This window comes from Hyposmocoma kahamanoa, unplaced genomic scaffold, assembly GCF_003589595.1.
Source record: "Hyposmocoma kahamanoa isolate Upper Pololo Valley unplaced genomic scaffold, ASM358959v1 228, whole genome shotgun sequence".
NCBI lineage: Eukaryota > Metazoa > Arthropoda > Insecta > Lepidoptera > Cosmopterigidae > Hyposmocoma > Hyposmocoma kahamanoa.
The window spans coordinates 358,873-430,961 of record NW_020653747.1 but is presented as its reverse complement, the minus strand read 5'-3'; the positions used below and the strand labels follow the sequence as shown (position 1 = coordinate 430,961).

General features: G+C 36.7%; 3 protein-coding genes across 3 annotated transcripts in view; 1 reads left to right on the top strand and 2 right to left on the bottom strand.

Moving 5' to 3' along the window:
- LOC113228355 (ribosomal RNA processing protein 1 homolog) overlaps nucleotides 1-1,033 on the bottom strand; it is a 28,461-nt gene extending 27,428 nt beyond the window's left edge. Inside the window, exon 1 of the mRNA XM_026461624.1 lies at nucleotides 832-1,033. Coding sequence (XP_026317409.1) covers nucleotides 832-1,033 — 202 coding nt within the window. The remainder of the gene's footprint in view (nucleotides 1-831) is intronic.
- Nucleotides 1,034-13,761: 12,728 nt separating this feature from the next.
- LOC113228356 lies at nucleotides 13,762-32,762 on the top strand. The gene is made up of 11 exons (XM_026461625.1): nucleotides 13,762-13,983; nucleotides 19,358-20,166; nucleotides 21,591-21,756; nucleotides 22,947-22,974; nucleotides 23,391-23,422; nucleotides 24,958-25,077; nucleotides 27,119-27,237; nucleotides 28,160-28,165; nucleotides 29,047-29,132; nucleotides 31,328-31,449; nucleotides 32,122-32,762. The coding sequence occupies exons 1-11, from the start codon at nucleotides 13,952-13,954 to the stop codon at nucleotides 32,147-32,149; spliced, it is 1,548 nt and encodes a 515-aa protein (XP_026317410.1). The 5' UTR covers nucleotides 13,762-13,951; the 3' UTR covers nucleotides 32,150-32,762.
- A 6,286-nt stretch (nucleotides 32,763-39,048) lies between these two features.
- LOC113228362 (WASH complex subunit 2) lies at nucleotides 39,049-58,183 on the bottom strand. Its single transcript, XM_026461635.1, has 12 exons — nucleotides 58,038-58,183; nucleotides 51,575-51,672; nucleotides 50,465-50,552; nucleotides 50,178-50,314; nucleotides 49,269-49,357; nucleotides 48,943-49,070; nucleotides 47,708-47,845; nucleotides 46,607-46,685; nucleotides 45,952-46,178; nucleotides 44,891-45,022; nucleotides 40,796-44,354; nucleotides 39,049-39,514 (listed from the first exon to the last, which is right to left on the bottom strand). The coding sequence occupies exons 1-12, from the start codon at nucleotides 58,128-58,130 to the stop codon at nucleotides 39,417-39,419; spliced, it is 4,866 nt and encodes a 1,621-aa protein (XP_026317420.1). The 5' UTR covers nucleotides 58,131-58,183; the 3' UTR covers nucleotides 39,049-39,416.
- Between the last annotated feature and the right edge of the window lie 13,906 nt (nucleotides 58,184-72,089).

The following is a 72,089-nucleotide window of genomic DNA, read 5'->3' as shown; positions in this document are numbered from 1 at the left end:
CTTAGATTTGCAGAAAAATTAAAGGACTAATTGAGCCAACGAAAGCCTCTTATGCAACTTTAATAATGAATGTATTAATCAAGTAGACTGCAAATGCCTTCAATTTTTAAAACCATTATCTCAAATCAGCAATTTGTGCAGTTATGTGGTTGTACCTTTAAGCAGACAATAATAAAGCATAACAAAAATACAGACTACATGATCATTGGGCTGGACTGCATATAACTATATATAACCCAGCAGTGGCCAAGGTGTGATGTGTCATCTGTTTCATGCCGAATCTAGTTCTCATTTAGCAATTTTAGAAAAAAATACCATAGCGAGAGCTGGCATGAAAAACCTAAGCGACCTATGCTTTTAAAAAAGAATCCTCAAAAATTATCAGATGCAGACATAAATTTATAAGAACAAAAAGTGTTGAACTAGGTTTAAACTACTCAAAACTAGCATTAATACTATTTTTGTAACAAAATTTAAAAATTGAATGAAATTTTTCTGTGCTGACCTCATAGTCGATAAAAAAATCCTACAAATTTTCTTGAGAATTATCAGTCGTAGAGGAAAAATTAAAGTGTTTATTTAGGACTAATATCTAATAAGCGACAAAATCAAATTACAATAACATTTTAAAAAACGGTGAAAATTGTTGTCTCGTTTCCATCGCGCCCCCTTCGCTTCAGTCTGATCAAAAACAAGCCTTAGTTGATAGCGACTTAGGTTTGAATGTTTTCTTTTTGTTATGATTTTGAGGTTATACCGTGGAAAACAGTTTTGAACACGGAAATTGTATAAAATATTCCCTACTTCACAGTTCAAACGTAGAATACATACCGTAGTTTCTCTGGAAACAATTTATAAGCCATTTTTTCAAGCTTTTCACAGCACGATCTCGTGTCTTTTTCTCGTTGTCAGCGAGTAGTCTAGCAAATCTTATTTCCTGAGCGACAATCAACACTTGCTCCCTTTTCGGTTCCACAATAGTCTTCTTCTTGTTCTTTTGCTGTTGTACTTTGTTTTTATCAGCAATTTTCATTTTTAGAATAATCAATGCAAATTACAACTCGATACGAAATAAAACTATTTTACTTTTCACATATTGTGACGTTTAGACATGTGTGATTACTTTTCTTATTAATAATTTTGGCTTGGATACAAGTCCTTTGAGCCATGTCTTCGTTTAATTATATTTCTGTAAATATGGCCGCCCCAAAGAGGATAGGCTTTTTGAGGCGGCGTGCTTGGATTGACTCGGAATTCCTTAGAACGGGCCGATACGGGTATTTTAGTTCGAGATTCGTATAATTTCGCGTTTTAATCTTCGATTAAGGCACAATAGCACTATCCTATTCCACATTAAACTAGATTTCACAAAATAATTGAAAGTCAAAATAGAAACGACACTTTTCCCTCCGAAAGGTCCAGAGCGAATCAATAGATAGCAAGTGTAAGCGATTGTCAAAATTGCCACTTTGGCTAAGATTTGTATGGGTGTTGTCGTACGAGTTGGACGTTCCCTTTGATAGAATAGAAAGTGATTGACATTGGCTACCAATTTATCGTTTGTTACGTCGTGACATACATTGTCTTTCTATTCCTTTGGGCCCTCTGTTATCTATAATTCTATTAATAGAATACTAATAATTGCACATGTTCATTGTTCATTGATATAATATTATATTTTTAATTAATTCAGTAACTAGAATAATATTGAAGATTTATTTAAAAAATATATTAAAAGCACTTAAATTGTTATATTTTGGACAGGTACCTTTAAATAAAATAACCAAAGTATTTGAAATTGCGTGTCCAAGTTTATCGTTAGCTAGGTTACCTAGTAAATAATTAAATATATTCACTACCATTGACTTACATAAGTCAATGTTCACTACGTAATATTTATCGGCAATACAAATTGAAAATTCGAGAACCCTTGTCTTCCTCTCACGAAGAAATGGCGTCTTATTATATTGATATAATAAATCTGTATGTATATTACTCAGCACTAAAGAAAATAATAACTGAATGAGCCTCAGACATAAGTTTTTTTTACTTACTTCGTTTCATCTTTCAGAAAACGAAAGTAACTCCTCTCGTTATCCCGTTTAGAGTTTATACACAGCACAATTCACGACCATTATAAATAGTAAAATGATGTTATATATTATCGCACGTTTCGTAATGAATAAATGAAAAGTATATTCAAATATCAAAGCCGTCTTAGCACGAAAACTGCTCTCCGACAGCGATGTTGTGGTGCGGTATCTAAAGCTGGGGAGGAGCGGAGAATATCCGTTCTCGTTGCTTTTTGTTCTCTGCTTAAGGTCCACAGAACTGTAAATACAGCAGAAGTGATTAGTTAGCGTCTGACGCGTGCCAATTTTAGGTCTCGAAAGACCTATTTGAGCTCAGTCTACCGCTTTCGCTTTGTATGGATGGGTGTGTCATTCTTTCGCGCAAATTCTTTAAAATAGTAGGTATACTACTACTACCACTACTCTAGTACTACTATTATCATTATTTATCTTTAGTCTTCTCAGCTTGTTAGCTGGTTTGAACCACGGTTACGGACCTAAGTCAAGTAAATGCAGTATGGCGTGAATCTACGAGTATGTGGTGGGTGTGTAATAAGATGCTACTTATTATTATTATTATATCTACTTTAGACTCTCGCCTCTCCCAAGGCCTAAACGATTAATTTTGAATTTTTAAATGGGAGAGGCGGTATTTCCCGGCAATGACTCAGTCGGCCGGGGTCAGGGACTCAGGTCCAAGAACCGGCGAACAATACGTGCCGTATCGAGCAGGACCGCCTTCTGCATTTGAAGAAGCGACACGCCACAGAAATCCAACCGCCTCAAGCTGTTAGAGAGGCTGACTGGAATTAACCCATTTGCGGAGAAAACAATTGGGATTATTTCAGTGGAGGTCACATCCCACATGTCGGTGATCTCGTGCGCCAGGTCGAGATACTTCCGGCGTTTCTCGGTTTCAGCTTTCACGAGACTCTCCTCATGCGGGATGGTGACGTCCACAAGAAATACCCTCGACTACGATCGATCCAATATCACAATATCAGGCTTATTCGCAAGAATAATCCTGTCCGTGATAATAGATCGATCCCAATAGACTTTGGTGCGGTCATCTTCGAGTATTGGCTCCGATGAATACTTCTAATATGGCAACCTCTGTTGCACTAGTCTGTACTTGAGAGCGAGCTCTTGGTGTAATATTTTGGCTGCCTGGTTGTGTCTGTGCAAGTACTCAGTGTTAGCAAGAGCGGAACAACCGGAAACAATATGCCTAAGTGACTCTCCGGGACGGCCACATGCCCGACAAATGTCTACTGTGCCATCCTTTAGGATATATTTCCGATAGTTCCGATAGTTATTATTATTATTAGGGTGGCTTCATTCAGGGCCTATGGATCCCCTCATCACTGCGACCATTGACTGATCTATTGTGATCACCACTATACATTGCAGAGCAGAGCCAAGGTCGACAGCATTAAAGAACTGAAAGGCCTTTCTGGTTCCGACAGATTTAATGTCCTCCGGTTGCGGCATGTGCCCTCCCAGTATGGAACTTCGTACGCCCATCAGGGGTAGCATGTTGTTAGTTACATAACCACTTAAGTAGTATAGTAGAGTAGGTGCCGCGTTGATTACAACCACTTAATTTTTATTATTCTTCGTATGTATTAAGCTAGGGTCGTAAAGTGGCCACTCACAGCACGATTGTCGAGTAACGATTCGCATCTATTTACTAGAATAGACACGATATGCAAATAGCAGCAGTACAGCTTCTTGTCAAAGTGTTCGTCCTGGGAAGTACTGCCACCTTACCTATTTCTGCCGCCGTGAGCGTTACAGCGTTTTGAATGCTAAGGCTGCTGGTGAAATTATGGGACTATAATCATATTATTTGACATTTATTTCTGGGTTACAAATAATACTGGGTTAGTAACTTGATTTCCCCGTCTCCCTCCTTTATATCAGCTGGCATTTTGTAAGTCATACTCACAGACCACATAAATATCATACTAGTAAAAATAACAAAGAAATAAAATAATTTTTATTTTAGATCGAAAATAATTCATATTTGTTAATATACAATTTTTTCTTAATAAACTAGGGACGGGACGAACAAGTCGACGACACGTCTACCCATAACAATTGCAGTGCCACTTAGAGCATTAAAACACAAATATATACGGGGCAAATACGCGGCAGCACTTCTCTGGACAAACTCTTTCACGAGGAGTTCTATTGCATTCGAATTCGTAATAACCTAATATTTTTTATTTGGCTTACAAAACTGATTACAGAGTTATCAGTTTTAACTAGACATGCTTAAATACAATCCGAATACAATGGAATCTACTAGATATAAGCACAACATGCGTATAATTTTCACGTAAATCTTACGAACTAATTTGGACTCGGGTAGCCCAATTTCTGTTTGTAAACTAAATTAAAAAACATATGAAGAATGTAACTTAGATATTTAAAAACAAAAAAGAAATGCAAAAAACAAGTGTTTTATAACTTACTTTTTTAATAAATTTTATTTATACATTTGGCTGACGACAAAGAATCACCGAAAATATGAGTTACTCCAACGGATTTTTGTCATCCAAGTACGCAGAAGTTGTATAATAACCTTTAGTATAAAGTTTTTGTTTCACTATAGTTTTAAACCCGTGAAAGGTTAATTTTTTGTATATCAATGGGAATCTTCTTATAGAAGCGTGTACATTGCCACTTAAATCAATTTGTGACTTTGTGAAGACGACTGTCAAGATTGTAGTTTATTTTTATTCCTCGTATTAATGTTGTGTCTGTCACTATTTTCCATAAAGAAATTACTATTCCTTTTAACATAAATTACATTTTCATAAATGTAGTGTGAGGCTAGTGAAAGAATGTTAATTTCCTTAAACTTATCTCTCAAAGATACTTTGGGGCCCAGATTGTAAATTGCCCTAACCGCACATTTCTGCAGGACAAAGATTCGGCGGCATTGCCCCAAAGCAAAATGCCGTATGTCATTAGACTGTGAAAGTAGGTGAAGTAAACCAATTTACTAGCAGCGTGGCCTGCCCCCGATTCAGAACTCTTCGATATTTTTACCGGATCGTGCGATTGGATATCGTTCTTGAATCGAAGGGCGCTTTCCGAGCTATTCAGAACGTTGGAGATAAACTTTCGATTCGGAGTCGGAAACGATATCGTTATCCAACAGCGTTTACGGAGTTAGTCGGTGAAATAGATTATAAGAAAAATGAAAATCATTTTATATCCATTTTTAAGACTTTAAAGGCCTAAAATAGATGAATGCCTTAGTCTTGCATTAAAATAAATTAATACAAATCCAGACTTTATTTAAAATAATAAGAAATTTCCATATTACGTGCTTGCTTTGTAAACAATGGGACGTTCGGTAACTTTAGTTCCATGACTGTGTTCTGAGTAACGTTTGTGGCCTTTGCCGGTCGAGAAGCTCGAGTAATCGTATGGGTGGGTCGTCATTTCGGCTCGGTTTCGAGTACAGCAGTTTGTCGTTCGATTCGGGTGTTGTGAATAAAAATGAAAAGAAATCGTACGATGTCAAATCGAATCGGTCGACAACTCAGTTATCGTAAGGTTCTGAAACGACCTACTCCACGGGGCAAAAGGGCAAGCAAGGCTCTAAACGTTGGACAGAAACGTGATAGAGTCGTCAGGGTCCTTGAGGGCTTTCCTGGGCTACGCCGGTGCTAGCTCATTTAGCGTCTGGATGCAATCGATCGATGCATTCAAAATGGAATACTTGCAAATGGTGCAATTATAAATGATGTTGGGAAGCAATGGTCCGTTTATTTCACTTGCGTCGCGAGTGACGCAAGCTCTTTGGAGGTGTCGCGAGCGACGCTCGGCGTCCGCTAAGACTCTGCGCCATAGTAAAGCCGGCACTGCCCTTGGACTGTAACCTTTGTACGATGTGTTAGGCCGTTTCGTGACTTGCCGGTGTGGTAGCGAGGCGGCACCAAAACCTTACCGAGCGCTTATATTTCAATGTGCACTTCCTAAGGTATACCGTAAACCGAAATAATCCCTTCCCGCTTCTGTCCAAACCGCGTCAACCAGGAAGCCCACATTGAAATATGGGCGCTCGGTAGCAGTAGAGCTCCTTGCGAAAGAGTCCGTCCAGGGAAGTACTGCCACCTTTCTTGTTTCTGCCGCCAAGCAGTATTGTCCGCATTACTGTGTTCCGGTTTTGAAGGGTAAGGGTGCTGGTGAAAATACAGGCACATGGGACTTGTCAACTTATGTCTCAGGGTGACGGGCGTAGTGGCAGTGCTCGTCAAATCTTTGTGATTTAAAGCCCTGAGTGGCACTGCAGCTGTTTTGGACAGACGTGTAGCTTACCAGCAGGCGCACGACTTGTTCGTCCCGTCACTTCATATTGTAAAAAAAAAGCTTTCGGTAGGTACCGATGCCGCACCGTTACCGCAGCGACAAATCGGGAAACGGCCCACGTCGCAAGATTTATAGCCAGCTTTATTTATATTAGGATATAAAATAACAGTTTATTAGCGAGCCGATTAATTAATCTTGAATAACCGTGAACACTTTAATTTTATTTGAAGTACATTCATTTATTGGTAAATTGCGTGCGAATGAACAACTTATTTATTTCAAATATAATTAAGATATATTCATGTTTTGTCGCAATGGTCATATGGTCGACATGTGTAATTATATTTTATTGTAAGTACGGTAATAAGATAAACGACAAAGATTGGGTAAGGTTCGGCACTCACTGACGGGACGGTACAGCAAGGGATTTTTAGGTGACGAATAGTAATATACCTTAAGATGATGACATCATAGTTACAATTTCAATGTAGCTGCAAAATAAAGCTGCGGTATGCTTAGGGATAACGAGCCGGCAGCTTCCGGGATGCCTAGGCAACCTCCGGGATGCCTCGTCAGATTACACAGGTGTGCTAGACGAGGAAAGACACGCACGGCAAGACCGATCCGAAGAGAGACTAGTAGGCCTAGCACGAACGGAGCGACACAAAGCGCGAGATACTGCTATACCCACATAGAAAATCGCGCCCTGTTGTCCTAGGCTTACAGGCGCGTGCACGATGTTGCGACGGAATAAGAATGCCGCGTCATACCTAGGGATACTGCCATAATACCGATATAATTGCCATCCATGTGCGCTTGCATGTAGGGATGCCGAAGGATCCCCTGCCGAGCCATCTCGTCAGTGGGCGCCGGGCCTTAATCGCCATTTTGGCTGCGTTCCGTTGGCTGCGATGGCGGTTGGGACTACTCTATTAAGCGGGAAAAAATTGTAATTTTTCAGATGTAACACGGTCTATGGGCGCCGTAAACCTGTCTCCAGGAGTTCCTTTACCGAATGCCGATTTCCTTTACCGGATAATCATGACAAAGGTATTTGAGAGCGGCTCGAGCGTTGACGGAAGTTATATAGTCGACTTCCTCCTCGGGGAGGCCAAAGCTCGTGACCCCGATATACCACAAATAAAAGTATTAGATTATCCAACTTTTCGCAAAATAATTAAGTTAGCCAAAATAAGACATTTAAACAAAACATTAGGTACATTACATGAAAAAAATAACGAAAAGTATAAACATTACAAATTTAACAGAACTAGAAGGCAGAACTTCCGTGATACAGATAAAACGAACGAAACGAATAAAGTAAACAAAACAAGACGATATAGCATTGCCGATGATAACTGGCACGTGTATAAAAGAAAGAGAAGTAGATATCGGTGGACTTATCTAGCTGAATACAACTTGTACTTGCGCCAACCTGAAGCTTTCAAGTTTGCTTATAGAATCATGTCACTCATGCAGCAGAGCGTCTATCAAACCCAGTACAACGTGAAAAAGACAAAGTTTTACCGAAAAAAATACCAATCGGACTTAAACTATAAATTCGCGCTCCTATACGGCATGATACTGGAATCCAAAGACAAAATAGACGCATTGCTGAATATTATGACAAATTTGAATCACGAGTACATATATCAGAGAGAGTCACAACATTTTATATATTTCTTGAGCATTTACGAGAAGATATTGGCAGCGTCAACCGACATCAACTACCTTGCTAAGCACTTGATGGAACTAAGGCGCGGTATCCGTAATAGCTTAAAAAAAGTCAAGAAAAACTCAAAACAACGTACTTGACTCAAGAGATAACAATGTTTGAAAACACGATAGACACTTTTGCTACATATCTTTTATTTTTTTTCCTTGATCAAGATTTCACAACACATCTGTACTCGGGTCAAATATGGCGAAACTCGCGAGGGCGCTCGTACATCCTACCTTTTTAGAGTCAGTTGAATTACTTAATATGAGATAATGTAATTATATTTATAACAATGTTACATTAATTTAACTACGTATTTTTATTTTATTTCATTATCATAAGTGTTAAAATCGGGTCGAGAGTAAAAATGAACACGTGAGCGGGAATTATTGTCATCGGTTGCGTTGTTACCGCGCTGAAGTATCATTGGATGAGAGCAAAATACACACGGGAGAGGGAATAAGTCTTATTGGATCTCAATGAAAAACCTCACACTAGTAGGTTTGGGGTTTACAAGAGGACTCTAAAAAAAAATTCAATTCATTCCGTTGCAAAGATTAGATAAAAAAAAGTAAGTAACAATTTGAATTACTTCTCTTGAATATTTTATAAGTTCTCTTGATATTGTTTAATTGTATAATATTGCTAAAATTTAATAAGTAATTGTTTCGTGGTACAAGTATTGTTTCTTGATATATGCTGTAGTAATATTTTATTATGTTTAATAAAATATTTGTCCACGAATAGTCGGATTTCTTTCATAAGAAATATAATTTCACATAGTATTATTGAAAAAAGTAACTGCGTAAGAATTAGAGATGAAACGGGTATCCGGTAACTATCCGATATCCGGTCTATCCGACTTGTGTTTACTATCCGGGCGGATACCGGATAGTACAAGAATATCCGGCTGGATACCGGATGCTTAAAACTGAGAATTTTTTATTTTTATTTTCATACTATCAAGTGACGGGACGAGCAATAATCAGTACGCCAAATATTTATTGATTAAAGATGATCGTCGACAAAGTAGTTTTCAAGTTATTGTGACACAAATATTTTATGAAAAACGGTATTTAGATATGATTACCGAAGCCATGGATAAACATTTTTAAGACAACATAAAAACAAAAATTATGAAGAACAATCAACCGCACACAAATAACTTTGATTTTCTACACTTTTTGTAATGAATTACACCGTTAGAAAATATTTTTCAAATTTTTTAAAACTTCTATCGACAGAAATAATCAAAATGTAAATTATTACACTGTTCTTGTAGCAGCTGTCATTAATCATAAGAAAGAATTGGAGTCATTTACCACTAACCAAATATTAAAAAGAAACTACTTTACATTTATTTCAAACATCTTGATTGCCACTTGTATCAGTAGAAATAAACCAAATGTATCAAAATAGACAAATTATACTTCAGCTGTGTCACAAATAGACAGTATTTCTTAAAAATGTTCAACAGGCATTTTCAACAGGTACTCGTACGGTTATCTAATTTTGGTGACAATTTTTAATTTTGTGTTTTAAGTAGGTAAACATTACGCGTTCGTATTATATTAAAAATTAAATCTAAAAAGAATATCTTACCGGCCCTTCAAAATGTCAAGTAGTTTTTAACCGACTTCAAAAAAGAAGGAGGTTCTCAATTCGACTGTATGCTTTTTTTGTATGTATGTTACGCGATAACTCCGGTATTTGTGAACCGATTTTCATGATTCTTTTTTGTTGAAAAGAGGGTACCTCCATAGTGGTCCCATTTCATTTTAAAGAAAATCATCCACCTCTAAGAGTGGCAGTTTACACATGAAGATTCATTTTTATAAACAGCGCCTAAATTTTATTATAAGGACCACTTACCATTAAAATAATTGCTTATTTTAATGGTTGATTTTGCTATTCCCCAATTCAAGGCGTTTTTCTCTCTCAATTTGCTTTGAGCAGTGAGACCCGATTTTTATTATCTACTATGTCAAGTCCTGTATAGTGGCGAACTAGGGAATATTTCAATAAAACTTGGCAAATAGACGTTCCACGAATTTTTGAGGTCGGTTTTTTCAGTATTCTGTACTGAGATTATAAAGATATATGGAAATGAAATTTTGGTTTATCACCAACATTGATCGTCACCAAAATTAATATGTATATTGGAGAAAAAACACAAATTAAATAAGAAAAAATATTTAATAGCCATATAGACCAGGATCTTAGATGTTAAGTCTCGTATGGCTAATTGCAAGCAAGACCTTCTGCTAACAACTGATCCAGAGCGATACTCTGTGATAAGGACTGGGTACTTCCGACCACTGTCTGGTGAAAACTGTATCCGTGCACTTCCCACCCGACCAGAACCCTGGTGGTATGAGACGGGGACCTGTACAACCACAGGTTGGCAGATTGGGACGAAATGCGCCATTTCTTTGCTTCATATCCCTGGAAGACTAGCTTTTCTTAAGGAGACTCGTCGAGCTGCGCTGATGCTGCAGTCGAAGCTTTTAATAAGGTCGCCAAGAAGTTCAAAAGAGTGTTACGCAAAGCAACGTTCGAAAAACAGGTACTCAGAACTCTGCGAAGTTTAGATGTGAATAAAGCTAGCGGAGCGCAGCGAACGGAGAGCCAGTGTTGTCTCCTGTTCTCACACGCTTATATCGCCTCTCACTTGAGACTGGTGAAGTTCCCAGGTCGTGGAAGCTTGCAAACGTGCAACCTGTGCCTGTGATTGGGGTGACGCCAATCTTGTCAAATTTAATGCTACCAAAACGCAGGCGTGTCTATTCTCCACCAAACTGAGTCCCTTTCTCCTGAATCCGACTTTTCGTGATGTATCCATACCGATAGCCGACCGTTTCCAGCTACTTGGAATGGACCTGTGTCCAATCTGAACTTCGACATATACATTAAATTCATGGCCAAAAATGCAGCCCGGAAGCTTGGCATCCTTTTCAAGGTGAGGCGTTACTTCACACAGGGACAGTTGCTTCAGTACCAAGCACAAGTCCGGTCGTGTATGGAGTACCTATTGCTGCCACTTATGGGATGACTTTGACCTTGAATTCAATCGACAAGCGTGGCAAGAGGCTTATAGGTGACTCGAAATTAGTAGAGGCGAAGCTGCAGAGCCTTGAACACCGCTGTAAAGTTGCCTGCTTATCGGTATTCTACAGCATATATCAAGGAGAGTGTGCGATGGAATTGTATAACTTGATTCCGCCTTCCCCTTTCCACCACACCATCGGAGGACCCAGGATTCGCACGAAGAGTTTCGCTTCCACATTTATATGGCGAGCGGCTAGAAAGTAGCATTCCCTGCCTGCGAACATATTACCTAAACGCTATAACTTGGACCTTTTCAAGGCGAGAGTGAATAGGCATTATTTAGGTCTGCATGCTACATCGTCGACCTCAACATCACTTTCCATCAGTTGAGATCGAGGTCAAATGGGCACCATAATGGTTACGGATATTAGGCTGAGAACACCGAATATTGGCCGACCTACAATAATGAAACGTGTAAGTAGATTAATTTTTTTTTTGGCAAATCTGGTATCAAGTCTTAAAATTAGTTACGTCACAACCAAATAGAAAAATGTAATATTATATGAATATAAATACCTAATGAACATGTGTAATTATTAGGATACTATTAATATAATTATAGATAACAGATACGCGTTAGAATTTTCGCTTAACGCAATAGAACGAGAATGTGATGCGTAACCCTCCCACTTCACGCACACATTCGCGTGTGTGCAGATAGCGCCTTGCTGTATTTAGTAGTAGTAGATAAATAACTTTCAACCGTTGTATGGAGTGTCCAGGGTGTGCTCTGGGGCCCAGAATAATTAAAAATTTGCAATGGCAGGGGAATAGCAACTCGATGGCTAGGCACTGACAAGCCACTATAGAGTCAGAAAGTTTTAACAGAATACCAAACGTATACCAAAACCTACCATTGGTATTCTACCGACACACAATTGAGATGATTTATAATTAGCGGACTTGAGTTTCCAAATTCCACGATGACGGCTAACAGATATAGTAAAGTTATCAACCAGTCATTTTTAATAATCATTGAGTATATAACCAGAAATAGACGACGAAACGAAATGAAAAACTATTCTGCCAAATCATTACGGTGACTACAGCCCGTAGTCGAAACAATTGAAGGGTGCCGTCAATTTTTTCACTTCAAATCTATCAGCTTAACTTGGGCTTTGCTATAATGGACGAAAATTGCAAAATTACGTATTTAATATTTAATTACCGATGAAATGTGATTCCGTTTGTTTTGTAATTAGATGTTTCGCTGTTCTTCCCACAGCACCGAATGGAACAGCCCCCATTGTTAGAGATACTATCTCTATTACAATAAATACAGAATATTTTTGGATTTGGATTAGATCCGAAAAATAAGTATTATTTCCAGTTTTCTGGATTGTTTACCCGACTTTAAAAAAGACAGTTCTCAATTCGACTGTATTTTTTTGTGTGTAACGTACACACGAAAAAATACAGTACGCGATTACTCTGACATTTGTGAACCGATTTCGATGGTACTTTTTTTTGTTGGAAAGAGGGTACCTCAGTATTGGTCCCATTTATATTTGAAGAAAATAGTCCACCTCGGGTGGCTAACTAGGGGATGAATCCGGTAACCGATTTCAATAAAACTTGGCAAATAGCTGTAATTCAACGAACTTTTGGAGGTCGGTTTTTTTAAATAAAAAAGCTATTACAATATATGTAAGTACGTACTTGACTTCATCTTTTTTCGTATCACGTAAATTTATTTATTTAAACTTAATTGCACACAAAACAGTACAAATGGCGGACTTAATGCCATTAGGCATTCTCTACCAGTCAACAGGAGAGCTGGCTTCAAAATAATTAACAGGGTAACATGATAATTAAAACAGATAGGAAGAAGTTTATAAATAATTACGATATCTATGGTTTAAACACAATATAAATATAGCACATAATATTATATGACTAACTATATACTTATATAAGCAACCTATATTAACATAAATATATAAAATATAATACGTACACATATTTTAATTTTTTATATTTATATTTAATTTAACTGCCTCCGTAGCCGAACGGATACCATGCCGGACTGCCACGCAGAGGTCCCAGGTTCGATTCCCAGGCCGGGAGAAATAGTTGTATGGCCTACAATTATTTCTCTCGTGAGTTTGGGTGTAATTTGTGGTTGTCTATGTGTGTGTCCATGGCACCCGCGACACAGGGTTTCCCTAGTGCGGGGCTATGTTGAGTGTGTGCGTTATTATTTATATATATATATTTAATATACATTTTTATATATATGTCTAATGGGATGTAGATTGAGACTCCAATATGAGATCGAGGATTAATTGTTTGAAAGCTAGCTTATTCGGCGCTTTTTGGATATGGGGCGGTAGAGCGTTCCAGAGTCGTATTGCCTGAAGAGTAAATAAATTGTACTGAGATTGCGAAAATGTTGAAAATTAATGTACAAAATTAAAATTCACATAATATCGTAGATAAGTAAATCCAAGCGACCATGAAATTCAGTTGATAACAAATAATGACTGATTGTTGACCTTGCCATTCGGATGAGGTAATACACCGCCGGGACTATAAGAAATTTCAGAATCGACACTACCCCAGCTCAAATTTTTCCCGTACTAATACGATTCATTTTGCTCGGGTTAAGCGACGGGGACACCGGTTTTCTTTCAGATATTTTTCTTTACAAACGAAATTAAAAACATTTGAAAAATGTACATAGTATAGCATACGTGTTCTACTTAGTTCAGTTGTAAAGTACCTAATGAATACAACGGTTTTCTTATACATTTCCAGGTAAGTTTGTTTTTTTTTTCTATAGTGAAAATTTTTATTTAAGAATCATGTTTTGACACCGTACATCCTCAAAACCTTAGAATAATAGCGCATAGAATGATAGTTTCATATCAAACGAACTGTCACAAGTGAGGCAAAAATCAAATTCATGTAGGCTAGTCTTAGTAGTAGGTTAATTTTCGGTTTTAGTGAATATTTATATAAAAATACAAGTTGAAACGCGTTACTTCCTTGTGGAATGTGATGTTAGTATCTATTTTATGTTTGTCTGACGTATTTTTACACTCATTTCCTCATTTATAGCTAAAAAGAGCGCTGAAGGCCCGTCCGCTCGTGTAGGCCCTTTTGGCGCGCTTCAATTTGCCTCACTTAGCGTGTGCGGACTAGGTTTCTATGCGTTATTATTCTAAGCTCAAAACTATATATTTTTTCAATCAACCAAAGCTGTTTGAGGTTGTAGTAGACTCTTACGTATACACATATCTCAAACTCTGTCAGCTACCAAACAGTCATATCCTTTTAATTACATAAATAAAAAGCACTGGAATAGCAGTAGAGCGCCTTGTGAAAGAGCTCGTCGTCGGGAATTACAGCGGTCATGTCAGCGTTACTGCGTTTTGAAAGGATAATGATACTGGTAAACCAACATATACATGGGACTTGTCAACCTCAGGATGACGGACGCAGTGACAGTGCTCCTCAGATTTTTGCAACTGTTTTGGACAGGCGTGTCGCTTACCACCGCACCGGGCGCACGACTTGTTCGTCACTTAATACTATATGTGCTTCATTTCTCAAAAAGGTAACTACGAAAGAAAGTAAGTTATTTCGACTGTTGTAGTCTTGATATAATTTTATTAGCCATCTTCAAAAAAGGAGTACGTTTGAGGTAATAGATGTAATTCCACGACATTTTGAAGTCGGATTTAAAAAAAAGTTACAATTATATAGCATAATACGTCAATGTTAAATGTCGGTTTCTCACTGAGGTAGATAGTGAATATAGACCTCCATCCGTTACGTTTCTGATATACTTACCTCTTTCCCTTCCTCCACTCTCATCAGTCATTTAAACCAAAACGCAGTAATGTGTGTATTACCGTTTGATGCCAAAAGTAAACATGGCGGCTGTACTTTCTGAATGAGCTTTGGACCTCTACTGCTGCTAACAACATATTTTTTACAGGAATTACTATGCTATGAAAATGCATGTTAACATAGTCTAAAATAACGTAAAAATAATGGGCACTCAGAGTGTAATGTTATTGTAAGTACATTTTTTATTTTTTTATAAAAGAACAAGCCGCAAACCCGCTGCCACCGCCGGTTAGTTTCTTTTTATGATACCGAGTGACGGGACGATCAAGTCGTGCGCCTGATGGTAAACGACACACCTGTCCATAACAGTTGCAGTGCCACTCAGAGCTATAAATCGCAAAGATCTGAGGTGCACTGCCTCTGCGCCCATGATCCTGAGACATAAGTTGAAAAGTTACTCTTCAAGACCAGAATGATGACATTACTGCTTGTCGGCAGAAATAGGTAAGGTGGCAGTACTTCCCTGGACGAACTCTTTCACAATGAGCTAGTTCAACTGCTACTAACTAGTTATATAGTTATAGTTCATGAACTACTCAAGTCTAAGGGCTTTGGCGCGCAGTTTTCGTGGAAGGCGACACGCCAGTCTTTTTTTTTATAAAATATAAGTGCGCATTTGACCTCCATCTCACCTGATGGAAAGTGTCGATGAGGTCGACGATGGAGCATGCATGGTCCAAGTTATAACGTTCAGGGATTAAGTCTGCAGGCAGGGAATTCCACTCCATAGCCGTTCGCGATATAAATGTGGAAGCGTAACGCTTCGTGCGAAACTTTGGAATATTCCCAACATAGGGGTGGAACTCAAGCCTACGCCTAGTCCCCCGGTGATGGAAAGGGGAAGGCGGAATTAAATCGTGTAATTCCATCGCACAGTCTCCGTGATATATCCTGTAAAATACCAATAAGCAGGCAACTTTACGGCGGTGTTCAAGGCTCTGCAGCTTCGCCTCCACTAATTCTGAGTCACCTATAAGCCTTTTAGCATGGTTGTCAATTGAATCCAAAGTGGCCAGTTCATATGTAGCAGAGCCATCCCAAATATAAATAAGTACTCCATACACGATCGGACTTGTGCTTGGTACAGCTGAAGAACTGTATTGGTGTAAAGTAACGCCTCACCCTGGAAAGGATCCCAAACTTCCTTGCTGCATTTTTGGCCATGGATTCAATGTATTTGCCGAAGTTCAAATTAGACGACAGGTCCATTCCAAGTAGCTGTCAACAGTCGGCTATCGGTATGGATATATCACAAAAAATCGGAGTCAGCTCAAAGGGACTCCGTTTTGTGGAGAATAGACAAGCTTGCGTTTTGGTAGCGTTAAATTTTACAAGACTGGCATTGCCCCAATCGGAGACTGCTTGGAATGTCAAATATAAACGGCTAACCATGGACTCTCGACAAGACTGGATTTCCTCTCTACTGACCCTTGCATTGGTCAAGTAACTATCTACAATTGTGCTGTCATCAGCATACGCAAAGGTACCTGGAATTAACATATCATTGATATGCAGCAGAAAGAGAGTTGAATACAGTACGGAACCCTGAGGAACTCCGGATCTATCGCCATATGTTCGGAAGAGTAGCGTTCTAGGTTCAAAATGTCCAAAGACACTACAAGTGCTTCGCCTTGGTTTTCTATAGCCTCGGTCCATATGTGACAGGCATACACAAGAAGATCCCCAGTAGATCGCCCTCGTCGGAATCCGTACTGGCGATGACTGAGGACGTCGCTGTTTTCAAGGTACGATAGGTAATGGTTGTTGAGTACACGTTCCATAGTCTTGCAGAGTATGGAAGTGACTGAGATAGGTCTATAGTTAACAGGGTCAGCTCGACTTACCTTTTTTGGCACAGGTTGCACGTTTGCAAGCTTCCACGAAAAGCTTCTTGGAAACTACACCAGTCTCAAGCGAGAATATATATATGTCGAGAACAAAACATAGTTTATGTTCCCAATATAAAGAATATTCTAAGATGTTTCTATTGCGTAATTTTCTATGAGCTGGCACCCTTCTCATTTCCTCGTAATTTTTTTATTAATAAATATTTTACGACACAAGATGATTCTAAAAAGTTTTGTAAATTGTTCAACCCAAAAGGGTATTTTTCCATTATAATTATTAGTCAAGATAGAGTAGACCCTGGTAATAAACGAACGTAGAAAAAAAGGTTTATGATCTATGAGATGTCACTTTGATAGTGACAGTTGTTTGTTTACATTTTTGGACTTCGACTCCATATCAGAGTTTAAGAAATTCCCTAAACGTGCTACCAGTACCAGAGCAAAAGAATTCATTCTAGGGCACTTCCCAGAGCACCCGTACCGGAATCAATTTAGAAAAGTATATTTGCCAAATTGGTCTTATCGGGAATCGAACCCAGGACACAGCATCCAGCGCTAATAGTGCAAACCTAACCACTGAGGTCGTCAAACCAAACGAAAGTAAATTTGTCTGTTACGTTTTCACACCTAAACCGCTGAACCAATTTTGATCAATTTTCATATAGAGATAGATGGGACCTAGAAGAAGGACATAAAAAATAAATCTTCAAGGGGTTGGAATAGAGGATGAAAATTTGTATTGAGAACCAATAAACTATGACAAGTTGTATAGTACCTACAATAGGCTACTCCAAGTACTTTGTCTAGCAGAACAGCCAGTCTCAAATAAAGTAATTTTTATTAAAATAAATTTACATCAGTACAGAGTACCAAAAACCGACCTCAAAAGTACGTGGAATTACATACGGGCTGTATATTTGAAAGTGAGACATATTCATACATGTCATAGTAAATCATGTTACAACTTAACATAGACTAAAATAAAATTAGGATATGGCATAGAACAAAAAATAAATCAACAAAATGTGTTTTGAAGTGTACATAGGAATAAACCTTACGCTTTACCTTTACCTTTACGCTTGATTTCGAGTACCATGGGAATACTACCAAGCGAACGCCGAGTGAGACAGCAACAATAACAATGATTTCACATTTACGTTTTAGCTTATGCTAATTATTTTTTACTTGAACTATCATCGAAATGTTTTACGTACTAAAAAAGATAATAAGCTTATGATTTGGTAACTAGTTATCATTTAATAAGAATTGAGGTTTTTGGCGTAGTTAGAAATGTGAAATCAAATTATTTACAATGATTGATTTTTTAGTTATTTACAGTTTATTTACACTTACGTGGTACGGAGCAAGTGTTCCAAATGTCCACCGTTTTCCACAATGCATAGTCTACCATGGCTTAGTAAATTTTGTTTTAAATTGTTCAACACAAACACATTTTGTCTCATAGTGTAAAATGCTGAGATAATCCTCTCACGCAACACTTCGACACTGTTCACCTCCTCCGCGTAAACTCCGATTTGGGAACATTTCAATAGCTTGCCTCACACTATCACCACTTATTGCGTAAAGTCGCACCATCTCAGTCAATCGACGTTAGAATAGATATCCATTTTGCGGCGATCGGGTGAGCGGAAGTACAAATAATTTACGTGTCGTCGTTAGATCAAGGTCGCGCGTGCACTGAGCAATTTCGCGTATGCGCTCGCGCCCCTACACCCGACCTGTGCTTTGTTTTTCGCTGCCGTGTCGCCACCCGCCGCTGCGTCGGAGCAATAATGGTGATGTGCATTTCGATATTTTTTCGATAACAATGTTGTTCTCAAGTAGCAGTCTATAAAAAAAAAATTAAAAAAATATTTATTGAAAAGTTTAAGTTCATTAGTTTGTTATTTGGGTTGAGAATCAGGAATATAACGCACTTTATAAGTATGTCCCACTTTCAAATATACAGCCTGTACATATTATTACCAAGTTTTATTGAAATCGGTTACCGGAAAATACGCAAACCCAGAGTCATCCCCTAGTTCGCCACTATACGGGACTTGACACAGGAGATAATAAAAATCGGTTCTCACTACTCAAAGTATATTGAGAGAAAAATGCCTTGAATTGGAGAATAGCAAAATCAACCATTAAAATAATTGCCCCTTATAATAAAATTTAGGCGCCATTTATAAAAATGAATCTTCATGCGTGAATAGGCCACCCTTAGAGGTGGATTATTTTCTTCAAATTTAAATGGGACCAATACTGAGGTATCCTCTTTCCAACAAAAAAAGGATCTTTAAAATCGGTTCACAAATATCGGAGTAATTGCGTAACATATACACAAAAAATTACAGCCGAATTGAGAACCTCCTCCTTTTTTTTAAGTGGGTTAATAACGTACATGTTTCAATTTGTTGTTACAGACTTATACCGTTAATCGTGACTGGCGACGACTTCCAGGGACTTCAACAAAACGGAAACATGGCAAATAATTCCATCATAATGACTACCCCTGTGTACTCACTAAAAGAAATCAATCAATTTACGAATACAAAACGCACTTTGAGCGATTTGAATTCTAATTTAAACTCGAAAAGAAATAGAGAAATAACTAACAGCCTTGCTGTGCCACCAGTAAATACCTTGACTAGTGATTTTATTACACAATCTCCCATTCACACAATTACAAATGATCACGCCCTTAATACATCCACTAAACACGCAAAAATCAAGGATAGATATACAAAAAACCATAACACTTTAAATAATTTGAACACCAATTTGAAATCGCAAATATTTACAAAATACGAAAAAGAAGACATGCCAAAAAAAGTGTCAGGCGCTGAAATAACTTTCAATTTCTTTATAAACAATGCAAGAAAAATAATTAAGTATAACACTACTGTGCAAGCCCAAAACGCAAGTGTCTATGAAATGACGAATACGAAAAACGTGACTGCGCTCAGAAACTTCACATACACAAAAACACGTGAAGAAAATCCAAAAAAACTTTATAAGAATGTTGCAGACTTTGAAGGAGACATTTATAAGAATGAATTTGGAAAAGCGAAGAACTCTACAATAATAAGTAATAATTCAGAACGTAGTAATAACACAAGGAAGTTTCGCGCTAAAAATAATTTGATAGATGGAATAAGAAATTACCTTAATTATATGTTTACTAACATTACACTTAATGGTACGAACAAAGGCCAGCAAAACAAAACACTGTGTGAGTGCTGTTTCTTGAATAACACTTACATTTATAATTTTTTATAAAAAACCGACCTCAAAAGACAGTGGTCGTTTTTTTATAATACTAAGTGACAAGACGAATATCGTGCGCCTGTCCATAACAGTTGCAGTGCCACTCAGAGCTTTAAATCGCAAATATGTGAGGGGCACTGCCGTTATGCCCGTCACCCTGAGACATAAGTTGACAAGTCCCATGTGCCTGTAATTTCACCACCGCCCTTGCCCTTCAAAACCGGAACGCAGTAATGCTGCCATTACGCTTGGCGGCAGAACTAGGGAAGGTCTCTAGGGAAGGTAAACTCTTTCACAAGGAGCTCTATTGCCACTAAAATCTTCTTTAGTATACAGATTGTTTTTTTTTAATTCGGGAAATTACACCATAGAAGACACAAGGAAACTCTCTTAGAACCATTTACAACTGTCTTTTTTTGTGAAAACAATTATGGTATATACTTATTAATACAAAGATCGAATACTCAGAAAAAATTCCTACGATCCGGCCGGATTCGAACCGACGTCTTCTAGCAAACCGTGCCAGACGATATGCCAACTACGAACACGAGTCACGAACCATCGCACTTCACGAATTGCTCTGAGTTGTTTTGTCGGATCTTGGTATTTAATTTCAACGACTTTTTAGCCGTGGCGCCATCTATGAGAAATCTGTGAAAGTATTTCGTCACCCAGTTAGATACCTTTACAGCTACCAGCCCTGGCTAGAAATGTCGCTATTAACTTGTAATTGAATATTTTATTGAATGTCAGAATGTTTCACCTGATATTGAATAACATCTTCTAAGTTTTTTAATTTTTCTACGAGTATTAAGTATACCAAATAAATAACTGCCGTTGCAACGTCGCCGTTCATCTTCCAGGAAGCCTTGCATTATGAGCGTTGCAGCTGAACGTGAGCAACTGCCCCGAAAGTTCCACCGTATCGGAAAACTTACCTTACCTTTTTCTGCCGCCAAGTAGTAATGTCAGCATTGTTATATTCCGGTTTAGATAAGGGTGCTGGTGAAATTACAGGCACAAGGGACTTGTCACCTTATGTCTCAGGGTGACGGGCGCAGTGGCAGTGTCCCTCAGATCTTTGCGATTTAAAGCTCTGAGTGGCACTGCAACTGTTATGGACAGTAGCTTACCATCAGGCGCAAGACTTGTTCGGTCCCGTCACTTGATGTTTTAAAAAAAAACTGACTCATAAAACGTATAAATGTGATCGCTTAAACATTTCTTTTACCTATGCGGTAATCCGAATTAGAAAACTGAATCGAATAAACAGGTCAAGGGTTATTTTCTTCGGGGCTTCGCAATTTGAGTAGGTACATGCAAAGGGAACTCTTCACTCGCTGTGCTTCTATAAAACCTTAGGCGTCGTTTTTTTCTGTACTATTGCAGATAATACGACGAGAATAAAAGATAGATTGAATGTATTATCGATTCTGATGAGACTGGGCAATATAGAGAGCCCATTAAAGCTGCCTTCAACTGCGGTGCGCCGCTTATACGAAAATATCGACTTGGTTAAAGGGAATCTCCTGCGTTATGACATGGGGAGTGATGCGTGAGTTATTTTTGTTGTTTGTTGGAAAGAGGGTACCTGCATAGTGGTCCCGTTTAATTTTGAAGAAAATCATCCCCTTCTAAGAGTGGCTGTTCACGCTTGAAGATTCATTTTTACAAATAGCGCCTAAATTTTATTACAAGGAGCAATTATTTTAATGGTTAATTTTGCTATTCTCCAATTCAAGGTGTTTTTCTCTCTCAATATACTTTGAGAAGTGAGAACCGATTTCTATTATCTTCTGTGTCAAGTCCCGTATAGTGGCGAACTAGGGGATATTTCAATAAAATTTGACAAATGTATTTCCACGTACTTTTGAGATCGGTTGTTTTAGTACTCTGTACTGGGATTATAATCTACACACATATGTTAAACTCTTTATAATGTTTTCAAAAACCGCAAATTACGACCAGCACAAAGGTAAACTGTTTTGTAGAACAAATTTCTTATCTGTGAAAATGTTATTATTGCTTCATATTCGTTACATCTATTTGCCAATTTTTATTTAAATGGTTGACGGAAAGTGGGTGAAATCCAATAAGCTGGATTCATCCTCTAGTCTGACACACAAATTTGAAGAAAATATCTACCTCTACCACCTTTACCTCTATTCTATTTATACGTACTTATAGGTGACTCGGAATTAGTAGAGGCGAAGCTGCAGAGCCTTGAACACCGCCGTAAAAAAGCCTGCTTATCGGTATTTTACTGGATATATTACGGAGAGTGTGCGATGGAATTCCACGATTTAATTCCGCCTTCCCCTTTCCGTTATCGGGGATCTACTAGACTAGACGTAGGCTTGGGTTCCACTCCTATGTTGTGGATATCGCAAAGATTCAGACGAAGTATTTACGCTTCCACATTTATATGGTGAACGGCTATGGAGTGGAATTCCCTGCCTGCAAACTTGTTCCCTGAACGTTATAACTTGGGCCTTTTCAAGGCGAGAGTGAATAGGCATTATTTAGGTGTGCATGTTCTATCGTCCAGCTCATCGTCACTAGATGGAGGTCAAATGCGCATTTACATTTGTATAAAAAAAAAGAATAAGACCACTACTGAGGTATGCTCTTTCCAAAAAAGACAAATCAACAAAACCTATTCACAGTTATTCATACTACACAAAGAATACGGTCAAATTAAGAAATCTCCTTTTGTTGTTAAAAATATTTTATTTTTGTTTACAGTTTAGAAAAACTTTCAAAACTTTATTTGGTAAGTCAACGTCATCATCACCAAGAGGTGATATGGTTATACGTCCTACTGCTGAGCACGGGTCCCTTGGCCCGCTGGGTCAATGCGGGTTAGTGAGTTCACACGTTTTCCGAGGGTCGTGAACCTAGTAGCCTAGTAACCTAGTAGCAGTAGAGCTCTTTGTGAAAGAGTTCGTCCAGGGAAGTACTGCCACCTTACCTATTTCTGCCGCCAAGCAGTAATGTCAGCATTGCTGCGTTCCGGTTTTGAAGGGCACGGGCGCTGGTGAAATTACAGGCACGCGGGACTTGTCAACTTATGTCTCAGGGTGACAGGCGCAGTGGCAGTGCCCCTCAGATCTTTGTGGTTTAAAGCTAAATAAATATTATCGTTTTTTACAGTCCTTAAACTTAGTTAATGGTGATTAAATATTTCAGCCAAAATTGAGTTCCTTAGAAAAATTACTCGAGTAAGTTTAACCAACAATTTATTAATATTTTTTTAATGCCGGGTTCACGAGTCTTTCACTTGCGTGACTCGCTTCGCGCATGCGCAAAGATCTGTCGCGTACGCGCAGGCAGGTCCACGAGTCGCTCGCTTGCGCCGGCCGCTTGCTTTGCAGTGGATTTCTTTGCGTTGCGTGAGTGTGATATCTAGCAAGCTTGATATTTCCACGCAAGCAACAAGAAACGTTTGCGGAGGACAGCACCACTGGCCAATCACAGAGCAGCAGCCGATTCGAGAGTGTCGACAACCCAAAAAGGCAAGGCTCCGCGTATGCGCACAAGGTTCTCCGCAATGCAAAGCGGAACACTCGTGAACGCCTTTGCGCGGAAGGCAGATTTCTACGCCGTGACCCAGCCGACGCAAGCGAGCGAAAATCGCAAGTGAAACACATAAATAAAATGAAAATAAAGGCATAAATATGTCTTTTTCAGGCTTTTGAAATTAGCCCGGCCTCCTTAATATTTATTTGTAATGGCAACATCTTTGTTAACATTATTGATATCGAATTTCATCATGCACGTACAACATTACAAACGTAATCGACATTTTTAGCGAAACTGATTTATGAACACATCTGCAATCAGCGAATCGAGATCTACAACCCGCTCTAATCGGTTTTTTTATTATCTTATTGTTGAGCAAAATTTTGTTAGTTATGACTTATGACGAGGAGGGCAGCATTGCTATGGCGAGCACTCACAAATATACGGCGACAGTCCTCTGAGTCACCGAACAAGTTTTCTTTATACATTCCCTCCATGATGTTTAAGAAACATCGAGTATATAACCAGAAATAGAGACGAAATAAGGGCCATACATTCCTGGTAACTCATCAGTGATACATCACATATAAATATCAACTCTCGTTTGCACTGAAATATAGACAGCGCCAACAACTGACCTGTGTGTACGTCTCCGTATATTCCAAAAATGTTTTGTATTTATTGTAATAAAGATAATATTACTAACTATGAGGGGCTGTTCCATTCGGTAGTATGGAAAAAACGGCAAATATCTAATTACAAAACAAACGGAATCACATTTCACCGGTAATTAAATATTAAATATGTATCGAGTTCTTAGGTTTTCGCGATTGTTACACATAGGAAATGAAACTATTTTTCCGGATTTAAATCGTGTACATTTGTTTTTTCAAACAAACCGACGTTTCGGGCCCTTTACAGGTCCCATGGGCACGGTTTGTTTGAAAAAACAAATGTACACGATTTAAATCCGGAAAAATAGTTTCATTTTCTATATTAAATATGTAATTTTTCAATTTTCGTTATAGCAAAGCTCATGTTAAACTGGTCGATTTGAAGTGAAACAATTGGCGACACCCGTCAATTGTTTCGGATTCGGGCTGGCCAATCGAAGCGCAGTTGTCACCGTAATGATTTGGCAGAACAGTTTTCAAACAAATTAAATAATTTTTCATCTCTATTTCTGGGTATATACTCGATGAGTATGGCTATACTTTATAATATACGTTTTCAGGAATGAGACATTTCCGCTACCACCAGAGTACGATCCGAAAAATGAGTCAACTCCGTACATCGGAACCAACACGGCAACTAATTGGAACTGCCGGGTCGATTGCCCCAAGTTTTATTACGAGTAAGGCTTACTTCTTTCATTCAGACTCATGGAGCGGTTATCACCCTCGCCTGCCGCGGTTTCCCACAGCCCGTGGCCCGTTACGAGGCCCAAAAAAATAAAAAATAAAGAGAATATTGAGCTTTGAAAGGCCCACGAAAAAAAACCACGAAAAAAATGTCCCAAGTCAACCTATTTAAACGTAGTGACATGTAAAGGAATATGAAAAAGCTAAAACGTTGAATTTAAATTGTAATGTCATCGCAGTACTGTCTAATTTTCCTTGCTTCGCTGTCAGTCGAACAAACGAAGACTAAAGCGTGAATGACGCTCTGTATACGATTTTAACGCCCTATAAGTTCGGATACTTTTTAGCGCGGACCCGACGTCCATATAATTGTAAGTCAATGTGTATATCCTTTATTTTTTCCGTCCTCTAAGATAAAAACAGGTTTTTTTTATTAGTATAATGGCCTTGGGTGCGTGCTGTTTAGAGATTTTTTACTCATCATTCCAAGTTATTGTTAAATATTTTTTAAAATATAAAAATATCTCGTAACTACTTTTTCATAATGTCGTCTTGTGGTGAATAACTCGTTTGTGATTTCTATGTAATTTTTCAGGACGAAGATAAAAATGTGGTGTAAAATGTAGTAACGCAATAATGTTTGTAGTTGGCATTTTAATTAGTAAAATTATACCTCTTTCAGATACTATATTGCTTTAATAACGTACTTGAGCAAGAAGTTTTTCTTCAACAAAAATCGGTAAAAAAGAACTATGTGAAAACGCGTATGCGAGATTTTCACCCTAAGACGACGATATACAGTATTTCCTAATATAATTGATAATTTATCAGATAATTATATTACATATTGTACATAATAACTGTAGTAACACAAAATTCAAATAAGTTTAGTATCGTTTTTTCTCGTCACTTGTCGTGACGTCAGACCGACGACCGGCACCGTAAGCTTTTACTAAATGAGCTGGTTTAAATCATTGAAAATTAAATAGAAAAAGTAACACATTAAAAAAATAGATGTGTTATAAGGTTGCTATTGTGAATTATGCAATAGTATAGGATAGTAGTTCATGTGACTTACATAACATTAAAATACGAGTGTGGGATCTCACGAGCGTTTTAATGCCTAATTATGTATTGTTACATACACTGCTTTATCTACACACATATTATAAGCTCTCTGTGTTGTGTTCAGGAACCAAACTTAAAAACTTTTCTTTCTAATTAAATAATCAAAACGGAATCTGAAACGGCAGATATTTAGTAGTAAATTACTACTAAAACTTAACCAATTATATTCTCTGTAATACTTACAAATCCGAAGATATTGACGTTTATTACTTTTCAGAAATTTGAGGATAGAGTGAGCATTTAAAAATAATTATTATTCAAAAACGTTTCACAATATTGGCTTGTTTCATATTTTACGAATTCATATGTAACTTTTACTAAATCTAGACATAAACGAAATTTAATTCACTTATTTGGTTCTTAAGAAATCGTTCCTTTTAAAAACGTGCGGATTGAGTGAGCATAAGAAGCGATCTGTAATTAAAAACTAGTACAATAATATTATACGTAAACTTAATACTTTTATAGATCTGACTGGCCCTCTGTGAGAACTGAGCGAGCACACATTAAGTTATTTTTCTCTTGTTTGATCTTTTTAGAAATAGAAAGATTGGTTTCTACAATTGTTTTAGAACTTTTACTGAATGACTAACACATTTTAAACATTTTACAGAGGGTACTCACTCAATCCACACACACGTGATGAAACGATAACATTTTCACAGATAAGAAATTTGTTTCAACAAAACAGTTTACCTTTATGCCGGTCGTAATTTGCGGTTTTTGAAAACATTATAAAGAGTTTATGAAATGTGTCTAGATAAATAAAATAATAATGTAATGTAAATAATGAAAATTCCCGCAGTTATCTCATTCAAAGCTCTCAGCAGAGGATCAATGTTTCCTCACATCAACACCGACACGTCTCTTTTTCTTCAATATCCACAATGTATTCTGGTCCAACAGTTACGGCCCAGTGTGTGCTGCAAGACTGAATACCCGTTACACCGTGTGGCAGTACAGATACAAGTCTTTCTCGTCGTACTGCGAGTTGCTGTTGGCGAACTGCATGTATCCTTACCACAGTTGGTATCACGTTGTATTTATAACATTTATAACACTTATGCTGGGGCATGCTTACAGTCGATCTCGGTTGTATGAAGTCGGTTCCAACTGCGTGCAGTTAATGCATGAAGTTGATTACGATTTCACGCATTAATTGCAAACGTGCACTCAATGTGTTAACAGCCTAATAAAGCTCAACCTGCGTAGCACAGAACAATAAATACAGTAGAAGTGGTTAGTTAACTATATAACTATAGGTCTCGAAAGACCCATCTAAGCTTCCGACATTTTCGCTTTGTATGGTATGGTTGTGTCATTCTTTGGTGCAAATTCTTTAAAATCCTAAAAAAATGCCTTATTGTGCTGTTTTAGAGCGCAAAAATGTTACCTGTTATGGTATTTCATATCATCGGAAAGGCTTATTTTAGTAAATTTTCAATTTTCTGTTCATAAAAATAATGTTCTTGTTACAAGAAACAAAAGTAAAACTTATACTCCTGCATTACAGTCGCTTCTTGTTTGGAGAACTAAATTAATAACTCGAAATCGTCGTCGTTCAGCAATGAATCGCTAGATGGCAGCACATTGAAATTTCAATACAATATCAAAACGTCGTAAATTGTAATAATAGGTATTGATGGTATTGAACTTTGAACGATATGCCAACAGGGTAAAGTTTAAATTATATTAACAAGCCAGAATTTGTTATTCCTTTTTAAACTTGAAACTACGACCAATCAATATCCGCTTTTGTAGGTTTCAAATTAAAATGTGTGAGTTTTGGCAACATCGGTTCTCATAGCAAGCGAGGCATAGGGCAGTTTCTATTTTTTTTTTCCGTGTTGCGTACCTTCTATCGCAACCACATACTCCCATGACACGTGTCGTGTATAGATTACTATTTCAAATAAAATTATTCATTTATACAAAAACTTTTTTCAGAACCGGGTAAGTGAATTTATTTTTAAGTACTTTACAAGGATTGGAGGGTCATAAATATAATGAAATTGTATTACTCTCCAATATAAGCATAAAAAAGCTTTTCGTTGGTAGAATCTTCATACCTCTCACCTGAAAAGTTGAAATTATCTTTTTTTGGTATGTATGTTACGTGATAACTCCATTTGTGAACCGATTTTGATGATTCTTTTTTTGTTGGAATGAGGGTACCTCAGTATTAGTCCTATTTAAATCTGAAGAAAATATTCCACCTCTAAGGGTGGCTAACTAGGGGATGAATCCCGGTTCACGCACTTTCCAGTAACATTTCGATAAAACTTGCCAAATAGATGTAATTCGACGAACTTTTGACATATACAACATATTATAACACAAATATAAGTGCGCATTTGATCTACATCTCACCTGATGACCCGGAAAGTGATGAGGTCGACGATGGTATATGTGCTAGTTATTTATAACGTTCAGAGAACAACTCTGCAGGCAGTATATAAACGTGGAAGCGTGACGCTTCGTGTCGGTTCGTCTAGTCCAATTTGAGATGACATGATAGAAGAAACTGCCTTCCCGTATTTATGTGTATATTTCTTATTTATTAAGTATAAATGTAGTTAATATGTGTTCTGCAGAAAGAACGAAAAATTGTTTCTTCGAAAAATTTTTCAAGGGAGCATGTTTAGTTTAGTTTTTCACCCATGTTTTAAAATATTCCGTTTTAAATTCAATTTTAGAAACTTAATTAAAACCAAAATGTAATTATAAAATAGGACGTAAATAAATAAAACGTAATACGAAAATTCCTTAATTTTTTTCAATATGGCGCTTTCGTCCTTTCTCCAAAACACCGACGATGTGTTATTGCCTTACAGCCTGGTGGATCCTGCACCAAAAAGCGTGTGATTTTAGTATGATGCCAAGCGAGCCTACTGGTGAAGTTGGCATCAGTGGGAGAACAGTACGTATAACCCTCGACAGATGCTTCGTCATGATCCCATCACAAATGTTTTTGCATATCGTGTCCGAACCTGTTGGACCCTTAGTACACACTTGTACGGTTCATTCGATTCAGGTTTCTTATTGTAGGTTAAAAAAACGTATGTGCGTTCACATTTATACGTTTTGTGAGTCAGTTTTCCGATTCGGTAGAACTGTTTCGGGGTAGTGGCCCGCGTTCAGCTACAACGCTCATAATGCAAGCGGCGGTTATTTACATCTCACAGTTTGTACAATAGCATATTAATTCAAAAAGTGTATTTTTCTGAATCGACGAAAACGAATTACTCACTTCCCGTGAAAGATCATTAAAATTTATGTATCGTTTTAAGTTTATCACAAACATTTAATCAAGTTCCTACTGCTAGAATACAAAAATAGTGTTATCATCGAAGAAAAATTTTTCCCGGTTTTGCAAATACAAATTCCCAACAAGGACTTACGGAAAAGAAGTTTAGTATACTAATTTCAAATTTGTGTAATAGTTTTTGATCGATCAAACTTTGTTTAAGCTTAGGGCACTTATAGTAAAAGGCGTGGTGGCTCGAATTATGTGTCCGGAAGTGTTTATTTAAGTTAAAGAAAAGGGAAGTGGCAGTCCGGTATGGTACCTGTTCGGCCACGGAGGCAGTTTTATAGATATAAGTAGATATCTTTCAATTGTTTCATAAGTTTTCTAACGACAGTTTTGTTGAGTGTTGGGAATCAAATTTCACTTTCAGCAATGATATCATCTTGAATTTCACAAATTTTGAGTTACAACATTATTGTAATAGTAGTGCGATATAATAGACGTGGAAAAAATAAAACATAGAAGATTTTAAATCCAGGGCACTTTTGGATTCTCATGTTAAAATCGCGATCGTAACCCCTCTCTCCGCGGCGTGGTACGAAAACCCGACCCGAGTAATTGCCGCGACTGATTCAGCTATTTTACTGTGTACGCCTTGTACGCCGCTAAGTTTTCCAGTGACAAGACACGGCAGCGAAAATAAACGAATCGCTTTTTTTACTACTACTGGAAACCGTCCAAAAAATCGATTCGGCAAACCAGCACAAGTTGGCGGGTTTGTGTAGTTACAGTTTTTTCACAAATTAATTTTTAGTTTGATTAACATTACGTTTTGAGTTTCTTAATTGTTTGTTGCTTGTTTAAGCTCTATATCCAATGCTCAATAAATAAGTAATAATATCAGCACAAGGTTTTTCGAAGTGACGGGACGAACAAATCGTACAGTGCCACTCAGAGCTTTAAATAGCAAAGATCTTAGAGGCAATGCCACTGCGCCAGACACCCTGAGACATAACATAAATTGACAAATCCCATGTGCTTGTAATTTCACCAGCACTCTTACCCTTCGAAACCGGAACGCAGTAATGGTCACAATACTGCTTGGCGGCGGAAATAGGTAAGGTGGCAGTACTTACTTGGACGACCTCTTTCACAATGACCTCTATTGCTACAAAAAGTGTGAACCGGCTCTTAATTTTGTCTGAACGATCGGAGTGTTTTACACTTGCGCAGAGTATAGCAAGTAGCCCTCGCCTTGGGCCCGGGGTTGTTATGATATGGTGTAACGGGCTGATCTTTCTCGTACTATCCACGCTCCTCTAGGAATCTCAGCATCCTCCTATGCCTCAGGGCTGGCTCTCGGGTTTCCCAGGCAGTCCATTTCTTTGAAATTTTCTGAAGATGTAGAGCATCAGGACTCCAAATATAGGTAGTCGGAGCTGAGGTCCTGGTACTTATTAATCTCGCTGGTGTGCTGGAGATGGGATGAAGCATGGTGAGGTTAATTTTGTGACGACATACGTTGTCACAAAATTAACTGCCTCCGTGGCCGAACGTTCACCATACTGGACTGCCACGCAGTGGTCCCGGGTTTGATTCCCGGGCCGGAGAAATATTTGTAAAAAATTGTGAGTAGATTATTATCACATAATCATCTATTAACGGTAATTATTTCTTACCAATACACAATAATTATTCATTATACATGCATACAATGATTTTAGTAGAACTAGCTGCAACAAATTTGCTGGATGCGGCCCGCGCCGCCCGCCTCCCCTCGAGTACCCCGCCGTCGCCCTGCGCGAGTACAGTCGTTGCTCAATTGTATGGTTTGTAAAACTGTGGTATTTGTGTCATGTTAATAGATGTACGAGGACTGGACCGCGCGGCCGACACTACCGGTGTTGTGGCCAGACGCGCTCGCGTCAAGAGCTGCTGATTACGCTAACTTTACCAATGACGGTACAAGATGGCTTGTGGATGAACAGTAAGTTATTTAATTGAACTTTATTTTTTATTCTTAGTTGTGCCGAAGCGACATCGCAACATTGTGCTCGCGCCTGGTCTCTTTTCGTGAATGCCTCCCTTCGCCCCGCATAGTCGCACTCGGCGTCCAGAAGCCTGCCGAGGTACTCTGGAGTCGGTATACCTGAGCATGCCGCAGCTTTGTTTTCAGAACTATATACGGCCGTTATCATTGAAATTTCGACTATAACGGCATACCTTTAAGATTTATTAACACTTTCATCACTTAAAAATACTGGGCGCTGAGGGATGAATGGAAGAAGAAAACGTACTGCGCCAAGCATAGAGGCAGATAAATGGTGATCATGGCGATGGCATTGTCTAATTTAACCTTGAGGACTTCCCACGTTTTGTAAATCTTACATTAAGAATTCAGCAGCTTGATTTTGATTGCCTCTCCCGACCGGAAACTGCGTCTTTTTCGAGACAAGGCGTATAATATTGCGGGTGGGCTACCCGATCGGATCAATTCCGATTTCAATTAAAATCAGGGCCCTGACAGAATCCATTGGGCCTAATACCCATTGAGCCGTAGGACAGCAGCAGTAAATAAGATGCTCTCTTGACTGGACAAGTAAAGCATGCAATTTATAAATATATCTACTGACACAATGCAATTTTTTTCGGTTCACAGGTCGCCATACTTCTCTGGAAACTATTAACTGCCCAAGTTGATCAGCCCCCAGCAGCAAATTTCGCATGTCCACTCTCATAGTCATGGTCTTCTTCTTATCGTATCCATGACATTACACTATGTTTGCCATCGTGGTGGAGGGATTTGCCAATTGGTGTGAGGTACGCGCCAATTGTTGTCCACGGTGCGCAGGCAACAGACGTGCAGGAAAGTTGTGCAGAGAGGCTCCTTTCGTGCACCTCACTCTTATTATATTCTATTAAATAAAACGTAATTCGCTTGTCATGCTTTAATTCTTCAGTCAAAGTACAAAGGGAAAAGACCCGATACCTACAAAAGATTCCGCGCTTATTTAAACAAATGTCTATTTTGGCAGTATCGGCTATGACCAACAATAATACCAAAAGATGACAACAGATGGCAGATTACAAAAAGCCTATAATTACGACACAGTCTATGGCATTAAGAAATATTAATTGGCAACACCGATTTATATAGCGTTGTCAATTTGTGGGAAATTTCAACGAATTTCAACCATATTTTGTGGGAATTGGCGCTATGTGGGGAAAATGTGGGGATTTTAACATTTTATCGTTTTGTTTAACCTCCTACCTACATTTGTACTCCGAGGAGTACATAGAAATCCAAAAATTCTCCTGACGTAACTAAAGGTCGCAAGCTTACTATTTTTTTAATACCATTTATATGCTTTCTAAGTTGTCAAAACAATAGACAAAGGTCTTGTGTCATCTGTAATTTTTTTCTAAATGGCATCTGAGGGAGCACGTGCAAGAATGCGTCTGTGCGAAGCTAAGTTAGTCAGTCTACATCATTTCAAAATTCAATAAATTGGCAATATCTTCTCCTAAATGACTTGTTTAATTAATAAATTATTGTGTAGATAAATATTTCTCAGAAAAATAAATACTTGGCGAAAAACTTTATGTTCTTTGCAAAGAACAAATGTAGGTAGTTGATGTTAAGTATGCCATTACACATGTTCTTTACAGAGTATACAAACTAAATCTTTCAAATATAAATATCAAATTGTATGTTCACCAGTGCTATAATCTTGAATTTCACATATTTTGAGTTACAACACTATTGTAATAACAGCGCGATATATCGGATGCTGTCTTCTCCAGCGTTTTCCGATAATTCGGAAGTATTCGCCAGTTCATCATCATTACCGTCGCGATTGACAGGACCTCTGAGATCCATGTCTCGCGTTCACGTAGACGTGTAGTTAGAGGTACTTCAAACACCCGTCTGGCGACCTTCACTCCTATCACAGGTCCTCAGTTGCCAGAAGAAGCAAGATAATTGGTCAAAACTCAAGTTTGAGCCAGAATTTAGTGTGTGTGTTTTTAGGCAACCCGCCTATTTACCGATAGATACTACGGAATGGGCATGGTATAGACTATCAGCAGTAGGTATATGGATGGCGATATTCTTTTTGTTGACTGTACAAATAGAACACAAATTTTGAAAACTGAAAGGTCGGATTGACTATAAGGGAATTAAAAACAACAGTTTAAAACAGTCACGCTGCACAAAATTGGTTGTAATAAGAAAAACTGTAAAAACCCGAGATTTCTCTGTGTTTTGTGCCAAATAGAAACTGTTTCATCGAATTTCACGAGACTGAAAGTTAGAATAAATATGTTTCTGTTAATCCTCATAAAATTCCTATTTTACAATTAAAAAATTTTGCAAATTAGATTATAATCGTAATAACGTCTAAATGATAAAAGTAATATCTTGTTTTTTCAGAAGAAATATTTCTTTTTATTCGTTTTTTAAGTGTATATTTAATAGGTACATTATGTGTTTTTTTTATTTTCAATAAATAAAATTTAATTCAAATATACCTTTAATTTAATTGCTAATTAGTCCACTTACAACCGTTCAAAAATTTAAAAGGACATCTTAATATAGTGCCGTTGTCCTACATATAGGACATAGTGAAAATCCGGTTTTCCCGCTCAAATATTTTTTTCAATATTTCTCTCATACTTTCTAAAATATTAACAATCCCTGAAAGTTTCATAAAAATATTCTAAAAAAAGGTCTCTTAGTAGGCAGGAAGGTAATCTATCGATCGCAATTCTCTCGCATTTTAACAAGCAGCTTAAATATAATTATTATCAAAGCACTTGGTTCTGAATTGTAAAATTACCAGTCGGTGCCGGTCGGTGCGGTGTCGGTGCCGGTAGAAAGGATCAACCTTTCTACCGCTTACTCGCTGCCGGTCGCCGATATGAAGAAAAACGAAATCAGCTATTGATAAACAAAGCCGAGTAGGTTGGTACTTCCACACCACAACTTACCACTCGTCAACTTTCAATATACTTAGGTCGAAACCTCGTTGATTATTTCTAACATTTGTGTCACCAAGATAGTCTCAGTTATTTCTAACATTTGTATCACCAACATACTGTCATATGTCACCACGGATTTATATATTTAGAATAGAATCCATTTATTACATAACACCACAACACAATAATAAACAGTAAAAAATAAAAAGTAAAAAAATAAAATAAAAATAAATAGAACCAAATTAAAACTAAAACAAACTAAATTAAAACAAACAGAAAATAGAATAACAAAAAAGAAAACTAAATAAAATTAATTAAAAATAAAATCTTAGCAATAAATAATTATGCGACTACAAAGTTAGTCAACACTATTGTTGTACTAAGTAGATGTCATGTGTGCGGCTGTGGCGTATGTAATAGGATCCACTCAGCTAATGTCACCGCCGCCGGGAAAAGGCTGTGACGTTGATTTTCAGTGGACCCTAAAACCGAGTAAGTACCGGACGTGTGTGTCGCGTTTAAACTAAAATAAATTACGTATATATTTCTTTAATTCAGTATGGTGTGTTCTCTTATATTTATAAAATACCTAAATATTCACACGCAAAATAGGCGCCTTGTCGTCGAGTTGCGGACACCAGCCCGTTACACCAAGTACCAAGTAAGTACCTAAATATTCATTTGATACATATATGCATATGCATATTTCATAAACTGGACTTCGATATACCAATATTACACCTTATTAGGTTGTTAAAGTTTATTAAGTAAAAGTAAAAAACCGAGCTAGTGGTGGTCTGTCCTTGTCTAACAAGTTGCCAAGACTAAATAAAATCATCTTAGGTAGTGTCCAGTCGTATTAACTTTTTAAATTTAGGTTAAATAAAATTAGCTCAAATGTAATATGTTTTTACAGTAATAATACAAAAAAAAAATATCAACAATGAAACCTTCTTTTATGAAGTAGTATATCAAATAAGTATACTAATTTGTATTATGAAATAATATTAGTAGTTTTAGTCATCCATAAGCGGACACATTTACTGAAAAAATTAAAAAGTTACAAACAATATGGCTGGCTGAAACACGAATGAATACCCTATTAGAAAGAGACCCATTACTACTTTGAAGCCTCTCACTCGGCTCGTTTTATTAACTGTCCAGTTTAATATACAAGTCCGTGAGTGTCACCAAATAATTAAGTTACTTAATTTTGTAACGCAAAGAAAAATTGTTTTTATCAAAGACTGATTAATGTTGAATCTCATTAAAATAAATAAACGATTTAAGGTCATCTAATTTTATAATTTGCCTTACATTTTACATTCTGTTTACATTTCCAGTTTCTTAATCCTTTATATTTTTAAGCGATATATTTGTAATAAATAATGAAAACTCGAGATGTGGGGAATTTGTAGGGAATTTGAACTTTACTCTCCCCAAATTTGGGGACTTTACCCGTGATTTTTATGAAATCCAACAAACCGGTTTCACCACCTTTATGCATAGGCCACACAGCTCATACACACAAAAAAATACAGTCGAATTGAGTAAAATACCACATGTACATTCAGAATTTAATCATGTGATAGAAGCACTTTAACAGAAGTAATGGGAGAGAAAATCCTCAGTTCTGTGAAGAAAACTGTCTATTTATTAATAGAGCAAATGGGAAAAAGTACCAATAGTTCTGTCAACAAAACTACAAAATAATGGCGTACGATCACAATACATGTGACTTATTTTATATACTATACTTTTTTATACATACTAATATCCTCTCCCATGGCACATTCAAATTAAAAAATTTTAGTTATGGCAGTAAGTTACGTAACATTAAAGTTGGGATTAAGTAGAATCGATTGAGCGTGAAATGCAATTCTTAATAATTTTGAAAAATTATTATACTGCCGTTATTTCTTCAAAAACTTTGTTATGTACACTGCCGTGATCACAAAGAAAGGTCGATCTGCCACCATTTTTCTTTTTTCCCAGGTGGATTAGGTACGAAATTGTGAAGCAAGAGAAAAGTAGATATTTTTTTCAATTTAAAACGCTGAAAAGCGTCGATGAACTTGAGCGACAGATGTTTTAGGCCATGCCTACTGTATGACAATTATGAAATTTAATGCTAGGCACGGCGTCTGAGTTATCACTGTCGACCTTCGTATGCGTAAAAGAGAATTAACTACCAACAGTTTGCGCGCGTCTCAAAAACGGGTTAATTTCCAAAATTGGGTTTAAAATGGAAAAAATAAAACAACCTCGGTGTGGCGTAAGGAAGTCGAGACACGCGGCTAAAGGTGGACTGTATAGGGCGCAGGTAAACCTTTGCCTGTGCTATTCTGGCTAAAGTGATATAGAAGTACTCACGCGTTCCTCCCTCTACTGCGGCGCGGCTGCGGTGCGGGTGCGAGTCTTCTCCGGGGCAGATGGCACAGTCTTGTTCGTTTGCATTAATAATCAGTCGCAGAAATAGAAAAGATAAAGATTTAAAGGAATAATTAAAATATTTTTAAGCAAGCTGGGTTTTTAAAGCGACACGTGTGTGTACGTTACGTGTGTACGTACGATGACATCTGTGTCAAGCGTCTCAAGAACCATGAGGCACCGAGTTTTTCCAGACCGGATCAAATAATGATATTGTTCGAAAAACTAACAACACAGGTTCGGTTGTAATTATTTATTAATAATAACAAGTGTTCTTTACCTTGACTATACACACATGCCCAGCAGTGGAGCATTATGGATAAAATATAGTTCTCACAATAACATAATATAAAATTAATTTTAAATACAAATAAATATTAACTACCTTATAACATGGAATGATTATTTCCTATTCACCTGAAGGTGAAATACGGATTTTAGTCGAACCTGTCGTAAACAAATTTGTAAGTAACGAGAGTTCAACCTAAACTGGTTAAATGTACTTTCAGTTTGATTGCTAAAATTCTAAAGTACTAAATAACAATGTGCCATACAATAATAGCAACTACCTGGTCTGAAACTAGAAGAATTCTCCTGTACTATGAGTACCAGAACAACGGGTTCATTCCGGGGCATCACCCAGAGTATAGTCTGTCTTTTTTTGTGACTGAGAAAAATGACATTTGCCAGGTTGCCAGTTTACGTAAAGTTTTAAATAGTCATGTACTTGTTGTCGACAGTTTTATCGATAGATTGCGAAAGAAGGTAAAATTTTGCCAAATATTTCTGAATTGTGAACGTTACGACGTTCTAATGATCACCATTTTTTATTTATTATTCATTTTTAAATAGATAACCACCGTGAGACTCAGACGTATCAACTGAACTACCAGATAGATTTTTTTTTAAATAAGAATGAAGCAAATAGGGTAGTAGCTGCCACTTGCGCCCGCACTCGTACTGGCTGTGATCGGGCTGTCAGGATTTTGGCGCGCAGTTTCCATCGAGTCATCTCCGCGGAATCTCATAATTAAGAACCACAGACTGGTATGAAACATGTCGAGCAATAAAATCGACTTAATATGTTATTATTCATTCCTAATTTGACAGTTGGCCTACTAGTATAAATAATTAAAAATATTTATGTATTTAAGCTTCTATTGTACTTTACCTGTATACATACATATACATAAGCTCACGCCCTAGTCCCATAGGAGGCGTAGGACCACAGAATGCCCCTTTACTCTATCCTGACACAGCTCTCGAGCCTCACATACATAAACTATTCTTGTCACTTCGGATCCCAGCCTTTTTGAGGATAAAACTGATCTGGTCAATGTAAGTCCTTCTGGGACATCCTTTTAAAACCCTTCCATCCACATTCGCATAATAAATCTGTTTGGTAATTCTTCTTACATCCATCCGCTCTGCATGCCCAAACCACCTCATGCATTCCTTTCTCTATTCTAGTCACTACATCCACTTTCAAGCCACATATTATATTTATTATAAAACAAAATAATAATATCGTCAGCTTATTGCAAGAAGTCAATAATTGCCATATAAACTATGTGGCAGCCGACGATAATATTATGTCTCCTTTTTGTGTTGTTAATAGAGATGGTTTTAAGTGTTGTGTAAGTATGTGAACTTAGAAAGATGATAACTGAAATGATCCCGTTCCCAGCAGTTGGACGAATATTGGGCTCATGATGATTCAAATGAAACAAGATCGGCTATTTATTGCATAAGCGTGACTAATAATATATCGATAGTCGATAGAATATATATCGACTGCAATGACTAGCTGCTCGAAAGCGGGCAACACTTTGCGCAATCAACTGTCATTTTACTCCGTTCTCAAAAAAGACAGATTAAAAAACCATAGTATAATAATACAAGTAGTGTATTACACACAGTCAGCAACAGTAGCAGCGTGGCCTGTACGGACGCACACATTCGAAATCTTGCGGTGCGCTCCAATCATACAAATGCGTTATTTACGACAACAAGGATAATTAACTTATTTTATGATACAAAGTGACGGAACAAACAAGTAGTGCGCCTGGTGGTAAGTGACACGCCAATCCATAACAGTTGCAGTGCCACTCAGAGCTTTAAATCGCAAAGATCTTATGGGCACAGCGACCGTCACCCTGAGACATAAGTTGACAAGTCCCATGTGTCTGTAATTTCACTAGCACCCTTACCCTTCTAAACCGGAACGCAGTAATGTCACATTACTGCTTGGCGGCTGACATATGTAAGGTGGCAGTACAACTCTTTCACAAGAAGCTCTCGTCTCAAGTAGACCAGGGTAAATCATACTAACAAGTTTGACCCTGTTTGTTCTTATTATCAGAGAAAATTAGGCCTTCAATATGCCACAACCTGACGTTTAAACTAGTATAAATTTAACTATAATGTACACGAAAGGTGCCTCCCCGCAATAAGGTACCAATAATCGGCGAGTATCTTACGCCGATTGGCAAACCCTTTCACCAAGATGGCAAACTAATGTGTGCCATCGAGACCGACAACAATTTAACAATCGTTACTCTCAAACATTGACAATGGATCTTCGAAAACCGGTTTTGTTGACGTCGGTGACTTGGATCTCGTGGTTGAAGATGGTTTTGATACTGGAACCAAATACATACATAAACGCCCTGGGCTATTAGATCAACGAACATGCAGACTAATTTTATGGTCCAATATAAGTATATCTTCATTTAAAAGGTAAGTAAATTACAGTTGAAATCGTCGCATTGATTAAACTCTACTAGTCATTCGTTAGGTTGCTAAAAGATGGATTGCATGTTTGCAGTTAATGCGTGAAGCCGTAATCAACTTCATGCAGACGAGACCTCGACCGATCTCGGCTGCGTGAAGTCGTTACCCGGGACCTCGAAGTTATAAAGGATCGAGGGCGGTAAAAGAGACACGTTCTCGGGAGGTTGAGTTCTCATTTTATTGAAATGAAATCAATGTTAATAATAATACAATTGTGTTAACAAAATTGTGTACTTTATAAGAGTACAGCAACGTGCCGAAAGACTGAGTAACAGTGTACAAACAAGTAACTAAATTAATATAGGAAATGAAACTATTTTTCCGGATTTATTTATCAATATAACTGGTTGAAGACTGTACCACCTCAGTCAACCGTGACCATGGGACCTGTACAGGGCCAGAAACGTCGGTTTGTTTGAAAAACAAATATACGCGATTTAAATCCGGAAAAATAGTTTCATTTCCTATGTGTAATAATCGCGAAAACCTAAGAACTCGAAACTAAACCGACAGTAAAGTCGGGAGCAGGAGCTCTTTCTTGAGTCGTGTTATGAATGAGACCGACTATCTACTCCTTTTTGTTTCCATCGTAGTAAAGTAGGGTCTTCATGTCGACTGCATGAAGTTGATAACGACTTCATGCATTAACGGCAACTTGCAGCCGAGATCGACTTTTTTTATAATATATTCTGACGGGACAAACAAGTCGTGAAGTCGTCTAATGGTAAGCTACACGCCAGTCCATAACAATTACAGTGCCACTCAGAGCTTTCAATTGCAAAGGTCTAGAGGTCTCGGCTGCGTGAACTTGATTACGACTTCACGCAGTAACTGCAAACATGCAGTCAATCTCTTAGTACCCTAAGGCAGTATCCCCTGACAAGAATAAATAAGAAACTCTAGAGGCTGCTCTTTGTGAATGGAAATAAGTACGCTTATCATTTACAATACTTATTTCAATTATCACAGATCGAGACAATCTGCAGGAGCCAAACAGATCACTACCATGGGTTTTAGTCATCCAAGTACCGTAGAAGCTAGTGTTTTCAGTGTTTTTGTATGATTTATTTATTAATTTAGTTAATTTCATTTAATTCATTGCATAGAATAAGATTTGCAGTTGGACTTACCAGCATTCTTCTTCTCTTTCGAACTAAATAATTCGTCGTTATCATCACCAAATAAAGTTCCTTTCACTTCAATATTATTTTCTTTAACTTCTCTTTTTTTGTCCTTCTTTTTGCCGAACAACTCTTCGTCACTATCAGAACCGAATATTTTATTGTTGCTAGCTTTAAACCCTTTATTATTTTTATTGAAAAGTTCATTATCTTCGTCAGTTAAATCGTCAAAAATTCCTTTTTGTTCCGGTTTTGGTAGTTTTGTTGAAGTACTCTCATTTTTTAAAGTGGATTCCATTTTCTTTACGTTTGTAAAATCTTTGAATATTTCGTCATCACTGTCTGAATTTAAAGCAGTTTCTAATTTTTTTATTGAATGTTTAATGGTTACGGGTTGTGTATTTGTTTTTGATTCTGATTTAGTAACCATTGATTTGAAAATATCATCGTCATCTTCATCATTGACTATGTTTAAGATTTGTTTTGTTTTCGTAGCCTCAGATTGCGCTTTTGTAACAACATTTAAATCTGCTTCATTGTCAAGATTTGCGAGTGTAACATTGGTCGGTTCTGTGACTTTAACAGAATCGACTTTAGTCACCTCTGCATCCATCTTTGATACTACTTGAGGATTGCTGTTAAAAATATCTTCGTCATTTAAGATATAAACTACTTTTGATTTTACATCTCTTATTGGACTTGATGTAACATTTTCCAAAGTATTACCTTTTGAAAACAGGTTTTGTTCAGTTTTTAAATCCTTGGACGTATCAGTACCTTCTGAAATAGCAAAATCTTTGGAAGTAGCAGTATTTCTTGACGCTTTCATACTTTTAACATCCCCATCAGGTTTATGTAAGTTATCCTGTTCACTGACATTAGTTTTTTCAGAAACAATAACATCATTTTCTTCCTCTGCTTCGATTTTAGATTCTTTAACATGGTCATCAATTGAATTAGAATTATCAGTTGAATCCTCTCCGAAATCGATGCCAGATTTTTTTACAGCTTCCCTTCGAGCCCTTCTTGTGGAGGGGCGTCGTTTCACTTGAATTTTAACTCTTTCTTTTGACAGTTTGTTATCTAAAATTGTACTATCCGGTTCGCTTTCAAAACTCACCGATTTAACTAGTTTAGTCCCATCTTGTTCTGAAACTTCATTAGTTTGTAAGTCTTTGTTATTCTTTGTGGGTATAGTTTGTTCGTCTGTTTGTTCAATTTGCTGTACTTTTTTAGGTGAGGCACCAGGTAGCAGTGTGTTTACGTTAATATTGAAATTCATTGGTCTTAGTTTGCCAATTCTCTTCGGTTCATTTGGAATACCATCTGTCTTGTCGATATTTGGTTTCATTTCATCTGTTTTTTGTGTCTTTAATTCTGCAGGTAAAATATCTAATTCATCATTAAATACATTTTCCAGGTCATTGATATTGTTCTTAGACTTCTCATTGTCTCCTTTTACTATAACATGTTGCCGTGACTCAAATAAATTTTCATTGATGTTAGTGGTATTCGCTTCTATTACTTTGTGTTTGAAAATAATTCCGCTATCTTGTTTAGAAACACTTTTAGTAGTCTCTTGGACAACATCAATTGCTGGCGGTTCATCATGGAAAATATCAAACCTATCACCGCTAATATCAGGACTGAATTCTTCAGGGTGATCATGTAAAATGACGTCGTTCTTCTTAAAAAACAACGCTTCGTCATCAGAGTCGTCATCGAAAAGAGCATTTACATTTTGACTCTTTTTAGGTTCTTTAGGTTTTTCGAAAATTGGAGGCTGATCAATAAAAATATCTGAGAATAAATCGCGTTCAGGTTTTGATGCTTCATTAAATATATCATCAAAAGTATTTTTACGCGTTTCAAAAACTGGAAGAGTATCAGAATGAGATATGTTTTCCTCTGGTAGCACATTGTCAAATACAGTAACGTTTTTATTTCTATCAACATCTTTCATATTATCAGGTTTACCTTTTTCAGCTAAATTCGCAATATTGTCGAATAAATTTGTATTATTATGGGTTCTGTTTTTATTTATTTCAGATTTTATTGTGTTTGATTTAGTATTAACAGTAGTTTTTTGTTTGCTTTTGGTTTTTGAACAGTGTACCGTTTCAGCTGTATTCGGAGCTTTTGAAATAGATTTTTGAGAAACCGTTGGTTTCATTTTATCTTTAGTTACATCCTTAACAACATCAGTACCAACATTTTTAGTTTTAAACAAATCATTCTCAGATTCATCATTTAATATCTTGTCTTGTAATTCAGATGTATTTTCAATATTTAATATAGATGTGTCTTTAATTGGTGGTTTATCTTTATCGTTTGAAAAGATATCGCCATCATCTTCATCCATAATGTCACTAAATGTATCATCTACTTTAAATTGCTTAGATTTTGAATGTTTTATTGCCGAATTTTTGCATTCCTTTGTATCTACAGTGTCTTCAACATCTTGGACAATATCTTTTGTAAATATATCATCGTTACTTTTCTGTACATAATTTGTTTTAGAAAACATAGGATTTTCTGCATCCTGTTGGGTTTGTAATACCTCAACTTCTGATATTTTATTACCAATTGGAGCCTTCTCACTATCTTTTAGAGATGAAAGAGCACCTTGTGACTTTTCGTCATCTTTCCTAAACGAATCATTATAGTCATCTATATTTTTGGAAGTGGATGTAAACAGTTCACTGTCATTAGCAAGATGAGAACTCATCGAAGATTTAATTTCACTACTTATTTTGCCTTGTGTTTGGGTTTCTGTTAAATTTGTAAATAAATCATTGTCTAAATCTTCTTTAAGCATATCTTTGTGATCATTTGTGTTTTGGTTTTTTTCTTGTTTCTTCTTAGAATCAGTTTTTGATTTACTAGAAAAAATATTATTGTCATCATCGTCACTATCGAATAAACTCGTATCTTTTAAATTAACTTTAGTAATACTAGTTTTAGCTAGATATACTTCTCTTTTTTCAGCCTGCGCGACGGGTTTGTCAGTAAATAAATCATCGTCGCTACCAAAAATGCTCTTAGTATTAGACTTATCTAAATTATTTTTAATTTCTTTAGTAAAACTAGTTTTAGTGACTGCTATATCAGCAAATAGGTCGTCGCTTTCATCAAATAAAGTCTTGTTGGCATTTCCTTCTTTACTTTGTTTACTTTTGACAACATTATTGGTAAATATATCATCTATGTCATCGAAAAGATTGTCATTGAACAAATCTACTTTCTTGTCTAAAACGTTTTCTTTTATATTTGCTACTTTCTGTTTTTCTTTCCCGTCTTTCTTCTGTAAAATTTCCGATTTAGCAAACAAGTCATCGAATATATCTCTACTGATTTCAAGTTTACTAGTCTGTAATGGTTCTTTTTTATCCTTAGTTGGTTTACTAATCTGTGAACTATCTTTTTTAATTATTGTCTGTGGTTTAGGTTTATTGTCATCGGATTCGTTGCCGGATGTAGATGATAGTGTTTGGTTCCGTTGCAAGATGGCGGCGCCGATGGTTTCAGAGTTTTTAGCGCCAAACAGAGATATACCTCCAATTGGTTTCTGAAATTCAAAAAAAGATTTACAGTATTAAAATATGAAATTATGTAAGTACATAAGTAAAATCAATGCCCCAAACTAGCAATGCACAACGTGCGGGTTCAACTTGCAGCGGCCTATGTGACCATGCGTTAGGGGCGCTGTATAATATGCCACAGAAAATTGTGATAATTAATCAATTTCTTTCTTTCCGCATTTTTTCTTCTTTTTTAATTTTTTTTTATAACAATGTGACGGGACGAACAAGTCGTGCGCCTGATTAATAACAATTACAGTGCCACTCAGAACTTTAAATTGCAAAGATCTGAGGCGCACCACCACTGCGCCCGTCATCCTGAGACATAAGCTGACAAGTATCTCGTGCCTGTAATTTCACCAGCACCCTTCAAAACCGGAACGCAGTAATGGTCACATTACTGCTTGACGGTAGAAATGACGAACTCTTTCACGAGATGTATAAGTGTTTTAGTTATTTCTACCATTGTCCGGGGCCATAGTACCTAACTACCGAGCAATACAGATATAGAAATAAGTATTACCTTTACTCTATCATTGTATTCGCTTTTAACACTTCCTTCGAGCTTTGGTTTTTCAGCAAACAAATCAGGTTCTGGTTCGTCATCGAATAAGGTTGATTTTGACTTGGTACTAGGCACTGGGTTCTGTGTAGGCTGGAAATTAATGATAAAATATAGAGGGACCACTTTATTAAGAACAAAAGACTGATTATATGCATCTGGATTGACAAATGTTCGCTTAGTTCAGTTTTCTTTTTACACATACTGGTACTGTGATTCAAGATGCAATAGTTACCTTTCGCCAACCAGCGTTTACGAATTTATTATTTACCCTAAAATGGTTGACTTCGTTTGAAAATAACTTACACATTATTATAATATATTATTATATTACGACTATGGCAAACAAATCGTCGTATTGGGCCCAATATTTGGCCAAAAATTGTTCGCAATGTAATTCGTGCCACATGTAGAAATGATAAGGGAAATTAGTACATTTGCCATCAAACAATGTGTGTACATATATTATACTTGAATATTACGTCAGTAAGTTCAAATTTCTTTACGCGTGATACGGACGGACGCATGCAAGTTTCTGACTCGCATGTTTGCTCAATGTACGATGGAGGTGGAGGTAATTTTTTTCAGAGCCTATTATAGTATACCACTGTACTCAGCCCGCTATATCCGAAGCTCGCTCAGGGCCTTGTGTACGCAGTAAATACTTGTAATAACGCCTTCAGGACGCTGCAGCGGCGGCCACGGTTCTGCAGTGCGTGGCAAATGTTTGCTGAGACTCGTGTCAACAGCTTCGTGGCACTCTTACGTCGGTATCTTCATTACACAGAATACGTGCCAGCAGCAGCGGTCTCCTGAAGGCTATCGCGGCAACGATTGAGTGCCCCATGATGCGGCATTTAATAACAAGCACAAAATCCGCGGCAGAATTTAAATACTAGCCTAATTATAACTTTATTGTTACTAACACTTCATGGATCTCTGTCGTCCGTAATAAAGATTTATTATTGTTATTAATAATTCATTTCCAGAGCGAGATCTATAGTCAACATTATAACCTCTACCTTGTTAGTTTCAGCGAAGTCACTAAATATATCACCGGCGTCGTCGTCATCGTTAGAAAACAAATCGTCAGGAGCTTGCTTAGTAACGAACACGTCGACGGGTTGGTGCCGATGTTGGCCCCAATGATGGTCGCGATGTTGGCCGCGATGTAGTTCGGCAAATATGTCGTCGTTTGACGATGTTGACACCGTGTCCAATGGTGGGGGTTCGTCGGAGAATATTGCCCCTGAAGGTAGAACAATTAATATTTACATAATACTAGATAAAAAACAATGTGGCAGGTAAGCATACGTATGAACAAATTTCAAGTTCACGCGTAACTGCTCTACTAGGAGACAGTGTAGTAGTAAATTTAAAGATATAGTAGTAAATTTAAAGATATAGAATAGCCTTCTAACCGACAAAATAAGAGATTAAGATTACGTATTGAATTTTTTTGTTAACCCTTATTGATCAAGAAAAAAGGCCCGAGGGTTTTTATTTGGGACATTATATTCAAGTTAGCCACGTGTTCATTTAATTCCTACGAATTTTGAACAAGTAAAAGTCGAAATCAAAAGAATTTAAAGTATGTTATAATGATATAACCTTTCGTAATCCACTACTGGACATAGGTCCATTGCAATTGTTATATTTCTTTATGCAAGTACTTACCTGCACTAGGCTGTTCCGGTCTGTACATTTTCCTGACTGCGGGTTTTGGTGGCGTGAATTCTTCTTCTGTTTCTGGCATCTGCAATAAATGCATCTGATTTTAAAGCAGCTCATTCCCTATTATTGTAACGAACAGAAACATAAAAATAGTGAGAATATAAATTATATTTATATCTACCGGACAGTGGCTACTTTATAGTAGCTATTAAATTAACATTGACTCGGTACAACCCTACTGAACATTTATTGAAAGAAAATGGAAATCAAAAGATGCATTCTTTTTTTATATTTTGTGACAAACCAGAGACTGCTGAAAATTGATAAACTCAAAGTGTAATAAATTAAAAAAAGCTTTTTGAATTAATGTTAACAAAATTTGCAAAAACACAAATTAATTGCCTCCGCTAACGGTTACGAAGCTGGTCTGCCAAGCAGAGGTCTCGGGTTCGATTCCCGGGTTGGGTGAAATATTTGTATTTCAACGTTTACTTTTTTCTTCGATGTAATTTGTGATTGTCTATGTGTGTGTCCACATCAACCGCGACCCAGGGTTTCCCTAATGTGTGTACCTCGACCCACTCGACAAAACAGTATTTGTAATTGAATTAGTAAATGAATGAAAAAAAAAACTATAGTCGATTAGTTTTTAATTTTAAATTATACTTAAAATGAAAATTAAAACAACCTGCCCTTTTTTAAAAAAAATATACGACACGTATCGTTCAATGGTTCTTAAACTCGAATCCTTGACCCCGACCGACCGTGCCGACGTCAGAGAGTAAGTCCTCTCCGTGATGATTTATAATGATAACATGTAAGTACATTATACTAGTACATACCACAATCAATTTTATTACATAGCCCCCCACTAGGGAAACCCTGTGTTACGGGTGCCATGGACACGCACATAGACAACCACAAATTACACCCAAACTCACGAGAGAAATAAATGTAGGTCATACAAATGTTTTTCCCGGCCCGGGAATCGAACACGAGACGGACCTCTGCGTGGCAGTCCGGCATGGTAACCGTACGGCCACGGAGGCAGTTAAATTTGAAAGGAATTTGAACCCAAGTCGTTTGAAGTTATCCCCTGCTCACCTTGGGTGTGTCTGCGGGGGAGACGGGGGAGGCGGGGGAGGCGGTGGCGCCCAGCCCGAGGCGCCGCGCCAGGTCCAGCGCCACGGCGGCGGGCGCCGGGGGAGGCGACGGCGCCAGCGATGAGGCCGACGACGAAACCTGCGCCATTCATAATACTGGTAGCCCACTTGGAAGAAACAGCCGCTTTCTTTTTAACTAATCTAAAGTCTGTCTTTTTCGACCATGGAGTAAAACGACATATGCAGGGTTGCCGGTTTTCAAAAAAATTTAAATGGTCGTCGCCGATAATTTTATCAATAGGTTATGAAAGAAGGTAAAATGTTGCCAAAAATGTCTTAATTGTGAATGTTACGACGTTCAAAAGGTCAGTAATTACGTTATCACCTCCTTTACTCCCATTTGACAGTTAGCCTACAAGTACCGAAATCAATTTTTATTTATTTACAACTTTAATAAGGACAGGTGAATTTAATTATTTATATTGAAATAAAATGAAAAACTTTAAAATGTGTCTTCTCTTTGTATTTTTAATAGACATAGTTTTAAATGTAATGTATATGCATGAACTTAGAAAAAAATACAATGCTTTTTAAATTTTTTTAAAATGAAATGATTTTATCGCGTGAAAGGCATAAAAATAACGCAAATCACATGAAACAAATTATATACGGTGAAATTTTATAACTGTCCTATTTTAGAATAGAAAAGTTAGCCAGATGTGGCCTACACGAGGAGTACGATACAATCGTATAAAAAATCGACCTACATTTATTTGCCAACCTTTATTGAAACGTAAAGTGCAGGAAATCCAATAAGCTTGTCACTCTTAGACGTGGAATATTTTCTTCAAATTTCAATGAGACTACTATACTAAAGAATCATTGAAATCGGTTTCCAAACGTCACTCGGAGTAATTGCGCAACATACATACACGCAAAAAAATACAGTACTATCGAGACATTTTTCAAGTCGGTAGAAAATGAATGTACTTATTTATTATGTCTATTTAGGTTTGTTCGATCGAATCCGATAGCGATTGAACTTTCATGAATTGTTGTGAAATAGCAAAATAGTGGCCGTGCTGTGCACGGGTTTTTTCTAAAAGGGTTAAGGCTGTAGCCATAGTCCACTAGGTTCACACGTTTTCAATGGTATTGTAACCACAAATGACGGATATCAGTGTAATTTCGGTTCCCATGAAACAAAAATCTTATCTGAGTTTGAATTGGACTCACTGTGGTATCCCGCTGCCTGTCTGTTTGTATGTTCCCGGTGGAGTCCGGCTCCGAATCGGAGTACTGCTCCGGCTCACGGTCCGGCTTCGACGTGGTACTGTCCGAGTCGCTGTCGTCCGGCAAGAGACCTGAAAAAATACAAAGCGGCTGAAAAAAAAACAATATGATCGCCGCAAATACATTTTTTGATGTGCTTGCAATTTTAACGGTGGACCACTGTATCACAATACGATATTGATAATTTTAAATTGCATAATTTTTATCCTAATGTAATTGGTATCAGGATTTCCATTTCATCATGTATATATAATATATGTTAGACATACCTGCGTGCCATTTGGTTTTCCATGCATACGATCCGATGATATGAGGCAAAGGTCGATCTGTATACAAGTCCTTTGGTTTCAGCACCACCCTGTGCCAAGAACGTTATACAGATGTAATACATATGTACGACATTGCAGATGGTAATCCAATTCATGATAATGAACAGAAAATCTACAGAATTCATGAAATTATAATTTTGGTTCACTCATTCTAAAAGTGAGCGGATAGTCAGAAATATACACGGGGAACCAATAAAGTATTTAAAATAATTAATGAAAATACACTTTTGTATTTGTAGGTATTTACTTTTTTTTATTTACGCAAGTATTGAATTACGCACGTATTCAAGATGGCAACTATTCAATTATACACTTATTCAAATATAGTAAATAAATAGACAAACACTTTATTCACTATTAAAATACAATTAAAATACGCAAAAGAAAGAACAACTTTGTCAAGTACGCAAGTTAATACAGCATACTAAGCGCCCAGTTACAGGAGAAAGTTTTCATTAATGGCGAGTCTGAATTCTATTTACTAGGCAATAACATTTAAATTCCTCTGAAGAATATACCCGCGCGGCCGCCGCGTGGACCAAATTCAAGCCAACCTCTCTCGCGTGCCCGGGACGCTCCTTTAAGTTAAAATGTAAAAGCTAAATAAATAGAGCCTATTTTGACATGACTCCGCTCGGCGTGAGCGCAATGAAATTCATGTCAAATAAATGCGCCCTAACGCCATCCCTGCATAAGGCGCCAGTGCACCATGAAATTTATGACACCATACTGTGACCACGGTACTCGTCTTTTGCGTGCGATTGTCTATGTTTAACATTCGAAGCGCTCAAGGTCAACGTGTAGTAGTTTGATATGCTGTTATGTGTACAAAAGTATAGAAGTAATTACCTGGCAAGTTGGTCTTCGTCTTCACTGTCGGTGTCACTGTCATTCAGGATAGTGACAGTTTCATGCATTTGTTCTAATTGTATGAGACTGGATTTTAATATTTCTAGATCCGACCCTGCTGCGACCTGAGGGGGGTCCTGGAAAGTATTATATAGGGTGATATTTTATTTATTAGTCATTTCATTGATGTCATCATCTTTTACAACGGATCTAATCTTTAATCAGCTGTTTCATACAAAGTGTTCATACAAATTCGGCCAAAATTTATGGAAGTGTTAATACAGTACCTTCGCTGGTACAGTGTCCGCTTTAACCTCGACATCGTCATCGTACACTCTGCTCTCTATAAACTGGCTGTTGCTGAGAGCCATGAATCTGAAATCGAAACACCGCTTAAAAAAGGAAAAAAGATAAATTTCCGTCAGATGTTTTTTCGTGGTTAACAGAAGTGCGTTTGATCTCCATCTCACCTGACACATGTACACCTATACAATGCCTATTCTCGCCTTGAAAAGGCACAAGTTATAACGTTCAAGAAACAAGCCTGCAGACAGTTCGCCATATAAATGTGAAAGCGAAACGTTTCGTGCGAATTCTTGGAATATCTACAATATAGAGATGGAACCTCAGTCTACGTCTACTATTCCGATGATGGAAAGGGGATGGCGGAATTAAATCGTGCCATAGAGTACTTGTAGCAATTATAGTTGTGTAGTTTCTGTCAACTCCAGTGAGAGATATGCACGACGATATTTAAAGGCTGACCAATTACTACTGGATCCTCAAAAATATTAGCGCTAAGTCTTGCGTTTTTACTCAACTTTAAAATTAAAATGGGTTCTTTATTTTTAATCGACTTCATATGATTCAAGGCGATAACTCCGAAATTAGAGAACCGAATTCTTTTTGTTGCAAAGCGGGTAGGTACCTCACACATAGACAACCACAAATTACACCCAAACTCACGAGAGAAAGAAATGTAGCCCATACAAAACATTCTCCCGGCCCGGGAATCGAAGCTAGGACCTCAGCGTGGCAGTCCGCCATGGCAACCGTTCGTCCACGGAGGCAGTAAGTGTGGCAAAGTAAGGGCTGAATCCGGCTTATTGAATTTACATTTTACACGTTAACAGATTTCAATAAACAGAGGAAGAAGAGAAGCTCTTCAAAAGTGTACAGCGACTATCTTGTGTTTGGGTTCATAGGAGTCGTTTCAGTCATCGTTGAGGAAATCATGGTAAAGAACACAACAAAAGCTGTTACGCAAGCTTTAGAGGCCGGTTTTTTTAAAGTTATTGTTAACTGTGTCTTTGGTCATGTCAAAAGGATATTCTTTCAAGTACGGTAACTTATCGAGGGTCCAGCACTAACTTGTCAGTGTTAATACGAATACCAACTTGTTGTTGACGTTGTGCAGCGCGATAGAAGCGTGCGTGAGAGCTGACGCCATATTACCGAGTCGAGTGTTGGTTTCTTCGCATTTTGATATGATTCTCTGCAAAAAAAATCGAAGTCTCAAACAAATACAGTCAACAGCAGGTCAGGCTTCACAACTTTGGACCGTCCTTAACGCAAGCAACGTAGAGTTAGTTTGAATCCTTATTGTCAATTTTGACGAGCTTTTCTCTCTGTTATCACAGCAATAAAATTATGTCTAAAAACGCACATCCTGTATCACGGGTGCCATGCACACACACACATAAACAACAACAAATTACACCCAAACTCATGAGAGAAACAAATATAGACAATACAAATATTTCTCACGGACCGGGAAACAAACCCGGGACCTCTGCGTGGCAGACCAGCATAGTACCGGAGGCAGTTAAAGTCTGAGTACTAATGTAATATAATAATGAATGTGGGCCTAAGAAAGCCAGTTTGAAGCTCAAATATTACACCCTAAACTTGCCATCTGGGTCTAAACTTTGTATTGGAAAGTAATAGCACTATAGTCGTCACCAAATCAGAGGCCAAATTTGACAGCTAATGAAGGCGATAGTATGCAACTTTGAATGCGATCAACGAAGCAACGTTGTTTGCTGATGACACATCCTTGATTTTTAAAACAGACAGACATGACAATAACTATGACCGTATTAATGATACTCTCTCTAAGGTAGTTTATTGGTTTAATGCTAACAATTTATTGCTTAATGCCAAGAAGACAAAATGTGTTAAATTTGAATTACCTAACGTAAAATCGACTAGTCCAACCATAGAAATAAACGGAGAAAAGTTAGACCTTGTTAATAAAGCAGTCTTCTTGGGAGTGACCTTAGATAGTAAACTTCAGTGGTTTCCACATATATCGTCCCTGGCCAGCAGATTAAGCTCCGCTGCATACGCAGTCCGCAGAATACGTGAGCTTACCGATGTTAGTACTGCTAGACTAGTTTACTTTAGTTACTTCCATAGTATAATGTCCTACGGGATTCTCATGTGGGGTAAAGCGGCAGATATTCAAACCATATTTGTATTGCAAAAACGAGCGATTCGTTCTGTGTACCGTCTAGGCTCTCGGGTATCTCTCAGAGAAAAGTTTAAGGAGACTGGTATCATGACTGTGGCATCACAGTACATTTACTCAAATATTTTATATGCCCGTAAAAATATACACAATTTCAATAAGAAAGAAGATATCCATAATATTAACCTTAGAGCTAAGTCCAAACTCATGGTACCACGATTTCGTTTAACCAAGGTAAACAACTCTTTTATGGGGAACTGTATACGTTTTTACAATAAGATTCCGGAGCATATATTAAGTTTATCATTTCCTAAGTTTAGAAACTACATTAAAAATATTTTGATCGAAAAATCATATTACAAAATTGAAGACTACGTGTTAGATAAAGATGTATGGAAAGACGACATGGCTCCAGAATCCACACAAATTTGATTCAAAGTGTATTCCATAGCATTAAAGTTTATTTGAAAAGAGCAATCCCTAGAGTTTCTTGCTCGTTCTTCTCAGGGAGGTCAGCGTAGTGAACGAGCAGTAGCTTAAATGTGACGTTTTCAAGTGTAAATTTATTTTACCTATGGAATAAATAATCTTTGACTTTGACTTTGACTTTGAAACAATAAACAAACAATTATTAACATAATTGAGTTTAAAAAATTCAAAAATTTTATTGAAACATTATATAATATGATAAAACATATTTGAAGTACTGTTTTCGCACGAATTCCAAAATAAAATGCAATTTTGAGTTACTCCGAAATGTCCTGAAAAAAAATACGTCCTCAAGCTATTTTTTCTTAAATAATAGTGTTGTAAGCAATTAATCGCCGAATTTCTCCTAGTCACTTCGATTTCTCGGAAAAAACATTGACTTATGTAGTTGTTTTATTGATGAATATACTTATTTACACTAAATTCTCGTAATAATCCATTTATGCATATTATAAAATCAAAATTGAAAGAATTGGATGCAATTCATCGGAATTTTACGAAAATAAGAGGAATTGCTACAGAATTGCAAAGAATTCTGTAAATGAATTGCTTTTAACTGAATTGTACGATTTGGCCTTATAGGCCCCCTGAACAACAATGGACCGAAAAATAATCTAAACATTTTACAAAATCTTAAAATTTTGAATCGATTTCTCGTTAAAATCGTATAATGTGATTACCGATATGATTAGTCCACATCTCTATTCGCGTCACGATGACAAGTGTCAAATTTGGCCTCTTATTTGGTGACGACTGTAATAGTATTCAACTTTTTAACCCCCAATGCAAAAGAGGGATAGCCTTAATGAGCAGACGTATGTCTGTCTGTGGTATCGAACATATGGACTGACCTAAAAGCAGTTTGTTTAAGAAAGATTTATATAATATATAATTTAAACAAATAGTAATAGTATATACATGTATAATTTTGTAGAATTTATAAATTAAGAATAAGGCAATGTTCCATTTTTATTTTGGGCAGGCAATACTGTTTTTTTCTGCAAGTATAAATTTCAATTATTTTGAATACAAATTCTACTTGGATTATATTTCTACATGCAAGTTTGTGTCCCTTAGAGCCGGATATAACGCAACGACCTATTAGATTATATTGTAACGGCAGGTCTAAATTTAAGTTATTTTTAGAAATACAGTTCAAATTAGGAAATTCAACTTGCATTTTATTTGTACACTGTTGCACACATTTTTTTTTATTTGAAGGCAAATTCGAGATGATTCTTAGCTAGGCTTAATGAACATTTGACTTGAAATTTAGTATGGCAACTTGACAGCATTGAGGAACTGAAAGACTTTCCTGGCTCCAACAGATTTTATATCCTCTGGTTGTGGCATGCGCCTTCTTAGTATGGGAGCTTCGTACGCATTGGTAGAGAAGATGAACAAGAGTTTCATCCTTCTCGTGGCAGAATCTACACTCTCCATTCTCTCATGTTTGACATGTGCTTGTTCACCTTTGACCTTATAATATTATGGTAACTTTGATCTGACTGTACACTACCTAGTTTTAAAGAATTTTGTTTCGCGAGTTTTTTTTTTATTTAAGTTTCATTCGTTCAACAATTTGAAAAGAAGAAAAAATATTTCTTTAGCATAAATGACGCCCAATGAGAAGAAAACAAACACTAATAAATAGAAAGAATAGTAATAAAAAGAACAAAAAGGAAACGAAAGAACAAAAAAGTTATAGCACAAAAACAAAAATAAAAACAAATTATTTTTTAAGTTAATTGAATGTCGGGATGCTTCATCAGCATGATATTCAATTATTGTTTTTGTAAAATTACTCCAATAGTTTGTTATAATTATCAATACAAAACCGAACACTTAGAAAAGATTCCTTCAGTCTGAATGGGTTCAAACAAACGTCGTCCAGCAAACCGTGCCAGACACCATGCCAAGTAAGGCACGGAACGAACTTTTTTGCCGTAGCGCCATCTGTGAGAAATCTATTTATTCACTTTATAAAAACAAAAACACTAAATATAAAGGCACTTTGAGTCTTTGCTGTAGTATTTATTCTCTGTACAGATTTTATTTCAAGTTCGACAATCAAAACACATTTTTGTTCAAACCCAGGACGTTCCTGCGTACTGACCGTTTTTCCTACAGCATTTCATTTGGTATGAATACCTTATAATCCGTAAAGTGGAATTTCTTCTATAGAATGTTTTGTTTGTCTGTTGCTACAATGGCTATGATGTAATGAATTATTATTTTGTTATTGTTACAAATAAACTATTGTGTCATTCACAATTGTGTTCTTCTTTGACTACGAATGATCAACAACACTTTACACATCCCACTACCAGACATATGTCTTCTTTACGGAGAGGGTACATTATATATTACATTAGGGTGCATCATAAGTCTCAGTGGCACAACCAGAAGCAGAGACACTCAGTCGCCTATGTCACAATTCACAATGCACTTTGGCAAAATATCTTCTTTGACTTTGATTCAATTCAAAACTTTACAGTAACGTTGGAAATCACAGTAGCGAACTCCAAGAAGTTATAAACTGCCAAATCTTTTTCAACTTTTCATAACCCGAAACTCGCATTTGTAACAAAACCACCCTTTTTTTTATGACTTGAGAGTCGGGGTCACCAGTGTCGGGTTCTTGGATGTGAATTAAAGAACACCGATCTTATAGTAATTTGTATATTCACTAAAAAGACGCAAGATTGTTTTACAAGTTTGAAACTAAGTTTTTCACACACGGAGCCGCCATGACATTCTCTCTTTTTCTTCACCTCTCTTCTCTTATTGGTCAGCGGTGCTCGCAAGCGCCGTCTCACAGTGGAATCAACTTGAGGGCGCGCGAATTTAAATGTGGTTCGCTACAAGTTTTTTAAATACATCATAAACATCTTTATTTAACTGCCTCCGTGGCCGAACGGTTACCGTACCGGATTGCCACGCAGAGGTCCCAGGTTGAATTCCCGGGCCGGGAGAAAAATTTGTATGGCCTACATTTATTTCTCTCGTGAGTGTGGGTGTAATTTGTGGTTGTCTATGTGTGTCCATGGCACCCGCGACACAGGGTTACCCTAGTGAGGGGCTATGTTGCGTGTGTCAGTTATTATCATTATTATTTGAAACGTAAGTAAATTACACTTGAAATTTTTGGTTAAACTCAACCGCTCATTCGTAAGGCAGATTCCCCTGAGAAGAATGAGCAAGAAACTCTAGGGGATGCTCTATCATATCATATCTATTTATCATATTATAGATCGGATTTTTGTCATCCAAGTACGCAGAAGCTGTATAACAACCTTTTGTATAAAATTTTTGTTTCACTATAGTTTTAAACCCAGCTAGGTTGTATTTAGGTTCTTATGATTCGTTTTGACGAGGACTTCCACCTGCGATTCAATAGTCGAGACCGAACAAAGCGAAAGCGGAAATACAAAATTTTGAAGCCGGTCTTTTTTTTATAAAAAAAAAAGTATAGTATGCTATTTTTACAGTACTTCAATGTGAAAGTAAAAAGAGAGGTACAATTTTTGGTTCTATTTAATATAAATTAATATTAAATGATAATTATTCCCACTAATTACAACAGAAATGATAATAGCGGTCGTTGAATTCGTATTAATAATTCATGCTTTGAAAGTACGCTTTGTTCAAACTTATTTCTTTTAGAATGATAACATACAAATTATTATGTTGATTTTTCTAATACTTAAAACAAACTTTTACCAGCAGTCTCCGGAATCCATTTGCAACAATATTAAATCTTTCACGTGTCTGTTCGTTACGGTCACATTTTAACCGACTTCAAATGAGGAGGTTCTCAATTTGACTGTATTTTTTTGTGTGTAGGTATGTTACGCGATCATGCCCGACATTTGTGAACCGATTTCCATGATTCTTTTTTTTATTAGAAAATGCATTCTTTGATGGTCCCATCCCAATTTGAAGAAAACATTCCACTTCTAAGGGTGGGAAATTCAGGGATGAATCAAGTTAATTGGAGTTCACCCACTTTCAGTTAACCGATTTCAATAAAACTGGGCAAATAGATGTAATTCCACAAACTTTTGAGGTTGGTTTTTTTAATACAAACGTTATAATTATATATCTGCGCAATAGTGGTGTAACCCACATTAATTTATTTTTCTACAATATTACTTTAAATGATACTAAAGTACGTAATCCAAACTTATATCATAAATGCGAAAGTAACTCTGAACCGCTGAACCAATTTTGATGAATTTTGGGATAGAGAGATGGGGAACCTAGAAGAAGGACACAGGCTACTTTTTGTCCAAAAATAAATCTTAAAAAAGGTGAAATAGGGGAGAAAACATTTGTATGCAGAACCAATCATTTCCCAAGTAAGTACTTCAGTATGCCACTCGAAGTACCTATTCTAATCAGACAGCCAGAATCTATTTACATGTGTAATTTTTTTTTATACATGAAAGTAGAATTCATACATAAAATAATTATGTACTTTATATATAACCTAACCTCAGTACAGAGTACTAAAAAAACCGACCTCAAAAGTCATTCATCCCCTAGTTTACCACCCTTAGGGGTGGAATATTTGCTTCAAAAACAATAAATGGGATCACTTCTGAGGTACCCTCTTTCCAACAAAAAAAGAATCATCAAAATCGGTTCACAAATGGCGGAGTTATCGCGTAACAAAAAACACATAGTCGAATAGAGAACCTCTTCCTTTTTTTGAAGTCGGTTACAAATCATTTAAATTAAACAAATATTGTAGAAAAAAAATTGTGTGGGTTACACCACTATTGCGCTGATAGCCTCAATTATACCTGGAAATTTCAGAGTTATATTAGTTAACACCACCTAAAAAGATATTGTTTTGGTCTGAAGATCATTGAAACCAGAAATCGTGTATTGGTTACCTGGTGTAAGTTCTGCAGAGCATCGAGAAGTTGCTGGTCGCCGCTCAGGCTCCAGCACGGTGCTGCCCTGCGCAGTGAGGCTGCTTCCTCCATCTTCAGATACCTGTCAAGATTGTGAATTTATAATTTGCATTAATCACTTCACAGAATCTGCCTCTGAACGAAAACTGCCTCCGTAGCCGAACGGTTATCACACTGGATTGCCACGCAGAGGTCCCGGGTTCGATTCCCGAGCCGGGAGAAATATTTGTATGGCGTACATTTATTTATCTAGCGAGTTTGGGTGTGATTTGTCGTTGTCTACCTGTGTGTATTTTTTTAAGTCGTGCGCCTGGTGGAAAGCGACACGCCTGTCCATAACTTACATATTAAACTACATATAACAATATTAAATGGCAAAAATGTGAGGGGCACTGCCACAGCGCCCAGTGGCCCATCAAAGTTACTGCTAATAATTGCTTTTAGACTGCGTTCTGGTTACATTCCATTAAACAAATTTTACTATCTCATGGGAAGAGCAGAATCCCCTCAATGCCAATTCTGTAACAAGTTGGAAGACATGCTTCATTTAATGAATTGTGATCGATAAGCGGGCTGTCGGGCCCAATGTCAAGTAAAAGACATTGGTCAGGTAAGAGAGCTAAATTTAATGCTGAGCAACCCGTGGACGAAGAATTCTGAAGCTCTATACTTCTAAGTGAGGTCTTGCTTTCTGATGAGGAGCAATACCTCTCATGGAAGTAGGGCAGATAAAGTGGGATAGTTATTTATATGTAAACATACATTACGAGGCCGACATAAACGCCCAAACGTTTCAAGCCTCTTAAAACAAGATTTAAAAAAAATAGAAAAAAACTGACAAACCTAGTCGAGCAAGTAGTCACATACAGCAGGAGCCATATCTAACTCACATGAAAACTTTATTTAAACAAAACCATAATTAGAAAGGAAGCATATTTATCAATGAATATAAATGACCAACGTCGTGTTATTTCGTTTCACGTATCATGTAATAGATAAAGTATACTGTAGCAACATGTTCCACTAATGAATTCTGGTCCTTTCAAAAGAGTATATAGAGCTTTAGAATAGCAGAAATCGAACTTGTGATAGGGGAATGCACCTCTGCGATGTTTTTAAGTTAAGATATTAATAGCTTTTGATATATTAATTTTTAAAATTGTTATGTATAATTTTTAGCTGACAACTTTGTAGCCAAGCTCATTAAAAATAAAAACAAAATTGAGATAAGATAGATGACTTCAGATAGATGTCTCATACTGAAGACCTGGCTTTGCCTTTAAATTAAATCATTGAAGAAAAGTGAAAAGGGTAATTTTCAAGTCAGTTTTCTCTACTTAATTCCATTGGCAATTTTTACTATTTACGTATTCCTGCATACTATTGTGAAAAATTAAATAATATTTCAGGATACTATAATCGAATATGAAATATTGATATGATGATGATAATATTCTATACACCATCTAGACCTTAGTAGATCTGGCTGAATGACCTTAGATGCCTTAGCCTGTCCTGAAGATTGAAAAATTTTACTCTTACAAGACAATATTAATCTGACGACTTGGCATATGCCTATTTATAAAAAAAAGAAGAAAAATAATTCACCAAGACTTGGCTGAGGCGTTTCAAATCTTTGCCTTTTTCTTTACATAAAGAATGAAACAAAAACAACATTAATTTGAAAAAATGTGACATTTGTTTTTATAAGTAATATTGTGTTAAATACGTTGTATTGTACAAAAAGTAATAATAGCAGAAATTGGATATTTATACTTGACGTATAAAAAGTAAAAAAAGACATAAAGAAATATGTTTTAGTCAACATTATAAACAAATATATCATATCAAAACTTAAGCATATTAAAACACAACACAAACAACTTATTATTATTAAATGAGCACTAGGTAACATTGACTTCAAAAGATAACAAAGATGTAAGAAACTCAATTAACAGACTACACTATCATACATACCATACAAACTGCATTGGTGGTATTTTATAGGGCAATTTCAGCAATCTCTGCTGTCAAATAAATTTAAGTAAGTAAATTTTTTGCTTCAGTATTTTAAAAAATTAACTTCAAATGTTGGAGGTTAAATTGTGAAAAACAGCTGCGCTTATGTTAAAATAACTGCGTGAAAAAAATATTCAAAACAAGCTATTATCATAATTTTATTAACATGGACTTCGCAAAAGTAACGCCTGAATCTATTAATTACTAAACTAAAGAACTAATTTCATGATGTTACAAAGGAAAAATGTAAATCAGTGAGAGCTCCTATCCTATCCTATCAAACAACGTCCGCCTCAAGAATTACATCAACATATAATAGCAGTTAGAGTCTCTTGTGAAAGAGTTGCCAAGCAATGATATGAGCATTAATGAGTTCCGGGTCTGAAGGGTGCTGGTGAAATTACAGGCACATGGGACTTGTCAACTTATGTTTCAGGGTGACAAGGGGCAGTGTCCCTCAGATCTTGGCGATTTAAAGCTCTGAGTCGTACTGCAACTGTTATGGACAGGCGTGCAGTTTACCATCAGGCGCACAAATTGTTCGTTCCAACACTTAATGTTATAAAAAAACAGTTCAACGTCAGTTAATCTTAAGCGGAACTAAAGAATGTTTAGACTTTAATCTGCAGCCTTTGCCAGTTGATATATTTGAATAAGGTTTTCTTTCTTGCTGCACCAATAATGTCACATATAATAACCCTATCTTTAGGATGTGTAGAACTTACAATGATAATTGCAAAGATAGAGAAGAAAAACATTTATAAATAACTGTTCACTAATAATGAGTTCTGTTTCTGTGTAATTTTTTTTTATAGCTTTTAATCTTTCTAGTACATTTTTTCCCCATGTCTCACTTTAAAGTATGAAGATACACCCTTTTTTATCTAAGTATATATTATATTTCCTACTCAAATATTGTGCATATCTGTAAAAGGAATGCAAATTTACTGACTTTTTTTATGTATCTAATTGATAAAGGTAATGAAACTATTATTAAGGATTTAAATCGCGTATATTTGTTTTTTGAAACAAACCAATGTCTCGGGCCCTTTACAGGGCCCAAAACGTTGGTTTGTTTGAAAAAACAAATATACTTATGCAATTTAAATACAAAAATATAATTTCATTTCCAATGCATAACAATCGCGAAAACCCAAGAACTCGATACGATAAAATTAAGTTTTTAGTTGTTCTGTAGCTGTGTCAAATAAATAAAATAAATAATAATAAAGTAAGTAATTGTACCATAGTACCAGAAGCTTATTGTAATTAGTTAGTATAAAAGTAGGGAAATTGCTGTACTATGACCATTACATCGTCATCATAGAAGATAAAATAAACCACCCTTAAATTAATACTAATTCCAATAGAAACTTTACCAAATTAATTTCTGATTATGGCCTAAATGCTGCCTAACGCAAATTGTAACAAGGATTCTCTAATTTGAGACGTAGTTGTCTATGTTTGAGACCAGTTAGTTGGTGGGCTATCAGAAATATCTAGGCAGGAAGTATCTAATTTTCTCTACGTTATTATACAAAAATATACCTTTATTCAGCCTATAGATTTGTTCCGCATTTGCACACACTGCTCTGTATGAAATTCAAATTTTAAATGAGTATACTTTAAAATAGAATGTCTATTTTTTATTCACTTATTTGTTAATCGCACCTTCACTTCTAGTGAAAACAAATAATGGTAGAGTTGGGACCGACAGATCTTTACTAGCTACTAATATTATGTAGCGTATTAGCGGTGTTTAATTTTTTTTTTTTTCAATTAAGTTTCCGTGAAACTTACGAAATAATACCAGAAAAAGAATATGAAGATAAAAACAAATTATCAAATGACTTATACTACAGGTAGTACACGTTAATATAATATATAGTGATACACAAGTAGCTTGAAAAATATCCGACAAAAGTAATATGTAGGTCAACATTTGTGATTTCCAACACAACTTTTTTCACTATAAAAATGTTTTAAATCATTTTCGTCAAAATATTGATCAAGAATCATAACCCAAAGAACATTTTTTTATATTACTATATCTACAACAGTAGGTATGTAATGATAACCTAATATAGTATACTGTATAGACATTTCTTGTCATGATAAAATTGGCACGCAAATTTGGATTTATAAAAGTAAAAATCTTACCAAATCAATTAAAATTATCACATAAATTTGTGTTTGTATTATATTCATTATTGCAATTATTAACAGTAGAGTTCGTCCAGGGAAGCACTGCCACCTTATTTATTACTGGACTATATAGCATTACTTCGTTTCGGTTACAGGCACATGAGACTCGCTGTTGGATATAATGAAACGTCAAAGTCAAAACATTTATTGCATTCACGTTGTCACATTTCTAGGTGTTAAATTATTGGTATAGATCAACATGAACCCTGTAAGGACACAACAATGTCAAATCTAAAATCAGAATATAATTTGTGTCACAATTTATGAGAATTTAAATGAATTAAAAATATACATTTTTGCAATCAGCAAAAGATCATATTAAATATGTATTAAGTATGTCATATAATAATAAATTACAACCTAAAAACTAGTTCAGGTCAAAACATTCTAGAATTATATTTAACATTAGTCAACTTAATTTTTTTTAAATAATTAGGTAAGATAAGACGTTTATTGCGAACATGTGGTAAATGTGATGTACATTTAAATTTTCCAGTGTCCACACCTATGCTGCTAACGTTATTTAGTAATATGTTTATGGTAAGCTTAAGTTTAAAAACATATATGGATTCCTGCCTTGTAAGACTTGAGGTAACAAATTTAATATCCTTTTAAATAAAATACTTCTCGAAAGTGAGTGTTTCCTTTCACTTGTCAACTTATGTCTCAGACTGTGACGGGTAGTGCTCCTCAGATCTTTGTGGTCTTTGTGGTACTATGGACAGACGTGTTGCTTACCACCAGACGCACGGCTTATAACCCGTCATTTGATATTATAAAAAAATGCTGTCACGTAATGTATACAATGTCCCTTAACTGCTACGTAGAGCTCAACTCTACCACAAGTTGACGTCAAATCTGTCAAATTGACATTTCATTTTAGTGTTGCAACTTTCAATTTACGTTAACTGCAAATTATTATTGACAATATCACAGGAATCACGTGAATAAAAAATAAAATTAAACGAGAATGGTTATAAGGCGAATCACGTTCAACTTTGCAGTTCTTGGGGCAATGTAAGTACAGTTCTTGGTGCAATGTAATGGTGAAAGAAAGAAATTATTTAATATTAGTAGGTTAAATATAGGATGTGTCTTAATAAATTGGGGTTGCACATAAAAATAAAAAATAAATATAATGTTTGATAGATGCTTGATAGTATGTACATGGACAACGGCACGTCTTCCTTTACATATAAGATTTAAATCAGACACTACCATTTACGATATAATGGTCCAATGGCCAGCCTGCTGTTGACTATACTTATGCATCACCTCCTTAAAGGCCCATTTACACGGTTGATTTCACCGATAAACTAACACCAAGTACGGTTTTTATGAGTTTGTTCGGGCTCGGGTTCGGGCTTTGTGTAACAAGTACCCAATGTATCGATTTTTTTTATGATTCATAATAACGCACACATAAATAATAATAACGCACACATTCGACATAGCCCCGCACTAGGGAAACCCTGTGTCGCGGGTGCCATGGACACACACATAGACAACCACAAATTACACCCAAACTCACGAGAGAAATAAATGTAAGCCATACAAACATTTCGGCCTCTTTACCTCAAAGAACGTTTTACTTTTCATTCTTCTACGCTCTGCCGTCCTCTTCGATCTTCTGATACACTTATACTAATCATGCATCGCATGGCTCCGATGTTTACTCCAACTCGTTCAATGTCTCTGCTATCCGGCTATGGAATTCTCTCCCTGAATCATTGACTTACAAATAAATGGACGACGGGTCTAATACAAAAACCACGAAAAAAATGTCCCAAGTCAACCTATTCGAAATTTAAATTGTAATGTCATCGCAGTATCGCGCTGTCAGTAGAACAAATGAAGACTAAAGCGGAGTTTGGCGCTCTGTATACGATTTTAGCGCCTTACAAGTGCGGACACTTTTTAGCGCGGACCCGACGTCCACATAATTGTAAGTCAATGCCCTGAATCAATTCGACGATCCCCTTCTCTTGATTCTTTCAAACGACGTGTTAAGGAAATTTCCTTAACTACTAATTCTAGTTTTTTCGCTCCATTCCCTTAATTTTATTTCCTTTTGCTTAGTGGTATAACCTTCCTTTGTACATATATTTATTCGTATTACTATTTATTATTTATTTTAATGTCCTACAAAAGTACATAAGTAACCTTACTTTTATACATATATCAATATTCATGTATACGTTCTAATAATATAATATGTGGTTATTATTATTATTTATGTATTTTGTTTTATTGATGAGTAGTGTATTTATTTAAAACGCTTTCATTACAAGACATTCTTTGGTTGCACCCCCTTCCCAACTCTAAAAATCTCTAAAAATCTAATTTTAATGTGCATTGAAGAATATTTCATTCATTCATTGAAATACCTGAGGGGCACTGCGTCTGTCGCCCTGAGACATAAGTTGACAAGTCTTACGTGCCTGTAATTTCACCAGCACTCGTAACCCTTCCAAATCGGAATGCAGTACCTAATGCTCACATTGTTTAGTATCTAGTACAAACAATTCAACCTGAGCCACTGGACGTTATATGGATGGATAATAATACGCTGAATAGACTTTGTACTAGCATTAGACCAAAGCCGACTTTTGGAACTCTAGTCCGATTTTCTCGACATCGTTGATTTCTTGTATTAGTGGTTTGTGTTGTGCCTAACACTATTCCAGTCTTTTTTTAATAAGAGTTTTGGCTTGGATACAAGTAGTTTGAGCCATATGTGTCTACGTTTAATTACCGGGATCTTGAATAAATATTTTCTACTAAGGTTCTATATGTTTATGTTTTCACTTTCTCTTAAATAACTTAGTTCACTTGTTTGGGTTTCTTAAATAGGATTTTATGCGGCCGGAGTCAATATTTATGTTTTCAATTCCCCATGAGTCACATTACTGTCAGTTTGAACAAAAACTTTGAATTCGTAATTAGTGAAACTTTCAGGTTGAAGTAAAATACTTCAATTATTCGATATTATATTATAATATCGTAATTTGGTTTAAAATAAGGAATATAGTTCCACTTTCTTCAGGGCTACTTATTTTTTCGCATTTTCTTCATAATATACTTAAAATAAAAATAATCTTTGTAAAACTACTTGTAACTTCAAAAGCCCGCCATTTTTCCTATTTTAGTCTGAGTATGTTCAAAACTTAGTACGTGCGTGACTGTTCTCAACAGGTTGCACCTTGGGTTGCACTCTGGGCACATTCCTTCAAAGAAGTCTATATACATTTTTGATGGGGATTACACCGACTCCATAGTGTAGCAATTGCAGCATTATTGAAGACGTATAGATGGAATATGTTCAGATCGAGAGACTCAGTTAGGCAGTGTATCCAGCATACGACAGACTGGGTGGTGTAACAGTGTATTGGCGGTTACTTCGTCGAACGAAGAACTTTACAAAGTATATTTTAGTAGTCTGAATCTACGTTGAGGTATACATTAAGCAGCATTGCGGAGCGACATTATCATCTTCTTATACGGTAAAGATCCTTAAATATAAATTTAAAATGACAACTTTTTATGAAAAAAAAAACTCAAAAGTTCGTGGAATTACATCTGTTTGTCAAGTTTTATTAAAATCGGTTACTGAAAAGTGCGCGAAATCGGATTCGTGCTCTACTTTGTCGCCCTTAGAAGTGCAATATTTTCTTCAATTTTAAATGGAACCAAGACCGAGGTACCGTCTTTCCAACAAAAAAAAGAATCACCATGATCGGTTCATAAATGCCGCAGTAATCGCGTAACATACAGACAAAAAAACACAGTCGAATTGAGAACCTCCTCCTTTGAAGACGGCTAAAAAAGAAAAAGTCATAGGTGCCACCACAGTTTCGTACTTCCACTGGGTTACCACCGCTCTTTAAGTCAACCGTTAGTTTAAATTACCTTTAATAGGTTTAAGTCTAAACTAAACAACACAAGTTAATTTGTTTTTGTTCTAGGTTCAGGTTTAGTCACGGCGTCACCTAGGCTAGGTATTATTAGTAATTGCAGCTGAATCACGCCGGATACCAAGGTGACCTAATGCTTTGTACGGTCGTACCTCAATTTGCAAGTAATTTATGTGAAATAGGACAAGATCACACTAACTTAAAGTGTATGCAAACATTGTAAATTCTCAATGCAAACAAAATTTTATTGGAGCTAAAATTGCATCTATTTCATAGTGAAGTACTATCGGCATAGCACACAACAAAGGTTGAGACCATCCTGTGAGGTAATTAAATACTTGTGTCGGGAGATCCCGCTCTTCCTAAAAAACGAACGTTATTGAAGACCTAAACGATAAAACAAAAGATTTGTAATACATTTTTACCTTACTACAAAAGAAATATGTGTGTGTATGTATGGGGGTGCATGTCTGTTACTGCAAGTGAGTGTATCGTATGATAAATATATTCTAATTGTAATAGTTGTTTTACTAAGGCTATACTCTAATTTTATTGGTTATAACCTATTCTATAGGAAATGAAACTATTTCTCCGGATTTAAAATCGTGTACATTTGTTTTTTCAAATAAACCAAAGTTTCGGGCCCTTTACAGGCCCCATGGTCACGGTTGACTGAGGTGGTACAACCATTTATGTCTAATATTAATGCAAACCACCCTATTTTTTTCAATATAGTTCCAAAAGTTATTAATTAAATACCTTATTGTTATTTTTATTATTCAGCCGCCCCTTTCTCAGCACTCATCATATACTGATAGACTACATAATGAACTTATTGCCAACGTCTATATTCTATATATATATAAATTTCTGAATCGATTTCGATAGAAGTTGGGAAATTCGATAGAAGTATATATATACCATATATATACCATAATAGCTGCTACTTTTTAATATTTTCGGAGGTTTCAGGCTTAAATAAAACATTTAAAACGGTTTTAGGTTTTATTTATTTAACTATGGCTTCACTCTCATACAAAATTAAATATAATAAGTGTTTTACAAGACTCGTTCTGCGCTTAGTTACTTAGTCTGTTCACAGTTTTTGAGTTTATAGCGATCAGACAGACAGACAGATGCGGGAGTGATAATATGTAGTGATGTAGTGATTGTGATCGTGATTGATGTCTCAGGGTAACGGGCGCAGTGGCAGTGCCCCTCAGATCTTTGCGATTTAAAGCTCTGAGTGGCACTGCAACTTTGCCGCCGTTAGTTGAAAAGGAATTTAAAACTTGATGACTTGAATGAGTGTTTGAAGTCGTTCCGATATGGCAACAATATTTTTATTTGGTCAAAAACTGGCAACCCACAAAACGTCGGTTCATTCATTCTATAGTAATTAAAAATCGTGAAAAAGTTCAACTCCAGATCACAGAGTACTACTTTATTTAAATGCAATTCCGTAAGCCGGCAAATAGCTTCATGCCTATAACCACGAAGCTTAACCGAATCAATCATAAAAACACGACCTAACGGTTGCGCTTGCGCTAGTCTAGACTAGTTCTTTCCCACGGCTACCTACCGCGTAGTGTCGACGCAGACGCAGGCAGAATTAATTTGCAGACAACTTAATCGTGTATACATGGCTGTTAATACTTTCTAACACATTTTGATAGCCCGTCATTATTGACAATGGAGGTTTCTTTTTTTATTTATTATTATTGTGCATTATTATTATTTTTATCGTGAGTCTGGTGTTAAGCGACACGCCTGTCCGTAGCAGTTGCAATGCCACATAGTGCTACAAATTGCAAAAATCTGATGGACAATCCAGTTACTCTGAGACATAAGTTGACAAGTCTCATATTGTGCTTTTAATTTCACCGGCACTCTTACCGTTCAAAACCGGAATACAATAATAATCACATTACTGTTTGACGACAGAAATAGGTGAAATCTCTTGACGAACTCTCCACAAGGAGATCTATTGCTATTAAAATGCATCGCACACTATAATGCTTACCATGGTAGTGAATAGAAGTTGCCAAGCGACGTAAGATACTCACCAATTGTTGTCCAAGGTGCGCCAGACATACTGAGGGAATGTGCGTAGCACGTCGTACAGGGAGGCTCCTTTCGTGCATTCCAAGGATGGACAGTTTATAACCAAATTAAAATAAAAATACGTCTTCCAATGACATCGACAGAGATATCCACTTCTGATAGATATGAAGAATCATATCTATCAGAAGTGGATATCTCTGTCGGTCTACCAGAAGGTATCTTCCGTTTTCTCCACTCGTTTTTTTTTCGAACACCTTCGTTTATTCTGGGTAGATTTGCTTGGGGCGCCATTGTTTTATTTTGGTTTTTTTTTCTCTACAACACTGCTGTTTATGACTTTAACAGGTTGAACGCTAGAGGAGGTCATCGGGTTTGATTCCCGGTAGAACAAATTTGTGAAACATGCTTTTCTAAATTGGTCTGGTACTTATAGTTTCATGCAGTTCTATATGTGAACATCTAAGTCTGCCATACATAACTAACACAAAACTATATGCTCACATTGTACGGAGACTACTAACAACCTGTGTAAGTATCCAGACATTGCTATTAATAACAAGGTAAAGTATTTAGGTGTTATTATAATAGATGTTAAGTCCACAGTTTTCAAACAACACGTTGCATTCCATAGTACTGAAAGCACTAACAAAAGACGGAAAGATATTGTCGGCTCCAAAATTGTATCATCAAAACATGTATTCATGTCCAGATTTTTTGTGTTTCTTAGGCCCTTTTTGTACAATAAATTAAACGCCAAATTGGCCATATATATCATTTTTGTTACATAAAGATTAAAAAATTCTCCCAAGAATTCCTTCGAAATATGTCCTACGATGATACAGAGAATTTATTAATTATACATTGATTCGCATAATTGATCTTTAATTATTCCTTTGTACAATAAGTTATTCAATAAACAACGTTAAAGTATAATTCCCTTGTCGGAGACGAAGTAACGGGTTGTTCGTAACGCACATTATTATTTAAAATGCCATGCCAAAATGGCCTTTTTACGTTTGATAATTACGCTATAATCCGACAGATCTGTTGCTCAGAATCGCATACGCAAACCCGCCATGCTACGACTCAATAAGAAAACTTTCACTGCATAAGATGGCGTTTAAATGACTAGCGGTAGCGAGCGACGGAGCGACAGGCGGAGCGAGTGTTTTATGTATAATTCTAGACACCTTTGTAACCTATTAACTCAAAAACCTCAGTCTTTTTCTTCATATCGTATCGATGGCAAACTCTATTTATTGTGACTCAGAAGTCACCAACACGCATTAGTGCTGCATTTAACTAAGGTTATTTCAATATAACTCGAGAGTACTATGATGACCACCTTAATTTTGTCAAATTACTTTGCAAACTGTAGATTTTGCACCTACTAAAATAATCATATATGACGACCCTACACTCCGAATGACGTGTAGACATTGACACACCGTGAAGTTGAAATTTGCCTTATTATTCTATGCTGGTACGCTTTAGTAACCGGAAGCCACATGAAGAGAAATTGGTAACGCTCGCGCTCTTCTTATGACTCAGTCCACACTCGCGGAACAAACTGCAAAGCACGAGGTTCGGTTCCGTCTGTGATTAATCGCGTAACAATTGCCTATTATAGTACATTCGCTATTAATCATGTTAATTATTGTTTTGCACATTGAGGCGTTAGAAATCGAGAGAGGAATAGTTAAGAAAGCGTAAGTATTAGAGGATGCATGCTTAACGGGACCATGCGTCCCGATTTGAACGGGACAGGGGGGTATCCTCTCGTTCTCCGGCCGACATCTTTTATCACAATTTCAAATTTTAAATATTTAAATATTTGAAACAAGTAATACTCAATATAATTAAAAGACAATGTCGAGTATGAAACTTCATTCGCATCATGCGTCTTTAAATTCAATCGAGTATTACATTGATAGTAATTGTTTCAGCCGGACGTCTGACGGTGAGAACGAGAGTAAAGGGACAGTCCCGCTTTTAAGCCTCGAATCCCACTGTCCCCAAAATACTTAACAATGTCCCGCTTTCTTAAAACAGGACACAAGTGACGTTATTTAAAAAAAAATTACTCGATAGCGAAAAATATATAAAGCCAGCCCACCAGACTACACAAGATTAGTTATTTTTTTTAATGTTTGATCATTAAACATTTTCAGTTTTTTTTTTAATCCTTAATCATTTCGTAGCTATCATAAACATGTGTTTTGTTTTCTAAATAATGGTCACTGCATGTGGTTATGCATGCGGTCTAATTTGTTCTGTGATTTATGCTCACTAGTAAGTCGTATGAAAGTAAAATGTAGTTTCAGGCGTGAGCTTACAATAGAGAAACGTTTAAATCACTGGAAGAAGCAGTAGAGCTTCTTGTGAAAGAGTTCGTCCAGGGAAGTAAAGCCACCTTACCTATTTCTGCCGCCACGCAGTAATGTCAGCATTACTGCGTACCGGTTTTGAAGGGTAAGGGTGCTGGTGAAATTAGAGGCATATAGGACTCGTCAACTTATGTTTCAGAGTGACGGGCGCAGTGGTAGTGCCCCCTCAGGTCTTTGCAATTTAAAGCTCTGAGTGGCACTGTAACTATTATGGACAAGCGTGTCGCTTACTATCAGACGCACGACTTGCCCGTCCCTTCTTGTTATAAAAAAAAAAGAAAAAATACGGAAAGAAAGAAATTAATTAATTAGCACATTACTACTTTATTACTTACTAGATTCAGTTTAATACTTCGACTATACTAATTTTAATTACGAAAGGCATAAAAACGAATTTTCAGATTCGTTACTTAAGAAATAATTGATTCTTCATACAAACTTTCATTCCCTATTTCACCCCCTTTAAGGTTTACTTTTGTGACTAAAAGTAGCCTAAGTCCGTCTCCTAGATTACATCTATCTCTATACCACAATTCGTCATTTAGTGCAGTGTTTTAGGCGTGAAAATGAAAACGTAGCAGACAGTTACATTTGCATTTATAATATTACATTGGATGACAGTTGTGGCGCTCTTTGGGGGAGGCCTATATCCGGGAGTGGCAGTTTTCATAAATAATAAACACACGCTTGGCTACAATCTCACCTGATGTTAAGCGACGATGTGACCGACGACGGGACGAGTTAGCCTAAAAAGTGCCTATTCACTCTAGCCTTGAATAGCCCCAAATTGTACTTTTCGGGAAATACAGATAGGGTATTCCGTTCCTTTGCCGCATGCATCAGAAAGGAAGAAGCAAAGCGCTTAGTGCGAATGGATGGAATATCAACGACTTAAGAATGGAGTGCTCCGGACCTTCTAGTCGACTGAAGGAGGAACGGTGAGGGTGGAACTAAATTGGAAAGTTCCTGCGCACACTCCCCGAAACGTATCCGATAGAAAATCGACGACAAGCAGGCTACTTTTCTGCGATGGTCGAGATTTTGAAGCTTCGACTCCACAAGAGAATTGTTGTTAATAAGTCTCTTTGCTTTTCGCTCCACCGCGTCCAAGGCAGCGAACTGCCAACGGGCAGAGCCGTACCAAAAAGGTGGCTGCAATACTCCACACACGATCTAAATTGTAGTTTATAACGATTTAAAAGCTGGTCGTCTTTTGGCTGAAACGATTATACATATATGTAAGTATATATTGTTTATATACGAATATAATTAGTCGCTATATTAAATATTGTATGTAAATTATGTCATAATTATTTATAAACTTTGATCCTATTTGTTTTTAATCTGAGCTTGTCATGTTATGCACCGCCTGTTTTTTATTCCAAACCCAGCTCTCCGGTTGACTAGTAGAGAATGCCTAATGGCATTAAGTCCGCCATTTT

Excerpts from the sequence above, each read along its gene's own strand:
- LOC113228362 (XM_026461635.1), bottom strand. The coding sequence starts at position 58,130 with ATGGAGGAAGCAGCCTCACTGCGCAGGGCAGCACCGTGCTGGAGCCTG. Across the intron at positions 45,023-45,951 it reads ACTTCGCTGAAACTAACAAG|CCTACACAGAACCCAGTGCC; the intron begins GTAGAGGTTATA and ends ATTAATTTCCAG. Across the intron at positions 44,355-44,890 it reads AATACAATGATAGAGTAAAG|AAACCAATTGGAGGTATATC; the intron begins GTAATACTTATT and ends TTTGAATTTCAG.
- LOC113228356 (XM_026461625.1), top strand. The coding sequence starts at position 13,952 with ATGAATACAACGGTTTTCTTATACATTTCCAG. Across the intron at positions 25,078-27,118 it reads TGCCCCAAGTTTTATTACGA|TTACGGCCCAGTGTGTGCTG; the intron begins GTAAGGCTTACT and ends CTGGTCCAACAG. Across the intron at positions 31,450-32,121 it reads AGATGGCTTGTGGATGAACA|GTCGCCATACTTCTCTGGAA; the intron begins GTAAGTTATTTA and ends TTCGGTTCACAG.